The sequence below is a fragment of the Sprattus sprattus genome (genome assembly GCF_963457725.1).
Source record: "Sprattus sprattus genome assembly, chromosome: 4".
Classification (NCBI taxonomy): Eukaryota; Metazoa; Chordata; class Actinopteri; order Clupeiformes; family Clupeidae; genus Sprattus; species Sprattus sprattus.
The window spans coordinates 24229414-24292988 of record NC_137923.1 but is presented as its reverse complement, the minus strand read 5'-3'; the positions used below and the strand labels follow the sequence as shown (position 1 = coordinate 24292988).

General features: G+C 44.5%; 4 protein-coding genes across 4 annotated transcripts in view; all 4 read right to left on the bottom strand.

The window, feature by feature from the left end:
• Nucleotides 1-3580: 3580 nt before the first annotated feature.
• On the bottom strand, nucleotides 3581-9428 carry LOC308364703 (uncharacterized protein). The gene is made up of 4 exons (XM_080837921.1): nucleotides 9331-9428; nucleotides 6655-6755; nucleotides 6474-6546; nucleotides 3581-4442 (listed from the first exon to the last, which is right to left on the bottom strand). Exons 1-4 carry the CDS (start codon nucleotides 9407-9409, stop codon nucleotides 3886-3888), a joined length of 810 nt encoding a protein of 269 aa, XP_080694047.1. The 5' UTR covers nucleotides 9410-9428; the 3' UTR covers nucleotides 3581-3885.
• Nucleotides 9429-14151: 4723 nt separating this feature from the next.
• Nucleotides 14152-15868, bottom strand: LOC308363766 (ras-related protein Rab-33B-like; the record flags this gene model as incomplete). The annotated part of the gene is made up of 2 exons (XM_080836616.1): nucleotides 14152-14628; nucleotides 15653-15868. The coding sequence occupies 2 exons, from the start codon at nucleotides 15866-15868 to the stop codon at nucleotides 14152-14154; spliced, it is 693 nt and encodes a 230-aa protein (XP_080692742.1).
• Nucleotides 15869-16450: 582 nt separating this feature from the next.
• Nucleotides 16451-30776, bottom strand: naa15b (N-alpha-acetyltransferase 15, NatA auxiliary subunit b). The gene is made up of 20 exons (XM_080837714.1): nucleotides 30545-30776; nucleotides 27652-27736; nucleotides 27418-27522; nucleotides 26320-26477; nucleotides 25537-25671; nucleotides 24826-24979; nucleotides 24408-24527; nucleotides 24138-24233; nucleotides 23039-23145; nucleotides 22714-22786; nucleotides 22385-22554; nucleotides 21864-22016; nucleotides 21518-21646; nucleotides 21013-21226; nucleotides 20488-20681; nucleotides 20226-20334; nucleotides 19074-19172; nucleotides 18735-18878; nucleotides 18365-18462; nucleotides 16451-18151 (listed from the first exon to the last, which is right to left on the bottom strand). The coding sequence occupies exons 1-20, from the start codon at nucleotides 30596-30598 to the stop codon at nucleotides 17948-17950; spliced, it is 2601 nt and encodes an 866-aa protein (XP_080693840.1). The 5' UTR covers nucleotides 30599-30776; the 3' UTR covers nucleotides 16451-17947.
• Nucleotides 30777-40819: 10043 nt separating this feature from the next.
• The window catches only part of maml3 (mastermind-like transcriptional coactivator 3), a gene marked incomplete at its 3' end in the record, with an annotated part of 109978 nt that continues 87222 nt past the window's right edge, over nucleotides 40820-63575 (bottom strand). The window contains exons 3-5 of the mRNA XM_080837655.1: nucleotides 45427-45723; nucleotides 43581-43665; nucleotides 40820-41829 (exon numbers count right to left, since the gene is read on the bottom strand). Of these exons, the coding sequence (XP_080693781.1) occupies nucleotides 40820-41829; nucleotides 43581-43665; nucleotides 45427-45723 (1392 nt within the window). The remainder of the gene's footprint in view (nucleotides 41830-43580; nucleotides 43666-45426; nucleotides 45724-63575) is intronic.

The following is a 63575-nucleotide window of genomic DNA, read 5'->3' as shown; positions in this document are numbered from 1 at the left end:
TGCAGGTGGTGCCTCCTCCATCTGCTCTTCAGCTTTGTCCTCTTCTACAGCCTCATCCTCCACATGCTCCCGGAGTCCAGCTTGCTCCTCCAGTATATGAACGGCGTTCACCACCCTCCCCTCCCCGACAGAGGCAGCAGCGATCTCGACTGTAGAGCCAGCCATGAGTTTCACAGCACTCAGTAGGTCAGATATTGCCAGCCCTGCAAGGACATTGGTTTAACCAAGGGTCAATCATGCATTTTCCCATCAATCACTAACTGACAAATTCTACCATAGCATGTTCATTTCACTTTTGATTAAAATGTATCTAATGTTTTGTAAAATTATATTTCTCTCTAGAAATGACTAACTTCCCTTACTCATGTCCTTGTAATTAACAGTGCTCTTTCCCTTTGATGTGACTTAGGCAACAATAAGTAAAGACTAATTGTATCAGTCACCATCCGAGGTCATAGCATGCAAGCGCAATTACTAGGAACTAAGTACCTACTAATTAAATGAAAAACAGTCCACTTGACACTCATAACCTTGCTGCTTTATAAAAGGACATTTTCAGTATGGGGTAACAGAAATGCTGACCCCTTTGCCACCTGGTATCAACAGATAAAAGCATTATGATGTGAGAATGGCAAGGGCCCAAGGCTTAAAAAAGTGTGTTTTTGTAATAACCGAGTCGATCACTAGGTGGCAGTCTAGTATCTATGGTTCAGCACTAGCCGCGCTGGAGAGCTCCGATTTTTACGACAGCCATGACTGACTGAAATCAGCTGCGTCAAGAAGACTGAAGACCAATATCGTGATTACTACTGAAGAGCTACACGCAGTTACCAGTTTATGAGGTACATCGAGCGAAAATGCAGTCTTTTTACAACAGTCCTGAAAATAAAAACAGTTTAAAACAGGTGACGATCATTTTGGAGAATGCAGTTTGTGGTGGAGTTAAACTGTATTGAATTGAAAACAAAGGTATGCCTGTTATTAAGCCTAGCCTCCCTGATTTAAATGGAGTGGTGATCATAATAGAAATACGTGTCGGTACAACGCAGTACAATTCAACAGCCCCACAATCACTATGTGTCAGTTAATTTAAATTTTTTGCATCCTCCAATATGAACACACAGCTGAATCAATAGCTCTCTTAGTATAAACAAAATACTACATATTGTAACCTTCGTGTAGCTACGATTTATTGCAGGACTGGTGTATTCGACTGCTTTAGTTTTTAGCTCAGAGCTCCTAATAAACTGGGTAATGATTGCAGATTCACCAAGGGATACTGTGCATTCCAGAAATAAAGCACAGGGAGATATTTTAGGCATCTGAAATTCCTCTGTCTGGGTAGTTACTATTTAAACTTGCGAAAGGAACACACAAGTATTAAAACTATAGGTTTCCATGACTGACATTCACCTTTGTCTTGTGGCATTCGGTAGAGGTTTGAGGTTCCACAAAATGTACGTTTGGTTAAATGGTTATCGAAAAACCATTATTGATAACAATTCCAATCAATTATTTGCCATTTTTATCGTATGAATATGACCCAACATTCTTAAAAGTGATGAATTGCTGCCCAATGTACATACAACTAGGAATTAAGTTCAAATTCTGAAATAAGTTACTTGAAACAACTGCAAATTAAAAAAGGCACCTTGTCAACCCATACATAGCCCTTCAAATGCTTATACTCCAACCAGAAATTCTCCCCCATAGCGGTCCTGTCAACCTACACTAAAGAGGCCGTCAGCAGCATCTGCTTGCGGAAGCATTTAAGGCTCACTCTTGTTCAAAAGTAAATTGCACCTATATGCATGCAATGTACGTGTGGGTGATTCAAGGTAAAGTACAAACTGACTAAATTAATTATTCCAAGAACAAAATCCCAACCCAAAATATGCAAAGGGTTAGAGGCTTCCTTGAAGAGGAGACCTGGGGGCACTGAGGATTAGGCACCAGCCGTTAAACTAGCAACAACGTGAGCACACCTATATGTGTTAAGTCTATTAATTCACAAGGACACAAACCCATAGTTAAGGACAAGACTCAGATGTACAGTCATTAATGTCATTCAGCTGTCATTAATGAATGTTAAAAAGGTACCCAATGAAAGTCTCATACTTCTGTAGAAACTTTGCTTACATTTCTATTTCTTAGGCTACAAAAGTAATGTGAGGCTTACAGAATATTTGTTACCCAATATTGTCTTAAAAACTGCACTGCTGACATGAGACTACAATACAGACTTCATAATACAGTGCACACAAATGGTCCCATCCCACATTGGGTACCTTTAACTTGCTCACAAACCTTCTGCGCATGCAGAAATGCAGTACAGTAGACTTAGTGTATGTGAAAGAGCTTCAGGTAAATTTACTAGCACATCACAGCATTACATCCTAAGGACCTAAAGGAAGAGGAAAGGAATGGGTAAAGAGGAGGACTTTTTAAATATGACCATTCATATCAAAATGTACAATAATGTAATTTCCTCCTAAAATGAAGTGGTACAAATGTAGAAAGACCAAAACAAAAAGATAGTCAAAAAGTGAATTTACATTAACTTTATTGAACAATCAATGGAATTTCCCTTATCTCTCAAAGACTTAAAAGTGGCCTTTCAAACAGGCTACCATAATCTAGAGTTAATCGATCGAAGCTAGGACCAAGACGGCACAGTACAAAAAATCCCATATGTCGAGCAACATGTGAAATGACGTGTGGTAGGACATTAACTTTCCTCATCAGACTTCACATTTATGAAGAAATAAATGGCTGACACTGTAACAGTTCCACACACGCCAAGAAAAATCAATATGGCTCCAGCCCTCAAGGTTGTAGTGGAGGGCACATGGGACACTGAAGTTCAAAAACTGAAAGGGAAAAAAAAATAAAAGTTGTCCTTCGGAAACAAAGGCCTGATAAGGTTTGTATAGCCCACTTTAGGTAGGCATGGTGTTGGTTGACTGGTAGTGAACACTTGGAGGAAGGGAGAAAGGAGCGGCCATTTTGGCTCCTGAGAGCGACCATTTTGGCTCCTGAGAGAGGTAAGGCAAGTGGATTGTGTTTTTTTTGTTTGTTGTTGGTTTTCTTTTTTCAAAGGTCACTACAATCAGTCTGGTGTAAAGTTACATTGGCTCAAGTGTCCAGATGTGAGGAAAGGACATGAGGTATTGCGGAAATTAGCACTCTACAAAGTAATAGGAGAGAGGACAAGAGGAAGCAGGGAGAAGCCAGAACAGGTGAAAACAGTTTTTGGTCACATTTTACAGTAAGATGCAGCAGAGGATTACCGAGAACACACGATCAATTCTTCACTCAACCATAAATAAAAGGTAGAACATTCACCACCATCTGATGTCTGAAGTGCTTGCCTAGGGTTTTTTAAAACACCCAAACTCTACTTCCCAAATGCATGTTCAGGGCAAAAGGGAATCTTGTGAAAGTGGAAGTGCATAGATAGAGACTAGCATTTCGGCTGTACCACATCCTAATCCTAAAAAGCCAGTTAGGTTCTCCAAAGAAGCTTTCAGTTATTCATTATAAAACTGACACGGTCAGAAATTAATCTTCAGTGGAGAAAACTACCAGGATATTATTTAATTGTACTGTTCTGATACAACCTCTCTTCCTCCACTAGGCTACTCTTAGCCTCTCTCATCCAAAGGTAAATACCAGTGTGTAGAAAGAATATTAGGAGACAGGAGCTAACATCCAAATTTCTCTTGTATGGGAAATATAAAAGGAAATGAGGGGTGCGCTGAGATAACCATTAAAATATCCACGTCTGCAGCTTATTGTAAATTGTTGAGGGAGCTGGGGCTGTGTAGGGGGTGGGGAAATGACAAGCCACAGCTCTAACCACCCTCCCCATCTGAGTAGACAGGCTCAGGCAGCAGCAGCCTCAACTGCTGGAGCTTCTGCTGCAGGGGCCTCACCAGAGCTCTCTGCAGGGGCCTCTGCGGCAGCCTCGACCTCCACAACTGCTTCTGCTGCAGGCTCCTCTGCGGCAGCCTCTGCCACTGGTGCGGCCTCTGCCGCCACCTCTGCTACCACCTCTGCTGCCACCTCTTCTGCGGCGGGAGCCTCGGCTGCCGGGGCCTCCTCAGTGGCTGCGGGTTCTGCCACGGCGACGGGCTCCAATGCCACTTCAGCCACGACCTCAGGCTCGGCGGGGGCTTCTGCGGCAGGTTCTTCTGCGGCAGGTACTTCTGCGGGTGCCTCTTCTGGTGCAACTTCAGCAGCCGGTTCAGGGGCTGGTGCTTCCTCTGCCACAGGCTCAGCAGGGGCTGGAGCCGCCTCCTCCTCCATGGGCGCACTTTCTACCAGAGCAGCAGGGGTCGTTACTTCCTCTACAACCGGGGCTGCTTCTTCTACAGGGGCTGCTTCTTCTACAGGGGCTGCTTCTTCTACAGGGGCTGCTTCTGCAACAGCGGCTACCACTCCTACAGGAAGGGGAAAATAAAAAAGGACAAAGAAAGACATTTAAAAGGGTATCAGTGAAGTTCAATGGAGCCAAAAAAAAAAATTACTTGAATTGAGACTTGACAGCAGAAATAGAAAGTAAAGAGTGGTAGCCCGCTAAAGCTAATTTGCATGCATCACACTCACAGCTTTGGCAGATTAGCTCTGGTTTGGCATGGCTGCAAACCGCACGCCATACAACAATTGATTCTTAGCAGGTAAACAGATCATAAATTTAAAAAACTAAATCTATTTGAACCAAAAAAAAACTAAAATGAATGTAAAGACTGTAAAAACCTGGCTCAAGTGCACCATTTCAATCTCGGTACATAAATATTGACAGTCTATTTCCACTCAGCAACAAATCAGCCAAGGCTGCTTGTTGTAAACCTGGATTATCCCAATCCCAAAATGACGTTAAAGACACACATAGAGTCCAAACATAGCCACATCCAAGTTCAAGTGGGGGAAAAGGACCCGTATAGAATAGACCTGATTGCTTGCGTAACAAGAAGCATGCTAAAAGAAAAGGTTATCAGTTCTGGGGAAACCGACTTACTCAATATGCAAGGGCAAAGATGCCAGTTCATAAGAATAAAGCCATGGGGCAAATATGTGCTTTTACCTGTGTCTATTTTAAGAGTCTGACAAGAGTACCTTGCTATACTGGATGAACGTAGATCAAAATGAAACTTTAAAATGAACGCAGTTTCCCTAATCTATTGCCAATCTGTTAAAAAAAGACCTTTAAGGTAGTTACCAAGAAAAGTAGAGGTGTACTATGGAACCAGTGACAGAAAAGTTAACAAATTGTACTTCAAGATAAGGCCCAAGGAAAGGAACACTTAATCAAAGTTCCAAAGTCGACAGCTTAAAGAAAATAGAGTACATTTGCCCTTCTCTTTTCAGCATTTTTGGAATCTTTCTCATCAAGTCAAAAGCTAAGAACATTTGTGATGGCTTCAAATTGCTTTGGAATACTAAGAAAGTCAGTTTGTGATTATCTAAGCACTCAAATTAAAAAGGGAAACGATGGTAGAGGGAAGATCATGCAATATCCACATCCCGTCTGTGGGATGGGTAGGAAAAGAGCAAAGACAAACTAGGATCAAAAGAACCAAGAAAAAAAGGAAGAGAAACATGCGTCAGGTTAAACCATGTGTAGCTTAACTAGTGCAGGAAAGCAATGGCAGTGACAATGACTGTAGGTTCGATCAGCCGGGAGCACAGATACTGACAAACCCTACACCATCGCCATACTGCAAGTCTCACAGTTAAGAGACAAGTCATGGCAAGATGTATACAGCATTACATTTAAGTGTCATGAGACAGTAATGGGAGGACAGAAAAGGCAGACATGCAGACATAACCTTAAGGTACTCACCCACTTCCTCAGCTGAGAATGAAGATAAAAAAATGCAATCATGTTAAAAAATGTCCAATCATAAGCATACAAACAGAAATGTGCAGGCACCACACAATCTTCAACACAGATGTGTTTATTTTCATTCTAGTGTGACTATGAAACAGTCTCTTGCTTGTTGGCTCTGAGAAGCAGACTGATCGCACCAAACAGACAAATTGGTCGAGCATGGACAAGCCTACCCCCATCACCCAAACCCTGGGCATCCCGCCATGGGTTTAGGGATCCCTTGTCAGATCAGTAAACTGAAGATCAAAATCAGTCCTGACAGGTCAGATTAATCGTATTCACTCTGATTATTCCACCTTAGTAGCTTCCTAAGGGCATAGCCAAAACACCCAATCACCAGCTCTCTTGTCCAGTTAACAGAGCACACTATGAGGGGAGAGCATGCTCTGTATTTTTGTGAGGAATAAACAGATTTCACTGAATATGCAATAACCCTACTCACAGCTAAATATCACTCCCAGTCCCCACTTTCATCTCTGGCCCCTTGTCATCCCCTTCTTAATTATGATCAATTTGTTCAAATAATGATCTTTACAGGAGACAATGGGGCGAGGCCTTTAAGGCACTGCATAGGACTTACCCTTTGGCCTGGCCTCAATGTCGGCAATTCTGTCAGAGTATCTTTCACTGTCTGAGTTTACCGTCTTGTAAGCCTGTGAAGAGAACACAAGAAAATAAGAGACACAAGAAAGTGCATTTAACACAACTTTTTCAGACTAAAAAAGGTCAAATGAAGGACAAATGAACAAAGTGACACTCACATATATAAGAGCCGCTGTAAGAGAGCCTCCACCAACAACGACCAAAGCTGTGTTCATGCTAGGGCCTCCCGGAACCCCAGCCATGGTTCGTGCAGGGACTGCTGTGAGGTAAAAAAAAAAAAAAAAAAAGGGAGTACTTTTCACATCAGTACACTCAAGAAGTAAACACATGAAGGGGAAAACATCCGCTTAGCAGAGTAACATTGAAAAAAAATAAAAAACTTTGGGCTAAATAAGGTGTCACAGATGCATTGTGGTCATATACTGATAGGAACTCAAGGTAATGATGACAACGTAAGGTGTCATCAAGCAGGAAGAAGCGCAGCTTACGTCACTGCAGGTCTGGTTTAAATGTAGATTATGAAATGGCAAAAATAAACAGGACTTCCATTTGTTGATTTGTGCAGAAAAATCAGGAGAAAAGCAGAAATGAGCTGGAACCAGCTTTTCCCATGACATACATGGTCAGAACAAAAAAAAGATAAGTCAGAACAGAAGATTAGTAGAGAGCCCAAAATGGGTTCCAGTGTTGCCGGGCACTGGAAGTCTGGTTGATGAGCTATCCGTTTATAGGATTTAAGAGTCCCTTATAGGCACCCAAAAATAAAACGAAAGCTAGCTCCTTTTCCTGCCATAATCTCCTTGCAAACACTTCCTCTGCTTCTCAAAACATACGGTGTCTACACAGCAGTGCCCTTCACACAGCATCCAGGGTGGGATGCCTTTTGATTTTGCTGTACAACTGCACCAATTTCACAGCTCATAGGGAAACTGAGACTTTGAACAGTGCAGACATGTATGACTTTCACATGACACTGACATGACAGGAGGACTTGCCTGAGCTACTGCTCTGACAGCATGGCAAAAAGAACACAATGTACAACAGTGCTTCTCCACTCAAGCTACCCCTCCCCCATGGCTTGCTTGCTCACTCCCTCCCTCCTTCATAGTTACATAGGTTCACATTTCACCCTGTTTCCATGCAAAGCACACACGTCCCTTAACTTGCAACAGGCCTACACAGAACAAGACAGGCCATTGATCATAAAACCATGGGTCAAACCTAAAGTCATCCTAAATATATTTATATGGATGGGACATTGGAAACACAAAGCAACAACATGTATGCAACAACATTCCTTAAGAATCCTACAGTTTGAATAGCCTAAGAGGGTAATCAAAGTGAAGCCAGAAGTAAATTAACAGAAAAACTTATCAAACATACAAATACACCACAATGAGGGGACAGGCAGACTAGCTTGGTGTCATGTGCATAATCTGAACTAAGCTTCAGCATAGGTCAAAGATGTCAGGGTGAACATGCATGTGCTTTACGTCAGCCACTTAAATTACGACGGTCTTCCCTGCATGAAGATCCATGATGGCCGAGTGAGCACATGGGAGAACATGGGAGTAGGCTACTGCACACAGGTCAGGGAGTGCATGCCCCTGCACGGTTGTTATGCAATACCTGCGGGGCCTCCCATTATGTCAGCAAAAACAGAAAATTCACCTACTCTTTAAATGTAGATTTAGAGGCAAGGATGTGCAAAACACGCTTGTTTTAACACACAAGCATTCAACATGTCAAATGGCGAGAGTGCTGAGTCAGCCATTTTATAGTGGGAGCGCATCTCAAAGTGGTGCCCGTCTAAACGACGGAAAGGTCGTTTGATATTGCTGTTCAGTCATCCATATCTTTTTTTTTAAACACCGGAAACTGCCACAAACAAGAATGAAGCCGTTTATGATCAAATATCCTGTGCTCGAGGGGGACAAATTAAGAGGGTGTGTGGGCCAGCTGTTTGTATTGGAAAATTTGGTTTCTAAAAACAAACTGAAATCCCGATTAAAATCCACAGACATTATGTAAGTCACGTAGGCAAAGACTTTGACCGCTGGAAAGCATCCTCTGGGCCTACAGATTGGAATTTTCTCTAAATAGTTGTCTGATGGCTGTTATTCGAGTTGGAACAGCACACATCATTCGGAGTAAAATAATTAGAATGCTTTGTTCTGCGTGGATGAAGATCCAATACGTGCGGAATTGGCAGTGGAACCTTAAAAACATTTCACTTTACCAAAACATCTTATTTTACATAGGTGATCTTTATGTCCTACATCGATGCGTCAGACATTCAGGGCGTATTTACGGTGCATTTTGCGATTCTGGGAATACCCAACTCGTCTTCACAAAGTGAAGAACTCAATGTTCTGAGAGTTGAGCAGCAAGCGGACACACCCCCAAGTCGACTACACAATGGCCGGCTGCTGCTACACAACTATAATTTAAAGCGTTACGTTACATTGTCGGCGAGTATTTTTATTTATTTTTTAAACCTTTCACGTTTGAATATTGCATAAGACCAGAGATTTTAGCGACGGGATGGGTGTCTTACATAATTCAGCAAAAAGCTGCGAATTACTAAACCTAACCATCTAAGTGTTTTGCACCATGTCAATTCGTTACATTGATTCTTAAAATTAACGACAGCGTGTATTACAAATAAAAACAAAGCCATCATCCAATCAATATCGAAAAAAATCTGATCTAGCCTACTTGTGTGGCCTGTATGTGACACGCGTCAAACACCTTGCTGCGAAACAAAGTCGGTTTTACGATGAATGAAATCAATACGTTTTGGGTTTGAGTGACTAAAAATGAACGCATCTTACCATTTCTGGACAGTGGTCCGATAGTCTTTCGCGCAAGGGGGCCGAGTCTCTGCCAAGCCGTTCTGCAGAACAACATCATTGCTCGGTCCAGTGGCGAGTCTGTATGCTCTGTGAGGGGAGAGGGGAGGCTCAATGAATGACTAGCGCAGAGATAACTAGTGGCTCCCTTGCCTGCGAATTCTCTCTGCTCTCTCGCCTCCCTCTTTTAAGCGTCATAAGCAACACAGGGAAAGGTCACGACAACACGTGGTCAGAAAATTAAAGGAGGAAAACACAAAAAGAGCAACAACGAAGTTGCAATAAAATGCAACTTGCCCAACTGCTTGTGTTTTCTGTTTTTCTCAACGTTTTAAACATGCGTAGTGGGCTGCTGTGTTTTACTGCTCGTCTGTCTGTGTTGGGGAGGAGGTTGCAGCTTTTTGCCAATTTTCGTAGGCCCGGGCTTCTTTACCTCAATCGTTGGTAAGATAAGTGAAGTCGGAACGTTTGACTATTCAGTGAACTTTGTGATCTTTAGGCATATAACACTGCTGTGTTTACTCAAATAGAAAGATACCCCCTGTGACGTTTAAATGGATTAGGCCATCATTTTCAAAGACTAGGAAGGTCGTCTAAAGTGGATGGACTTTAATTACATAAGTCGTTACCATACGCGTGACGAAAGCTTGCCTGGCCCTGTGTCCTCGCTCACGAAGAGGATTTGAAAAGACTTGTACAAATTGACTACACATTGCAGTATTAAGTTAGAAATGCATTTTGGTGTCCACTTCACAGGCCTGTCTATGGGCCCAGTAAACTTTGAATGTTAGTAGGCCTACAATATTAAATAATAGGCCGAGGCTGATTGCTGTGTTTCAGGTAGAATTAGCCTATTGTGCGAATCACATCTGAAAAGAAATATTATATAAATATTAGATATACAGAAGGCTATTTACAAAACATATTCTATATTGTAGGCCTTAACACATACTGTACTATACAATTAATTGGGGTGGATTTATTTTAAAGGTGTGATTTCAAACGTTGTAAGTCTACTAGTGAAGATTCGGTCACAGGCTGAAACTGCAACATCAAAAGGGCAACAGAACTTTTAACTTTAAGAGTTATAGAGAAAATATATGTTATATGGTATATGCTAGCCCATGTATAAGTACAATCGAAACGATGCGAAATAATGAAAAAGGCTAATGTGGACAAATGACTGAAAAATTACATAATGTTTAGTCACAGATGGAGACGGATCTTAATTCTTTGCATTAGCGCCATCTTGTGTCTCTTTCTTTCTTTGGTCTGGTTGAACGAGTTATTGAGGTGAGCTAGTCTGCTTTTCGGACCAAAACTCCATCTATGAACATATTGGGTTGGTTTAGATGGGGAAGAATTAAATTAGTTTTCAGTGGAAATGTGATTATTACATAGCTGCTGCGGAATAAATGCCATATTTTGGTGCGTTTTATCATTTATCAAATAATGTGAATAAAGTTGTGCTAAAATTAGCTGTTAATAAGTTAAAAGGACCCTGGGGATATGATGCATTATCACCTTACTGGTCTAGATATCGTTAATTTACTATCAATATTTAGTTGGCATCACACAGAGTTCTAGCGGACAACTTCAAATAAAACTGGGTTAAAAGCCTGATTACTATATCTAAGCCCAAACTAAATCCAATGGATAATTTCCAGATCACAATAATGAATGCAGGGAACATCTGTTTGGCATATCCAGTCTAGTAGTGTCACAATGGTGTTGAATGTAGCAAGTCCCTAGTACTGTTGATGTTAAGGAGGGCTGTGACCTTATCAGAATCAGAATTCTTTTAATGGCCAAGTATATTCACACATACAGGAAATTGACTTGGTGTGGTTGGTGCATAAGACATAAGACATAACACATAACATAACAACACAAAAGCATAAACAAGAACAAAGGACAAATGTTTTTTAAGAAAATAATAAATAATAATAATAATAAATAATTTGGGCACATGAAGGGCAAGCTACAGTTAATTTGAGTACGTAAACCCAGAGTCAGTGTGATGCAGGGGGCTTGTTTGTGAGCCCAACTGCCGTGGGGAAAAAACTGTTCAGGTGGCGAGAGGTTTTGGTCTTAATAGCCCGGAACCTTCTGCCGGATGGGAGACTCAGAAATAGGTGGTGACCGGGATGTGAAGGATCAGCGATGATCTTCCTTGCTCTCTTGCTGGTCCTTAAGTGAAACAGGTCTAGAAGAGACAGCAGGTCGCAGCCGATGACCTTCTCGGCTGACCGAATGATCCGCTGCAGTCGACTTTTATCCTTTGCAGGAGAGGCAGCGAACCAGATGGTTATTGAAGAGGTGAGGATGGATTCAATGATGGCTGTGTAGAATTCCATCATCACTTTCTTCGGCATGTTCAATCTCTTTAGCTGCCGAAGGAAGAACATCCTCTGCTGGGCCTTCTTGATTTTGGAGGTGATGTTCTCCGCCCACCTTAGGTCTTGTGCCATGACTGTTCCCAGGAATCTGAAAGACTCCACCATGTTAACTGGGGAGTCACACATGATGAGGGGGATGGTTGGGGCTGGGCTCCTCCTGAAATCTGCTACCATCTCTACAGTTTTTAAAGCGTTCAGCTCCAGGTGGTTCTGGCTGCACCAGAAAGCCAGGCTGTCGACTTTATTTCTGTAGGCGGCCTCATCCCCATTTGAGATTAATCCAATGAGGGTGGTGTCATCTGCAAATTTTATGAGTTTGACAGAGGGGTGGCTGGAGGTGCAGTTGTTGGTGTAGAGGGAGAAAAGTAAAGGAGAGAGCACACAGCCTTGTGGGCCTCCAGTGCTGATGGTCCGAGTCTCCGAGACAAGCTTGCCCAGCCTCACTCGCTGCTTCCTGTCTGACAGGAAGTCAGTGATCCACCTGCAGGTGGGCTCAGGCACGTTCAGCTGTGTTAGCTTGTCTTGGAGGAGAGCTGGGGCGATGGTGTTAAATGCCGAGCTGAAATCAACGAACAGGATCCTGGCAGAGGTGCCGGGGGAATCAAGGTGCTGGAGGATGTAGTGGAGTCCCATGTTGATTGCGTCATGAACAGACCTGTTGGCTCTGTAGGCAAACTGCAGTGGGTCAAGGAGATGGTTGGTGATGGCCTTGAGGTGGGTCAGCACGAGGCTCTCGAAGGTCTTCATTACCACAGAGGTCAGGGCGACTGGTCTGTAGTCATTAAGGCCTGTGATCCTCTGCTTTTTCGGAACGGGGATGATGGTGGATGTTTTAAAGCAGGCAGGTACCACACATTCAGCCAGTGAGGTGTTAAAGATGTCCGTGAACATTTGAGACAGCTGGTCCGCACAGTACCTTATTGTGGTGGAGAGACAGCATCTGGTCCAGCTGTTTTGCGGGGGTTCTGTCTTTTTAACAGCTTGTTGACATCTATGCTATACTTATGCTATCGCCTTATTCTATACCATGAGTCCTCTTACTTTTTGTTTTGTTTTTGTGGCTGAAACATTTCTTTCAGTAATCTGGCCTGTTGTTGACTGATGGGATACACTCAAAAAAGCCAAATGTTCCACAATTTGTCATGTTCTATTCTAGGAACACAGCTACGCACCAAATCTTGTCCAATAAAACTAACATTCCTTTTGAATTGCACTAAACTCTTAACATGTATACTCAAGTCAAATTCAAATTTCTTTAACTTAAAATATGGCCTAGACTTGATGACCACAAAAATATTTGCAATTATGCATTAACCAGACTTTATATGGAACATTTCAGTGAGGACAATTTTTTTTTCTCATGAACAGGCCTCATGGATTGCTAGAGTTCAAGGAAAATAGGCCATCCGTGTATGCCTGGGCTAGACAAGAGCATGACACATGACCAAACACCCTGACACTACACAAGGTTGTGCCTGTAAGAGTTTAGCACTAACACAAGCTGCTTAATTTCCCGTAGGCAGGATTAAATTGTTCCCACCAGCAAGTCACTTGATGATGTGAAACATTATCTTCTCTGAGGTGATGACAACTGACATTTTGTGGAAATCATCCCATTAACCACATGAGTTGAAATCTTGGTATGTGTAACTATGCAGCACCCTCAAGATCCACAAAACTTTGAGCTGAAACAGATATTTTTTTGGTCAAACTGCACCCAGTGTATAATGGATGTAAAAATGTTGTTAGAAAATAAAGCCACAAGAGGATCACCTCGTTAAATACATGCTGTAACACAACAAGGAGTTAACTCTGACATTTTCAGCAGAGAAGTACCATTCTGAATCATGACCTTTGATAACCAAGATGTATAAAAGAATCTGGTGCAGCAATAATAAAACAGGTACAGGACTTCCCGTGGACTACCGATCAAAATAAATGTTTAGAGAGATGATTGGTTTCTTTATTGAATAGTACCATCATTTTTTATAAAACAAGGATATGTAAAGAGGGACAAAGCAGGTAAAATACACACAAACACTTGTGAAAGTACTGAAAATAGTTGACATTCTGAAGGCCCAGTATTCCAAGTGATCAGAATATTCACATTGTTCTTTGGTTTGAGAACAGGCAAGGTTGAAATCTAGAAGGATAAGGACATACTATTCTCCCACTTCCCCTCATACACCAGACAAACAAGCGAGTCTTCACATGACACCACATCATGAACCCGTATAGAAGCCAATTCTTAGCCTGTAGTGGAATGTTTTTCTTTTGCAGTCCGTTCTAGCCCCACCCAATCTTTAAAACTATTTCTCAAAGTCTTCCACTCCTCTACCAAGCGTACAGCACAATTTAAACCAGTCCCAGTGGGTTACAGTCAAACAAGGTAGTCATGTCATTCCTAACAGCCACAGGCCCATTTCTCCTTCTCCGTACTCTTTTTCGATGGTAGCTTAAAACTCTGAAGTGCCTCGCTCTGTGGTGAGTAAGAAGCCAACAACGTCCGCTGTCTCTTCAGCCTGTGAGCCAGTGACACAAAGATGGCTTCAACATGGTCCCCTTGGCCTTCGGGACCTTTGGCCGAGGTCAGGTAGAAGGGCATACCATGGGCCTCAGCAAATCTCTGCACCTGTTCACTATTCACTCCTCCCCAGACACTGGAACCCTGCACCAGGTCGCACTTGTTTCCCACAAGGATGCGGGGCACCTCCTGGCCCAGTGCGTTCCGCCGGCACTCATCCAGCCACAGGGGGAGACTACGGAAGCTGGCAGGGTTGGACACATCGAAGACCAGTACGATGGCGTGCACACTGCGGTAGTACTGCTGCACCATGCTCTTGCGGAAGCGCTCCTGACCTGCAGTATCCCACAGTTGAATCTGTGTGAGAGAGAGAGAGAGGTGAAACATAGGGAGCAGAAAACACAGTGGAGCATGTATGCATGAGCTCCTGCTTCACACTGACATTATTGTGTAACTTCCCATTGCTGCACTGACTCATACCTTGGAACATGGGTGAAAATATGGGAAATAGTTGATCACACACAAACATATGTCATAAGGATGGATCAGTAACCACATTGTGTCTTAAATGCAGTAATTCGCTGAAAAATTAAGCTTACGTATGGATGTAATGGTCATAGTGTGGTCCATTATTGTGTTTTCCCTATTGAGGAAATGTATTAGACAACCAGACACTGATAAAACGTACTGTCCGCTCTCGTGATTTTACGCTGATCACAAGTCGAAGTCCTAGTTGGTTATCATCCAATGCACACCGCGGGCTAACTTAGCTTAAAACGGCATGACTTCCACATTGTGCATAAAGAGCCATTGTTACCTTGATCCAGCATCCATGGCAGTTGCTAGAAAACATTCTCGTTTCATACAAGGTAAACGGAATTTCAATTAGGTGTGGGATGTTAAAATCGGTTGTTAATGTTATGATCCGGAACCAAACGACAGTCCGAATCAATGTGCGGATTTTTCTACAGAAGTTGGACAAGGCCACATTTTTAATTGAAACTTGTAAGAGTGTAGATAGACCAGGTCGCGAGAGCACAATTCTCCAGTTTCGCCGTTGCACAATTCCGTCCAAAAAAAATTGAGGAAATGCCATCTTCTGCTTTCTGACAATGATTCAATACAATGAGGGCTAAAATATAAAAAGTTACTAAAACAGTGTTTATGTTGCACCAGTAGACTATCCCGACTGCTTTAATAGAAAACCAGAAAACATCCAAATTTGTAGCCTAATACAGGATTTCAGTTAAAGATGTTTGCCATCAACTGACTTTTAAAATAAAACATGCTAGGCTATAGCCTACATTATTTGCAAAGAAATATCACCTAACTGCACAATGGGATGGCCACGCTGAAACAACCCAAAAGTAATTTAACAGACCTTAATATTTTCCCCTTCAATATCGACAATTCTCTCACGAAAGTCGACACCAATAGTGGCCTCTGTTTTGTTGGGAAACCTCCCAGCACAAAATCGATACGCGAGGCATGTCTTCCCAACTCCCGAATCCCCAATCACTACAATTTTAAAAAATCTGTAACGCGTCGGCATGGAGGTTCCTGTAGGTGATGTGGAGAGTTCCATTGAGGAGTCCATCCTGACGCTTCACGATAATGAGAGAACCAAGCCAGCAGGAGTCTGTTGGCAGAGCGGAATACTTAGCATAGTGGACTACCCTCACCATATGCAAATTGCAGTGGTGACCTGCCTCCACAAAGCTGATGTGTGTGTCATCTGTTCATCATTGCCCCGTGGTTTACACTTGGGGTGTAGGCTACTATGCTTATGTTGCATCCATGACACAGACGCACTTAATTTTAGTCTAAAGGGCATCTCTCTCACAGGGAAATGTGTGTGTTCACATGCAAGGTAAAATCTGAACACTATTTCAGACTAACCACTGAAAACATTAAATTATTTGCACCATCCCTAATCGGGGGTTCATCGCTAATACGTAGGGAGTACGTTAGAAGAATGCATAGAAATAAACAAATACATTTATAACAAATAAGACTGAAATTGAGTGCCCTTTCATATGCTACAAATCAGGATATTGCATGATTTAAAAAGACCCGATGGATTAGTCTTTTTTTTAAAAAATCTACATTGCGCGTGGATCCATAGAAAACACCGAATTATCTTTTTAAAATAATTTTATTGCATTGTATATTTGGTACCTCTCATGTGTTTGACAAGGGTAGAACTTTACAACTGAAAAAGGAAGAGGTTGAAGGTCACACTGGGAAGGAAAAGAGAGGAAAACAGTTATTTGAGTGCCCCCCGACCATCTTTCCTTTCAAACTGTACAAAGTCAGGGGCATGTTCCAACTGTTGAATGTGAAATGTACATTACGAGCTTGTCCGTTTGATCGACGTTTCTCTACAAAGTAAAGAAATTTAAACATTTCTCTTAAAAAGGTAAAGTAAAAATTGCTCAAGAGAAAGTGGTTAACGTCACAAGTTGTCATCGGTCATCTGTTAGTCGGCACTCCCATTGGAACGTTAATGCTACTCTCCCGCCGTTTAACATAACGGACGTAATGGAGCACGACAGCTCCTCAATCTTGTCCACACTGGTACCAGTTATATCTGCTGAATGTGTGTTTGTGTGATAGGTCTAAGTGTCAGAATAAAGCATGATTGACAAATGCCTGATTTATTGATCAAAATACATCCAATTTTAGAAGTTCGTATTTGTCCGTTTCATACATCACCAAGGTATTCACGTCTTGTCAAGTCCAGGTTTGATGACAAACAAAGGCAAGTGAACCACGATGCTTGGCTACCAAGAGTGTCGTTTTCATAGTGTCTTTAAGAACAGTACAAAATCCAGATATCTACAACAAACTCAAATCCTCACACTGTAACCCAATTGAAACAAAGGAGAAAAAAAAATGCAAACCATTTATGGCATTTGCCATTCATACTACAATCCTAGTACCCTTTGACCTCTTGTCTCTGTGAGATAGCGCCATTCAGGGAGCCTGTCACCTGGATGACTTAAGCCTTGGAAGAGGATGCAAGTGCTTGACAATGTGGACTAACTCAGAGCCCTGCCTCTCCTTTCCTCCTACCTCCCTCCCTCTCCTCACCCCTTGTCTCCCTCCTCCCATTCACGGAAACCTTTTTGAAATTCAGCTCAGTGCTTTTTAAAAAGTCACAGACTATGCTATTTCCATAACACATTTTTTCCATATAAATTACTTTTTTCTTTAAAACATTGGAAGTATAGATGTTGTGGCGGGGGTTGGCTTCTAATTGCTCCTGTGTGTAGTCCGTAGGTTATGGCCTCCACTCCGTTCAGTTGCGTACCGTGGTGGAAGTTTGACTTGGTCTTTTCTGTCTGTTTATCAGTTAGAGAAAGTAGTTATCAAGCAAGGTTGCTTTTGACAACAACAAAAAATGGCCATTTCTCATTCTCTTCTTTTTTTCTCTCCCCTGCTTCCCCCTGCATCCTCCTCTCAAAAAAACAAAAAGGAAACACAATGTCAATCAATAATCATCTCAGTCTTGCTGTGAGTGGCTCCAATGACAGGAGAAAAGAGGTGATGGGGAGAGGGGGGGGAGAGAAAGAGAGTTGTTGACGAGAGGTGATTGCTTGTCCACAGCAATCAGTTCCCTCCATTTGTCTTGAACAGAACACTCCCCCTCCTACCTTGGCTCCCTCCCCTCTCTTCACATATCATTGGCCAGCTCCTCGGTTTCCGTGGAGACGTCGCCGTTGACTGCAATCTTGGTGTTCTCCTCGTAGCCGGGAGGCATGAAGGCCAGTGTGTAAGGGTACAGCTTGTGGCATTCTGCCCGGTAACTCTCGGCTGCAGTCTCTTTTGCATCACCAAGGCTACCATCGCCAAGGCTTTCCAAGACATCTGAGCATATCTGAGGACACAGACAAGCTATGAATCAGTAAGTTTCAAATGTGTTAAACAACTTTGGTAGTGTGTGGATGTTGGGTACACAGAAGACCAAAGGACCAGATGTGACAAATGTCATAATTCCTAGTTTCATAATACATTGTGATATAGGACCATACGCTTTATTCGTGCCATTTAAAGTTAAAGTCCGTGGTAAGGAAACAGAGCTGGTCTGAACCTGAATGCTTCTGTTGCTGAGGGGCTCCTCCAGCGCTGTGGCCAGCTCTACAGCCTTCCTCTCAGTGGAGGAGTCCAGGTAGGCCATCATTTTGGCAGCTAAAGCCAAAAGCCAGAGGGGGGGGGGGGGGGGGAGAGAAAGAACGAGGGAGAGAAAAAGGATACAGGAAAGACGTTAAAAACAACAGGAAGAGAGTGATACTGATATGTGGCATACATAGCTCTGTGATGGATGGACCACTAACAATACTTGAAAGTGGCATGTGTAAAACAGCGCACTTTGCATGTGTATTTATATAGAAAAACTATTTTCTATGTGGATTGAACTGTGTGCGGCAAGTATTTCTGTCTATTTATTTGGCTAAGCATACCCGCTAATCTATGAGGGATGGAGTTGGAGTGCTTCGTGAGGAAGGTCTGGTTGTAGCTCTTAGCATTGCTGTCTCCAAAGAGCCGGGATATCTCCTGCTTCAGCACGGTGTGCACGGCGTCCGGCAGGTCCTTGCTTTCAGACACTATAGGACCAAAACACATGGTGAGGGTTTCACACACACACACACACACACACCAATAACTTAATGAACCTTTCAATCGCAACCATATAGGTCCATAAACAAATAGGGGTCAAATCTAGAAAATTTCCATCAGCAGCAGACAGTGGAGGGGTTGGCATTGTGTCTGCAGCCAGAGAGTATCAGTGGCCAACTTACCTCCTTTAAAGAAGCGGACTAAACACTGATGAAGCCATGGGTGGTCCGGGTCTATGGCATAAGCCCTCTTCACTGACTGCAACATTAACAAGAACTTTTCTGGAAAAGACAAAATCATTTTTTCAAGAAATTCAAGTATTGCGGAAAATTCAAGAACATGCAGTACCCTTGCGATCTTGGCTACATACAGTGTGTGTGTGAGAGAGTGAGTGTGTGTGTGTGTGTGTGTGTGTGTGTGTATATATATATATCTAATATACTATATATATATATATATATATATATATATATATATATATATATATATATATAAAAATATACCCACACACAGGGAAATCACTTGAGTTTATATAAGAGTATTAATTACCAACCTTAAACATTAAAAGGTCAGAAATGTTAAATGTCATAGTGGGGGAAACATATCAAGTGTGCGTTATGCTGAGCACTCATTGAGCACTTTTCACTCTTGTGCACATATATTTAATTGCATAGACATATTACTGACATAATTGAACTGTCAAGATACGCCATGCCAGTTGTATAGGAAGGGACACCCGGTTGACTGAGGTATATTGCAGCAATCGCCGCAATGACTACTCATTGAAATACAGGCACGTAAAGAGGATCAGTTTGGAAAGAGAGAGAAGAGAAAAAAAAACTTGATTTAAACCAAATTATTTGTTATACTCCCCATAACTCTTACAGAAGTTGTAGTGCAACGGCCTGGATAATTTATTCATTCTTTGGTAACGCAGTGTATACTGCTCAAATTGATAAATGCATTTTCATTTATTGAAACTGAATTTATCCTTCGCTTCATTGAGCAGATTACTCCTACTTTTACTTTGAATACAGATGTGATCCACACTTAATCCACAGGCGCGCCTTCTGTGCGGAGGTTAACCTGACAGTAGTAGTTAATCTGACCAATTTATGCGTCTTGACCCATAGAAGAACCATTTTGGAGGTGGACGTTCAGTACGTTCATGTGCACGCGATTTTGCACAGATTTGACACGCATTCAGATTTATAAAGAAAATGGGCGTACATTGGGTTTGAAACTTTTTTGTTTTGTGCTTATACACGGTCCTATGGCAAGTTGTGCGCACAGATTAATACATTTGGCCCAGTACTTTATAATGTTGGTCTTACCTTTTCTAAAGTAGATCTCAAACGCCAACAGGTGGGTGTCTATCTTGTTTTTTACCAGGTTTTTTAAGGGTGTCAGGAACTTAACAGCCTCATCTAAGGGGTTTTCCACCTGCACAATGCATATAGACAGAGAAAGAGAATTTAATGAAAGTATGAAAGAAAAACAGCAGACGATTTTCTATTCATTTCTGATCTACTTATTTTGGCTACAGTATGGCTTGCCTCATCTACATGCAGGAACAAAAACCAACCATACGCATACCTTAGCCAGTTTATCTGGTATGAGTTCCTCCTTGGGCCCTCCGATCTCTTCGTCATCGTCTTCTTTCTTTTTCTTCTGGTTCTTCAGCTGTTTCTCCTTCTCTGCGTTCTTCTTCTCCTCCTCCAGCTGGGCCTTTTTCTGTGCTCGCCTTTGCTTGTTTCGCAGCTTCTTCTGCTCTTTGTCCGACAGGTTCGCTACAGGAGCAGAAACAAACAGTTCGTTATTTGACCCTCATTATGAGTATTCTGCGAAAAGAAGGGTGGTGGCTCCCTGCTCATGCCCTACAACAGGGTCTCCACATATCCCAGGGACATTCCCATTACCTCCAACCAGATTCCCATTCTTTGACAAGTACATTTGCCTCAAAACTGCTAGTTTACAAGTTCATCTACTTCCAACAACATTTTTAGGGTTCATTTCCAAAACCAAAATTTCACTGTCCATAAAAAAAAAGTTGGACCCTTTGGTACACCGACTTAAGTGAGACAGCACAGTGTGTTTGATGACGGTGTTTGCTGCCATTACCCGTGTCAGCCTGTAGCTCCTTGTTGTCGTCGGTGAGTGGGTTGTCGTGGAGACTGAGGTAGATGTGGATGGCGGTGCGGGCAGCTTTGAAGTAGAAGGGGTGCAGGCGAAGCACATCCTCCAGCTTGAGCAGCTCCACATAGGAGCGCAGGGTCATCTTGCGCATGCAGTACGTGTGGAAGTCAAACTGGTCGTCCGTGATCTCCACAAAGTGCTACACCAGGAGGAGAGCAGAGGACAGAAGCTCACTGAATCATGATGCTGAACTGAATGTTGGATTGACACGATGAAAGACATGGTTTTGATGGCATTTGATTCTGCAGTTGGCTGATGGTGGTGAATGCACATCCATTACGGTACTGTTACTTGTGGTCACCATCTGTAGGATCGTTATAACCTGCAGAGTTACAGGATTCCAGCTTCTACCTACCCACAGTGAATATCTGTGAGAAAAAGGCAAAGCATGGACTACGGAAAAACATGTTTGAATGAGGCAGGCACTCACCCTTTCGATCTCGTGGCACTTCTTGAGAGCATCACCAAGTTTATTCATAGATTTGTAGGCCAGAGCACACTCTGTTTGGAACCACATACACTGCATCTCGTTCAGGTTCTCGACTGCAGATGCCCCCTCCTGTGATCAGACGAATAGAGCAACACTTCCTCAGACTCGTACGCGTACATTTACTAATCTATATGGTTTTTTTTCTACTGCTGATTTTCCAAAAGAACTGCCACGAACATTTTCGTTATTTGAGACAACCATGATAGGTTCCAACACTTACAATTTTTTTCAATAGTTACAGGGAGATTACTCCAGAGAAAAATGACTGAGCCACACACAAACATACCCGAGTGAATTTGGAGCACATGTCCTCCGCCTCTTTGACCAGGCCAGCCTTGAGCAGGTATTTGGCGCATTTGGAGTTGATGAAGCGGTCAGCTGTGTCCAAAGCCTGAGCCTCGTCCATCCAGCGAGCTGCCTCCCGGATGTTCCCAGCATGCTGCGATAGAAAGCGAGTCACAATATCCAACAGTCAACATAAAGTGAGGAAAGGGTTCCTAATAAGGTTATAAACAATACAGTGGACTATACTTTGGAAAAGTGTAACTCTGTTGTCATTAGGGGAAATACACCGCTCTTAAGTGTGCCTTCAAAACATTAAAACATCAGGTGTTGTCCTTTATATAAGATACGTCCCCCCCCACCCCCGCACAAACAGTTTGCATTTTTTGCACAGATTTCATTAGCAAAGTTGTTACATCAGTTGTTCAATAGCAAATGTATTGTGGTCTCTGACCGTGTGTTCATACAGTGTGCATGTCAAAGACCAGTTAAAAGAAGGTGTGCATCCTCCTCCATGAGCATTACCTTGTATATCTTGGCCTTAACGAGGAACAATTCGATTAGTGTGGGCGTGCTCTCGATTGCAGCATTGATGTAATCCAAGGCCAGACTCTGCTGCCCAATCTGGTCGTAGTGCTGGGCCAGGAAGTACTGCACCCACAGTAACGTAGTTGGGGGCTCCTCTTTACCATCATCTGAGAACCAAAACAGCAGTTAACCCAGAACAGTCCCTCATCCCACCCAGCCAGAGAAGCTCATTCCTCACTGCACTGGGTGGCTTATACAGCACAAAGGCTAATTGTTGTTAAATGGCATTAAAATCAATCTAAAACTCAAACATTAATCTCACTTACCATTCTGATTGAACATTCGGCAGCTATTTAAAGTCGTTTCAAAACCAACAACTAATTCTTCAATTATCGACACCTGCAAGAAAGAAGAAAAAAAAAACATTTTTGTGCAGTTTGACCAGGAGTTACTATGCGTACTAGATGCATATAGCCTAATAAGCAGTTCTGATGACAAAGGCACGAAGACACTTCTGATAAGAGTTCCCATTGGGAGTTGGAAAATGGTCCCATGTACTTAAGTACCACCCACTCTACTAATAGCATTTGACTGGTACTGATGACATGGCAGACACACAGTTAATGTGAAAGTGTAAGTGTAAACCTTTACCTTTTCTTTATCATTATAAAGGGACCTGAGGGTGGTGAATACTGGAGGGCAGCCTTTGCTGAAGTTCATTCTTAAATATTTATCCAGGCACTCGCAGAACTTTTCCCCTGAAGGACAAAGATAAAAAGGTGAAGGTCAGGTATTTAGCAGATGCTTTTTTCAAAAGCAACCAATCAAACCGCTTACATGCGACTTATATGTCTGCAAACAGTCGGTACCCACACACATAGAAAGGGTCCTGTAACAAATATCCAAAGTAATCTTGGATAGACACAAACCCATCTAATTGACCCTTCCGCGACCACTCCCCAAAACGGTAACTGATCAATCATAGCATAGCAACGGTTACTAAGCTCGGGACCTCAGTCAAGTGAGCCATTTTGATGAATGGAAGTCAATGAGAGAGACGTCTGCTCGAGAAGAGAAAATGAAACGTTGCGCTTATGGAGTGTGTAATTCTGACAGCCAATATCCAAAAAGGCTGGAGGGAGGGGTAACATTTTATCCCTTCCCGAAACCCAAGACCCAGAGAGAGAAATGCCTGCTGTGGATTAAACAATGTTGACGACCCCCCCCCCATCAGCTGAATGTCAGCAACGTAAACAGAAGCACCTACGTTTGTTCCAAGAAGCTATGTCGCTCAAATCTGCCCACTGCATCAAAAACGTGAGAAAACCCTTGCTTAAAATACGATTCAGTTTTACCACCTTACATTTTTGCGTTTGCGTAGCGGCGACTGTGTAGATATTAGAACACATAAACATAGCTGGAATGAACCTGTTAGCCTTAGCATTTGTCTGTCTACAAACACGGCATGTAATGTCGTGGTTGTAGCCTATATAAGCATATTGCAGACCCTTTTGCCTGCTTCGATCTGAGATCTTGCCGTTTTTCCAAAAAATGCTTGCGATTTCTTTGGGTAGGGCTGAAATTGACACGGTTGAAAACATGTTGCCACGCCATTCATACCAATGCTGAGAACCTGGGAAACGTGAATGCTTGACTGATATAGCAAGCGTTGCTAAGGGGGGCGGAGTTTGCGGAAGGGTCCATTGTGTGATGACAGAAAAAATGCTCAAGACTCAAGCTCCCCACTCACCAGCTAAGAAACTGAGAGGAAGCCTTCTAGGCACCAGTCCCTTGGGGTACTTCACCCAGGCCTCCTCATAGATCTTCAGCTTCTCGTCAGCACTCACTAGAAAACAAGACAGAAGAGTGTCAGTTGATATACATGGATAAGTTCAATCGATGCATTTTTAGTTTTATTGTTTTTCGTTGTTCTGCCCTATGTAAAGCATCTTTGGGTGCTTAGAAAAGCGTTTTACAAGTGTACAGTGGATTATTATTATTATCTGCCTGGTCACCATACCTGGCTTGAGGGCGTTCTCGAGGCCATGGTAGTAAGACCAGTTCTCAGGGTTGCGCTCCTGAAGACGGTGGTATACCTCAGTAGCGTCCTCATACCGCTCCAGTTTCAGCAGCACCTCACCTACAGGGGGCACACGTGGACGTCAGAGAGGTTGGCTCTCCGTTCCTCCTCTTTTCCACTACTTGTGGAGTGGTGTTGTCACAATGGTCACAAAAGTCTGATATAGCAGACTGGAATGGATACACAGAATGAAGTTTATTGGAGGAAATAAAATAGGCAAAAGTGAATATAAAATTAAGAAGACCAGGTTAAGTGATATCTAGACAAAAGATGAAGAGTGATGAACTGAAAGAACAGACGTGTAAAACACAAAGAAAATACCCAGCCAGACAGAGCACGCTGCAGTAAGTAGGCTAACCTCTAGTCTCCTCCACTGCCAGTTTGTCACAGATCTGTTTCTCGTAGGTGGTTAGGTGCTCCAGTGCTTCTTTAAAGAGGCCTGCCTCTCTCAGGACCTGGTTCTGGTAGAGCAGCAGCTCACTGTACTCATAATCCACTTTGTCTGGAGAAGTCTGGAAAAACACACACAGTTATTTACAAATGGCTTTGTGAACTTTTTTTTCCTTTTCATTTAGTCTTTGTTCTATTTTCTCAAAATGTTCAGTTTTCACTTGTGGGGCTGTCTTGCTACCTTTTTAAGGGGACTACGTGAATAAAGTGGACTTGACTTGAGAAGGTGGAGTAGGATTGCAGATGGAGCAATCTGGGGAGGATTACCAACCACAACAGCACTTGCATGTAAGGAGGTCCTAATTGGTCACATTATCCCCAAATTTAACAAAGGTACAATTTCAAACAAAATATCAGGGACGGCAGAGAGAGGGAGGGTTATTGTGCTGCCCAGTGACACGACGGATTACAAGTCCTGAGAGACGAGTGGTCATGGCAACACCATTCTTTACCTTGTCCAACTCTGAAAAGGTGCTCCAATAAATGTATGACTAACTGTAGTACCTCTCTATACATCCTTTTACACTACACTTGCAAAGTTTATGACTCCATGTAAGCAACTTAAATGGTTTTGAACCAGGTGTGGTAAAGGGAACATGCTGGGGATGATCATAGGTACCTGTTGCGTTTTTCGGAACTCTTCGATGATTTTGGCAGCCATCTCATAGTCCTCGAGGAGGTGATATGCAATGGCGTAACCGATCCACGAGGCCCTCTGAGCTGGTCGCAGCTGCAGGAGCTGGTACCTGGTCTCCTACAGGTCAGAAGATTTGAGAAAAAACAGACGGACATTATGTTTCTCCACAGCAGAACAAAGACCTCACTAGCTGAATAACTGGAATGTAATGAAATTGCAAAAAAGTATCAACAATGCACAATACACTGAAAACGTATGTTTCTCTTCTTAATGGTCGAACTACTCCACACCTCCTTTCCCCATTGGTGCATGACCCTTGCAGAGTAGAATGAACCCCAATTTGAAGGAGTTTAATGGACAAACATTTCTCATTAGAGCAGCACAAAAAGTGTCCCCTCAGGGGTTAATGAGGACCAGTTTGCCCCTTTGCAGATAGTAATGCTGCCTACTTAATGAGGTCAGGGAATACAGCAGGCCAGGCAGTGCCAACAGAGGGCTTCAGGGAAACTGGTACAGAAGTAAGAAAAGGCTAAGGGAGCAGTGAACAGGAGATCTGAGACCCCCTTTACAGCATGCAGCAGATAAAGCAGGACAGAAGAGAAAAAGATGTGTTTGAGAGAGAGAGAGAGAGAGAGAAAAAAAAAGAGACAGAAACTGGGGTGAGGGATAAAGTGTGGTTTTGCTGGCAAAGGAAGCTAGAGGTGATTATTGCTGATTCATGACACTAAAGCCAAGCAGCCAGCTCTCACACACACACACACTTACCCTGTAACCCTCCAGGTCCCTCATTTGGATCTGTAGCAGGGAGAGATCTCGCAAGATCTGCAGGTTGTCCTTGTCCCATTTCAGTGCATTTCTGTAACATTTGATTGCCTCATCATACTTCTTGTCGGAGCGCTGCAGCAAGCCATACACGTGCCAGCCTGAAATCAGACAGTTAAGGACCCAAACTTCTTCCTTTACCTTTTCTGTGCCCCCCCCCCCCCCCCCCCCCCCCAAAAGCGCGACAGTCGCAAAAATTATGGTTAAGACAGACCATCAGTGCAGTGCAATCATCTTAGCACAGTGAGTACAAACAAGCTCCTCACAAAGGACTACGTTCTGCTTCTCACAACAACACAGAGCAGGAACAGGGTGATGTGTTATACTGTAATCAGATCAGGTGTGGCCAGATGGACAGAAACTCCTGTCTGTGGTATTCCTCCCAGGAGGTGCAGTGACACCACCACAACAAATCGTCATAAACCAGCCTCCTGTTTCAGTGTGCATCGGACCATGACAAAGCATGCTTATGGCTATAAATGTGCAGAGCACGGTTCCCTATGGTGGAAAGGGCAGTGGTGTGGCAGCTGGTGTGGGCTGGGTGGGGTAAGGCCAGGGCCGCTGTAGGCTTGTGTTAGTGGGGGCTTATGGGCTGCAGACGTCAGCACCCATTACACTCGGCAGACCTGGCCAATCTCCATCACTGCCACACACTACTGCTGCTGCTGCCACTGCCAGCTGCCTGCCCTGTGTGTGTGTGTCTGTGTGTGTGTGTGTGTGTGTGTGTTAGCAGTGGCGCCTGAGAGCTGATGAGTGTGTGTATGCTTATTTCAACACTGCATGTGTGTATGTGTGTGTTAATAAACACACACACACACACACACCAGAGTAGGGCAATAAGGGAGTGGCAGCAACGAAGGGAGCAATGAACACCCTCACAAGTACATGCACCTATTTTCTCTCTCATACACACACAGTTACAACACAGACACATCAACACAGAAATTGCACCCGGATAGAAATGATAACCACTGCCTTGCTCAGACTGTGCTGGTTCTCATGGCTCAAACTGTGGGGAAGCAGACAAACAAGAAAGGATACAGACGTGGCTCTTCAGATCATTGCGCAGGCCTCTTCTGACCAGCTCGTATGCCTCTTCCTTCTTGCCCAGGCAGTTGAGGGTGAGCCCCTTCATAGCCAATGTCTCTGCAAGATGATAAGTGAAGAGAGAAAGAAACACACAGAAGAAAAAGCAATGTTACGCAGGTTGAGACTCCTTACCCTGCTTGCTTTTAACTACGCCTGTGCCTCCTCAGACATTTCAGGATCTCTTACCTCCATGCTCTGCAAACTTGGGATTGGACAGGATCTGTTTGCAGAATTTCAGCCCATTTCTGTACTGCTTGTGCTCGTAGCATCTCTGTGGAGGTGAGGAGAAGAGGCAGGTGAGGACCACGCACCAAGAGAATCACGCTGCTGGTTATCGCCGTTCTAGCACACACCACGTCGCCCCAATCTTGCTGGGTTTACAGAGCTGAGGAGGCTTAGCTGCAATAGCTGACCTCTTACTGAGTGTGAGCATGTGTGCGTGCCTGTCGCTACAAACAACTCTAAATGACCATAATTTTCTTTCTGTGGTTATATTTGGAGCAGTGTTGCACAAGAGCTCCAGTCACTTCTCTCTGCTTTAACACAACTGGGTGCTGAGGTTCAAGCAGATGGCTGGTCTACGCAGCACCATCACTAAAGCATGTGGACAGAGGTGTCTTTATTGGAAGCATTTTTTTCCTAATCAGCACCCTGTCAATTACCACTGAGCCAGAGAGAGGAATCTCTCCTCATGACCTTAAATTTGTTTGAATGATTGTGGAAGATGTTAACGGGATACATAACTCAAGCACCACAACCTCTTGCAATGCTTCTACGGCATTTAGGATCTGGCTAACGTTGGTCTGAAAACATATGAAACATTACACAAACATCCAAGTAAAGGACAAAAAGTCCATTGTAAAACCGAGAGGATGATGGGAGGCCTGGATGATGCCTTCGCCTCATATTTTACCAACCGGCCCATGGAAAAGTGGCCCTTATTCTTAGGAATAAGGGAAAAGATGGCAACAAACTAGAATCAGTATGTGAAGAGCAACATTTAAGGCATAGGCCTAATGGAGAACATACCCTCTCATTCCCTCCCCTTTTCCATGGCCTAGGGGCTGACAGCTGAAATTGATCATGGCAGCACCTAGTTCTGCTGGATGTTTGCAGACACAGCATACTGTAAGAACCAGTAGCTTCATACTGCTTAAAAGCCAATTGCACAAACAGGGCATAGCCTAACTCAAAAGGTCATAACAGATAAAATGGCTGCCAGCTGGGGGAAATGGAACCAAGCGAAGACCCTTAAAAAACCAAATCACTCAACTATTTATCCAATGAACAATAGCAATTGTCAAATAAACCACACACCATGGCGAGAGAGTAGTGCATAGAACCACTGATGTTCCAGCTATAACACAAATAAACCACACACCATGGTGAGAGAGTAGTGCATAGAACCACTAATGTTCCAGCTATAACACAAATAAAACACACACCATGGCGAGAGAGTAGTGCATAGAACCACTGATGATCCAGCTATAACACAAATAAAGGGTGATTTCTCCAAATGGCATCAAAGGTAGTGTGCTCAAATACGACTTTCCACTGACACCACAACAAAGTTGAGCAGTTTAAAAGTAGTGGTAGTCGAACCATTTGAACGTCTTTAACATGCAATTTTAAAAGGGGATATCTTATTATTAGACGACTTAGATAGATGGTAGGTCTAGCTACCTGTGCACTTCTTGACAACTTCTGTGATCGGCCTTGAAACGTTGTCCCAGTTCACTTAAAACTACCCGTCACTATCAGCCATCACAGTAACGTTAGTATCTAACTTGCATGCCACTACAAACGTTAAGACATACGTTGCTTCACACTTTAAGCACAATAAACCATCATAAACACAATACAGTCGTGCTACTTTCCTGCTTGATGCACTGAACCTGCCATGTTACTTTAGCAAAACGCTGACAGGCCAAAACATGATCGTTAGCTAGCTAACGAGAACTGGCTAGTAAAAGCTACAGCTCAAGTGACTAGCAATGTCATCACCGAACCTTTTTTAATCATACGCTTTTATATATGGCCCACTCAGTTGGTCAAAATGATGCAAATCGTTGCTTCAGTGTCAGGATAGCCATCTCAATAACGTCACGGAATATTAAATGTGGGTAACACGCAGATTATACTAGATTTTCAATAACAGCCAACATTAGCTGTTAAATGTGCCTGATCCTCTGCGTTAGAAGGTTAGCCTGCAAACGTTACCACACTGCTAGCCAAATGCCTAGCTAACAAGGAATCACATATCAGATAGATATCTAGCTATGTATATGAAGTGGCTATCTTCGCAATCCAACCGAGGAGAATCTAAACAAAGCAACGAATTTCAGAAAGCACAATGTGTGTGGTTAGCTAACGTTGGAGGGCTGGGTAGTGACAGTGTCAAGCTAGCTAAGGTTTACACTAAAACCGTTATCGGCTAGCTAGAAACATACCGCTCACTCACGTTAAAAGTTAGCTTCTATGTTTCTCGGGCTAACGTTACTTTAAGTTGTTCTTGCATGTGGACCACTTAGCCAAAAATAACAATAGGCCTTCAGATGGGCACCAATTGCCACAATCGTGGTTTAATAAGCGTGAACTAGCATCCGACAGTGTACTCTAGCCTGCTAGCGATATCACTTACAGCTAGCTAGTAACGGTGTGACCCTAAATACAGACGGCTTCCTTGTACTGATCAGGTTAGCATGCATGCACACGAATTACTGGCACACAACATTAAATCACAATTGTTACAAAAACTTTGTGGACGAGAAAGGTGATTTTTAGACAGGCATCTCTCTTCTCAGGAAAATACATGGGTCCTGTAGGTTGGCAAGGTAGCTGATAGTTCGCTAGCTAGCAGTCATTTGACAGCACTTGGTTCTTAGATCAATGTTATCTGATAGTGAGCAACTGCTAGCTAACTTAGCTATGATGATGTTAGCTAGCTAGTAGCCTAACAAGGCGAGGCCGACGACAACTTCAGCCAATTATGTTGATGCTTATAGGTGTAAGCAGGCAGTGGATAGAGTACCGGTGAATCAATCTTCTCCAAAATGCATGGCAGCAACCACGGACTTACCAAAATCCTTTTGAAGAGAGCGTTTTCTTTCGGTGGTAGAGTAATTGTCGGCATCGTGCAAGGTTGCTAGCTAATAACGTTATTTTCCTAAGGCTCAGCACATGTGAATGAATGTGAGAGAGTAAGTGTGTCTCCCGATTCGCCCCCTTGTTCTCCGACTCTTCACTCTCTCTCGATTGCTCCCTTTTCGGGCTCTCAGCTCTCACGTGGTGCCAGAAAAGACCCCTTTAGCCCAAAATGGCCGATTAGCTTTTCCTCCGGGTCAAGCTGCGCTGTGAGACTGCGTGCCGGCTGCCCTGCGTTGCACCCTGGTTGTTCACACAGTAGGAACGGAGCCGCGCTAATGATTTCCGGACTGAGGAACATTATAGCCCGGTGGAGAATACCTTGTCATTTAAGTTACCAGCCTTTATTGTGTTATGACCATGCACGCAGTTATGTTTCGTTTCTAACTACAACAACAACTCCTGACTGAATATGAAACTTGGAGGGGTGGGGGCAAATATTAAGGAACAAACGTTTTTTAAGGAAGCTGAAATAATGAAGAAACGCAACCTTTAAGCCTAACGTAAATCAAAAGGGACATTTTAGAAATGTCGCCTATGTAATGCCCATGACTGACCAGGAGAGGGCGATCTAGCAACATCTGTTGGTGGCATGTCTCCGGTACTCCGTTCCAAATGAGTTCCGTGAATGTATAGTAGTGCTTTAGAAGGGTAGCGAAAGCTTATTCCGTTTGCTGTTCTTGGGTAGAGGAAAAGTGTATGACTTAAGATGAAGGATCAGTGGAATAAGTTGAATTTTGAAGGTGCATTTTGACAAGGTGTAAAGCAGGACGTGTAAAATGTATTTGGAAAGATTAATTTTAAAAGTATATATAAAAAATAAAAAAAAGATGGAAAATGTGCTCAACAAACATTTGGCTCACGCTTTTTAAACACTACAATCATAGAAAATAAATCACTGCAAAAGGAGGTCTAGAGAGAGAGCAACATATAAGCATACAAGCTACCAGTTCACAGGGGAGATTTAAGGGTGGTAAATGGTTCCAAAGCCTAGGATCAGAAAAAAGCATGGTTACCCTTGTTCTTTATCTGGGACCTTGGAACATGCAAGAACGTTTGGACAGTGCATCTTACAGGCATGAGTAATGTGTCCACGAGGAAGGTTAGGTAAGGTCATTCTAGAATAGAACCAAGCTGTAAAGAAACAGTAAAACATTGCACACAATCCCAGAATAAAGAGAAAGCCAGTCGAATGAGACATGCATGGGGGGAAGTATTGTCTCTCTTCCCTGCTCTTAAGATGTACATGAGGTAGATTAGTCTTTCTTGCCCCCATGAATAGACAGTTGGTGTGGTCCAGGTGAGATGACATGAGGCCTACTGCCTGTTTAAGTGCCTCCATACTGCATTGTGCTTCACAGTGTTTTTTGTGTAAAAGACAATGAGAAAAAAATGTGTGTTTGAGACAGAAGGTGGCGTGTGTGTGTGGAGTGAGTTTAAGTGTGTAGTTATTTAATGTGCATGTGGCAGGGAGGGGCACAGCTCCCTTTCAATGCCACTTTATCTGTCTTCTGCCTGCCCCTGCAGCACTGATGCTCTCCGGCATTAATCAACCTGGCCCCGCATGGATACAAAGCCACACACACACACAAATATGCAGAGAGAAAGAGAGAGAGTGAGAGAGAGAGAGATAACCACAGAGCTCCCAAGCCGATTCCCCTCCCCTCCATCCTCAACTTCACAGAAGCACACAGATACATGTGCTGCATTCTCATTATAAGCTCATTAGGATGATTGTACCCCATAAGGAACAAACACACCTTCATAAGACATCAGCACAAGTACTGCATGGATTTTTAGGCAATGCCTACAATGCCATCCGCAAAGTGGTCAGAGATGAAGCGACAGTTAAGTGCTTCAGGTAAAAGGCTTGCCACCATGGAAGCCCTAATCTGGATGTCTTATTAAAACAGGTCCATGGCGAATATAAAGGGCACCATTGACAATGACATGTCACCCCAACCCTCGGTGGGAAGTAATGCCTTAAAGCTTTCATAATGACAGCTCTCTTCAGTTCCCAGGCAACAGAATCTCCCTTTTATATCTTAGGGTTGAGTTTAACAAAAATTAAACCCAGGTTGAGGGGCATGTAATGACTATATGCTTATTGTATTAAACTGTTCAGGATAAAAAGACCTGAGCTATTTTTACCGAAATGTTTGGCCCACATGATAGAAACTCATGTCATTATTGGCTGGCTCCTCTTAACAGTAAGGTCAGTGACACCTGGAGACATGCTGCTAATCAGTCGATCCTAGTCAATCTATGTTTACAAAATGTTGACGTTGAATATACAGTACAATTTACAGTGTTATCACTTCAGGCCTCTTTGGCCAAACACAGTGTTATTTTAAGCTAGTTGTATTTCTATTATTTACTACTACCACACCTGTAGGATCCCTGAAAAACTACTATTATTGCTACTTTCTATAGCCCCCTCTCAGTAACCATTTCTTTTTTTTAAAAGCACTGTTATCCTGTTTCATGTATGTTAACTACTATACTTTAATTGATGAACTGTAAGACTGTAAGATGATGACAAGCTAATCAACAGCACTACAAACATTGTTTGAATGTGAAGCTTAAAGCAAGATACTTAAAAATGAGTTTGAAACAAAGAACGCACAAATTGATGCAAAAGGAAGAGCCTTGGTTCAGCCTTGACACAGCAGACTAAGGGCCTGATTTACTAACATGCAACCGCTGCTTAATCTGCAATCGCACATTAACGCACGGTGTTTTTGCGCATTTTCCATGGTATTTATCAAACCACATCTGCGCTGGGCACTGTATGCTTACTCCGCCCTTTAAAGTTTAAATCACTGAACCTGATTCCGGGTTATATTGTTGTTTTGCCCGCCATCACCTACAGCGAGATGTTTAAAATAACACGATTATAAATAATATGCTATTGGTGGCATTAATGCATAAACTGTCTTTTATAACAATATAGATGTGTACATGGCGAGATTAATACGTTCTACAAGGGACATGGGTTCACTCCAAAATATCCCCACTGAAACAATATACATTTACCAAGTAGCCAGGCCTCTCCAAAATCACCGTTGCTCAATCATGGATAGATGGCACTATTCCGGAAGATAAAACTGTCAGTAATGGTCATGTTGGCATCACATATGACCTGGACATTTATTGAATATGTGTGCTTTCTGTTTCGTTAAACGTGTTCGTGGATTGAAGATGGGACTGTTTGCATGTGGGTGCGATGAATGGCTCCAATTACGTTCGGAAAGTTCAGCTATCGTAGTGGGGAAATGTATATTGACCAGTGCGCCGTAGCAATACGTCGAGTACCTGGGTGAATATTTGGCTGAGTGAAGGCTGAGATATACCAACTGCTGATGCTATAACTGTTTGAAATGATCGGATGCCAATATTTGCAATGTTGTCCAGAGTTTACCAACTGATTGAATGGAATGTGATCTCTGGTTGGAGGGTTCGATGTCGTCTCTGATCTGGTTCAGTAATTGAAGTATTGCGTGGCTGGTTAACCTGTACCGTCTAATGATTTGTGGTTCGCTTAACTGAAAATGTGTTATATGAGTTGAAAAAAATATTTCTGTGCGCTGTCTCTGTCTTCTTTCTTCGCCTTGCTCTTATCACTGCTGCCATATCAACGTTTTCAGCCTCAATGGAAATGCGCTTCCTGGTTAAGACTTGCTTTTATGAGGCGGGGAATTAGCGCGCAAATCAGAGACGTGCGCTCGCCAGGCAGTTTAGTAAATACCACGCAATACATCATTAGGTGCACTCCTCCCATTAAAGTGCGCTTCACGCCTACGTTACCACCCACGTCTCCGTGCCATCCCACCTGTTGGCAGGTACACACCCTCAAAGCGTTAATATGCGACTCTACTCAAATGCTGAATGGTCACCAGCTTTGTTTGTGAGCAAGAAGAGGAAACTAAATAAACAGCAGAAGGTTTTAAGCAAAGCAAATGCAAGGGCAACTGGCATAATGTTGACAAGATGAAGATCAGCTGGAGAGAATTTTGGGCTATGGATGCTAACCACATTAAATTCATTTCTGGAACTACTTATGATGTCCACCCAACTCCACAGAACCTCAGTGTGTGGGAGAAGACCGAAACTGCAAGTTGTGTATTGGTCTTGGATCATTAAAACATATTGTCTGGATGAAAACTTAATACACAATCAAGTTTTTAAATCGTGACATGGCAGGGACAGTAGAAGTTCTTTTGTGCAAGAAGGGCCGAAAAGTGGACACCAGGCACGTACAAACAGTACTGGCAAATGGGGCAAAGCGCAGGATTGGAGATTGCTGGCTGATGACAGAAGGCAACTTCAAGTTCCACCAGTGGCGGTCCGTGCATTTCACGACTAGGCCTTCAGCGATGTCCTACACGATGTTAAACTGAGTGAATCCACCTCCTAATACCATCATTATGACGCCATGGCTCTCGAACCAGTATATTTTATACAGAAAGGCAGTATAAGTGAGCATTGCATCACCTTAACATAGTCGAGTAGGCTACAACAGACTGTATTAATATTTCCGGAGCATTTCAAATCAATACACCCGTATTAACAATACATTAAGAGTAGTAAACTCTAAGTTATATGATCGCTTGGATATTACTGTCACAACTTAAAAATAAAAGGCGATTTTCAGGGATTAGTCTACAAAGTTTTATTAAGTCCACCAAAAGTAGCCTATGTGACTCAATGTGAGGTTTAACAAGTTTAACAAGTAACATCGCATTGTCCCACCTGCAAAGCAGTTTCATTAAACTTCCCATCCTCACGATATCCAGTTTTTCTTGAAAGTTCCGTCTTGAAAATGGCGTTGTAATTGTATCAAAAACTGGAATTATCAAGTTTGTGTAAACTAATTTATTTGAGTTGGTTAATGTAATTATATTTAGTCTTACCAATTGAAACAACTAGAAGAATAAGCATTGAAACCGATGTACGTCGTTTTAGCCAGCTAAACTGAGCACTGAAGCACTGCACCGGTCTGCCTCAGTATCCAATCGAAGGACGTTTACGTGTCACGTTCAACGCGAGGAAATAAATCTTCCGGGCCTTCTAGAAGGCCCAGTGTCGCCAACTCGAAATCTGATTGGTTGTCACAACTGTCTGTTTCAGTTCATTCAACTTAAATGAACTGAAACAGCAAGTTGTGATAGCCAATCAGATGTACACGGGCCTTCAATATGAATTCTGAAGGCCTCAGGGAAGATTTCTGTTCTCTGGGAAGATTTCAAGGAGCGTGGCAACACATGATAGCGGAAATATGATTGGATGAAAGCTCTAACATAAATGAACAACGCTGGAAGCATGAAATGAAGATAATGGACTATGGGGAATCATTTAATACATATTTATGAAAAGAAAATATTAAATTAAATTTATTTTATTACATTTATTTTCTGATGATGTTTAGGCCAGCAGAGAAGGCCTTGAAGGCCCTGACGGACCGCCACTGAGTTCCACAGTATATTGTTGTGACTGCCATGAGACCAGACATGGTGTTGTATTCTGAGTGTGAGCACATTATTTACTTTATTGATTAAATGATTCCTTTGGATGGTGTGATTGAGGAAGCCTTTGAAAGGTATGCAGAACTGGTGGAGGAAGTGCGGGAACGAGGTTGGCAAGCACACACATGAATCAACCACAATTCTTCGGTTGGATTTTGGTTTTTGAGGACTGTCACTCAAAGGAGCTCTAAAGCAGTTGTCTGAGGCTGCTGAAAAAGCAAGCCAATGGTTATGACCGAGGCACTCATAGACTACTTGGGTACATGTGAATTGACCTATATTTAATGAAGACGCCAGTTGTCACAAAATGTTTGGGTTCCTAAGGTGACCCCTACCCTAACCTGGACTGCAATCACAGGGGGCTCTGCCACCCCCAACCCCTTCCCTTGCCCTAACCCGTGTTTGTACTACCTTACCAACCCTACAACCCCTTACCCTGAATAGCCTGTGTTTGGAGGCAGACCCGCCGTGGTTTGGCCCTGCTCAGGAGAGGCTAAAAAAAGAGCACATCTCGGCACAGTCTGGCATCTTTCAACTTGTAATGGAAATGCAAATAAGCTCTGGAAATGCCTGTAATGCGGCCTAAAGGGCCAATGGAAAAACCTGGTATGTTAGCTAGCAAGCTTTCTAGCTAAGCTGGGTTAATCAGGAACCATAATACAATGCAATATTGCACCTGCCAAACCTTTTTCTTTACGGCTTTGGGCCGCCCCATCTCTGTGTCCCTCAGAGGCATGCCTATCTTAAAGTAATACAAGTTTGGATGATATGGCAATTGAATTTGGTCTAACTCTAGCATTTATGGGCTACTCATATTTATTCAGCCACAAGAACAAAAATAAACCAATTAGGACTTTTTTAAATTATTCTCTCCAGAGGGGCAGATCAGCCAAAGAGGGAAAATGAGCTGTTGCTCGGGCAACTTCAGCCCGGCCTTGTGTCTGACTAGTGTGAAAGTAAGAGGGAATCTGAATGTGTTATTCACTTTAAAGTGCCATTAATTCCTGTGCGTGTGAATTTAATGTTTGAATAAAGCAGAGAGAGAAGGGAAGACAAAATAAAAACAATCCCCCAAAATCCTCTACAATAGTTTTGCATCCCTGTCAACACTGCCTGCCCCCCCCCCCCCCGTCCCCATTCAATTCTTCCCATTTTGCCACCCTTAAAGATGAGATGAAGATCATTCCTGCCACCTCAAGCCCCCATTCTTCCATTCATCACAGTCAGACTCAGGACCAAGCTAGGGATGGAAGAAACAGGGTTGAGGGAGTGATTGATTGCAGTGAGAAATTGCGTGCTGTTCCTTAGCACATGTGCTCTTAATTATGGAAATGAGCAGTCATTCCCCAACTCTCCTTGGCTCTCCTGCTTCATCGCTCTGGCTAAAGTTGCTTTCCCCTCCCCCATGTTTCATTTCGATGCTCTAAAAAAAAAAAAGAAATCGGCTTTTTGATGATGGCCATTCTACTTAACAATTGTGTTAATATTAATTTATGACACAGAAAATACTGAGGATTGAGTAGTCTTACACAGCAGCGAACTTAGTCACTGTGATAACGGTAAACATTTCACTCTGGTCTTTAGCACAGAAGATGTTTCCTGGCACCTATTTCTTTCCTCCCACACAAAGCATTCTGAGTCATTTAATAAGATCGGTGAGAACATTCTCTCTTTATTTTAATTTTTTTTCTGAAATCAAAAAGGATTTTTTTCTTCTCATCTGTCTTGCATTAACATTTTATAATCTGTACAGGATAAAAAGAAAAAAAGCACTGCTTCAGGTACAGAGCAAAACTCTCAAACTAGAAAAATGCTCAAAATAAAAATTAGAGGAGGTCTACAATAGAAATTAGTAGTAAGACATTGTCTGAAGTGCAATGGCATAGCTCAGATGAGTGGAAAAATGAAATTAAAATACTTCTCTATTTTTAAACAAACAGTAAATTCTTTACAGAGAGTAGAGAGAGTATTATCTGTTGTATTTAAACTTGTAAAAACATATTTACAAATATCAATTTTCTTTTATATATCTTTTTTTGATCACATACATGTCAGCACCAGTACAGAAAATGAACAGAAAAAAACAGTGACAATGATGACAAAAATAACAACAAAAAAAATAGCAGGTAGAAAAAAAAGCAGAGAAAGTTCTACATTTGACTTGGTCCCAGGATTCATGATATTTGGAGGAAGCTTGGAGAAAGAAGAGGGCTCCCCATCTGCCGGTCTTAAAGGGCAACACTGTCAGGTGGCCATTTCAAACACTGTATGTAACACACTCAAGTGCCTATCCCTTTCCTTAAAACGATAAACATTTCCAACACTGAACACCAACACAGCCATTTTCTGTTAAGAACATGAACAGTACGCAGTTAGATTTGGATAGGATGTGAGGCAATTGAGAAACCAAGACAGAAAACACCTGTACAGATTAAGATCATTCAGACCAACAGCCAAAGAGGGAGATTTGCATGGGCTGTTGAAGATGAAGAAGCAATTAAAGGCATTCTTTTGTTTTTAGGGAGGGTTAAGGGTGCTAACTATTTTGTATTTACAAAACATATTATAAGGAATATAATTTGTTCTGTTTCCTTGGCAGGTTTCACTGAACTCTTAAAGTATACCATACCTGATGAGCGGAATAATGACAATTTTTACAGTAGCATTTTTGTTGGGATTACAAGGGGCAGGTCTGAAGGATTTGTTCTAGTCTGCCTAACATAAAAAGTGTCTTTAAAACGCGTAATGATCACAAAATGTCTTCCTTTCAACTGAAGCTCAGAAAAGGGGCGGATGAGTTAAGTAACTTGAAGAGGGCAATAGGGTGACAAAGATGTCTTGTTGTGGGGCACTCTGATGACGCTTTGAGAAGAAGGGACTAAATCTTCCTCAATCCCCAGAGATTGGCTGAGGTGACCTGTGCAGTCTTTACTTCAGGCCCGTTTTGAAGAATTCTAAAAAGATAGCTACACCTTGCTAGCCTTCTCCTCCTCGCTGAGAAACTAAGAACAGAAATCACATTGATGGGCTGAAGTGGTTGATGAGACCAATTGCAATGCAATTAAGCTCTGCACAGCCCCATGTCACTTCACAGTCTGTCCAAAAGTTGGACAATAGTTGGAGTCATGTAAACGTGGATTTAAAGACAATTACATTTTAAGTGTGAGAATCGGAACAAGAGGCAAACAGCAATATTTTGAGCAGTGGTGAGATTGTTGGTCTGAAGTATTTCATCACTGGGTGATACACACACTCATACGCACGCATACAAGCATAGACACAAATCATCTCAACTGAAGGCTTAACCTCATACCCAACATCTTCCCCTAAAATGCCAAGAACCAGCCTTTGAGACAAGTCACTGTGTCAGACAAGGTCATATGTGGTGACATACATTCAGCACAGGTACAATTCGTCATTGTGTTTCTTTTACATCGCTGTTGTTACATCCTGTTCCGCATACACCCCACCATTAATACCACAGTTAACATTTGTTGGCTGAGCCTGTCTTTGCCATAGCTGCCCTTTTGACTGTCTGACATCTATCTGTATGTACATGGATGTTTGTTTTTTTGGCCTGCCTTACCTCTCATTTGGTCTTTCTCTCTTTTCTATTTGTTTGTTTCTTGGAGACTGAAGTCTCTAGCTGCCAGGTCTCTCTCCATACAGAACCCACCTCTAACACACAGAGAGACACACACACACACACACTCTGTCTCTGTCTGTCTCTCTCTCTCTCTCTTCCCCCCCCTCTCTCTTTCCATCCTCTTGCTCACAGAGCAGTTGCCTAGCGACAGCAGGGGCACTCATCACGCATGCGTTCAAATCCAAACAAAGGGAAATGCAGTTTGTTTTGGTTGCGATGTTCAAATAAACACACAGACACACACACACTTGCAGATGCACATACACACTCATTGTGGTGAAATACAGAGGACCACATCAGCATTCTAGGGAAGCCAGAAAATGAGAGGTGTTTACATATCTATGTTTTTAAAGAGATGGAGGGAAGGATTTCAAAGGAAGGTTTAACCACATGGTACGAATATGGGTGCTATCCCCCACCCTACAAATCCACACACCACAACACACACACACACACACACACACACACACACACTCTCTCTCATGCACACACACACACACACACACACACACACACACACACACACACAAACACACAGACACACAGACACACACTCTCACGCACACACACACTCTCTCACACACACACACACACACACACACACACACACACACACACACACACACTCTCTCACTCATGTAACAACTAAGATAGAAGAGGGAGCATGGCAGTTAATTGTGATAACAAAAATATTTTCTATTTTCCCTACTGTATACCCTTAGGAAACTATTCTGAAGTGTGGGGTTTGAAAGACCACTGAAACACAAAATTGTAAAATAAATCACATTAAACAACATGGAAAATAGGAAAGACTACTTTCTCAAATAAGAACTTCCACCACTCCCGTGGAGTATTTAGACAGTACACATACACATTTACACACAGTACATGACATGGCATTTTTCTTTCAGTTTCATGAAAGTTGAACAAAAACACTCATGTGTCCTTTAAAATGTATCTTCTGTTTAAAAATCTCTTAATTCCTTTCTGTTCCCCAAAGCCCAACCCTTTTAAAAAACACTCTGCTGTACTGCGTCTGCTATTGGCTGGGGAAAAACTCTTCCATCCAGCCGTCTGTTAAGTCCAAGTCCTTTTCGTCTGATAGACCAAATTGGCCTCCACTGGCTGTTGTTGATTGGCTGGCATAGCCATATGCTAGGTCCTGACTAGATGTCCGCTGGTAGCCTTGTGACTGGGTCCCGCCCCCATATGCCACGCCCCCTCCGGCTCCTCCTGGTCCACCCATCCCCCCTGGCTGCCCCGCTGCCTGTCCGAACGCCGATGCCATGCTGGCAGGCACGCCCTGGTTCATGCCAGGCATCATCATGCCACGTGGCTGGTTGGTCCTACCCTGTGCTGCCATGTGTGGAGGCATCATTTGTGCCCCACCAGGCCCAATGCCAGCAGGGTTCATGGCACGCGGGTCCACCATGCCCCCCTGGCTGTAGTGCTGCTTGGGCATACGTGGCGGGCCCTGCCCCGGCGGCATCCCGTAGCCGGCCGGCATGCCACCAAAGCCCACCATGTCGTTTGTAGTCCTGCCACCCATGGGCTGCATGCTCTGTTGCTGCTGCTGCTGCTGCCAACCTGCGCCTCCAGCTCCCATCATGCTTTGCAGCCTCTGCGCCTGGGCCTTGTTCATTGGCTGGCCACCCACACCACCTCCTTTCAGGGCGGAGCTAAGAAGCATTCCCTGGCTGTATCCTCCTCCCCCAGCCCCTCCAGCTGCTCCAGATCCGGGCATCATGCCACCGGGTCCTGCTCCCGGTTGCCTGTGCCCAGGCGCGCCTGTGTGGCCCATTGGCATGCTGCTTTGGTTGGGGTGCTGCTGCTGTTGCATCTGGCTCATGCCTGCTGTGTACATGCTCGCTTGGCCGCCTCCGGTGCCCGGCTGGCCCCCGTAGGGCATGCCCATGTCGGGCTGCGAGGGCATGCCGCCCTGCATGGCTCCGCTCTGCATCTGCTGCATTTGCTGCTGCTGCTGTTGCTGCTGGAGAAGTCGTGCATTACGCATGCTCTGCATCCTCACTGCCATCTCTTGAGACGACCCTGCATACAAACACACACATAAGTCAGAGAGTGAACATTAGTCACTTCATCATAAAGACAGTCCTCAAGGTGATTACAAGCGATGGAGATTGGTCAAAGGGTGTCAACACAAAGGAGGCTGTGTATGGTGGTACAGTCTCTTATATCTTGGCATTTATTATGCCTTCCCTACCTTCACCTCTGCATGTAAAATGAAATTCACCTCATTGTAATTTGTCAGTCTGAAGAGTGCACCACGCATCAAATCCAGGAGTGTGTGTGTACCACTATGTCTGAAGATATGTTTGACTGAGTGAACATTATCCAATGTAAACTCCTCTCAACACAAGTGCATTAATCCCCTCCACTGGAGGAAATTATCTGAGTGGACGCCTGACGGACAGGAGAGAGAGTCTGCTCTTGAGTTAGTCCAGCCAGGCAGTGAGAGAGTCCGGTACAGCCTTTAGAGATCAACACAGCACAGCAGTGGGGTTTCAGCATCACCACTGATTGGGCCCTTATAACAGACACCAAAGATGCTCTACAAATGTCTCAAGAGTCTGGCTTATATAATCACATATACAAACCTAAATCAATGCACAAACACAGACGTATACATTCTCAATTTTATTTTTACAGGCCATGGATCAGTTTTTAGCTGTACAGCATGCATTTGGGAGGAGAAGCTCTGTTTGTGTGTGATCTGAATCTAGTCAAACACATCACACATGCCAATCTTGAGTGGGTTGCCATGGCAACAGGCTCCTGTCAGAATTATGGGGGGACGGGGGACATTAACCAACCCCCCGCCACCCCTAACATGAAATACACAACTGTGTGACAGGAGAGAGAGCCTGAAAAGGTGCTGCTGAAGTGAAGGCAGATTTTCTTATTAAAGAGGCACAAGATATTGTGGGTCTGTGTGAATGTATGTGTAACGGGTGGATGAGGCAGCAGATAACTTAATGATGGCTGTTGAATGACATGTCCTTGCATCATGTGTGTGTCTCTGTGTGTGTCTCTGTGTGTGTCTCTGTGTGTGTCTCTGTGTGTGTCTCTGTGTGTGTCTCTGTGTGTGTCTCTGTGTGTCTGTGTGTCTGTGTGTCTGTGTGTCTGTGTGTCTGTGTGTGTGTCTGTGTGTGTGTCTGTGTGTGTGTCTGTGTGTGTGTCTGTGTGTGTGTGTGTCTGTGTGTGTGTCTGTGTGTGTGTCTGTGTGTGTGTCTGTGTGTGTGTCTGTGTGTGTGTCTGTGTTTGTGCGTGTGCGCTTCTGCTGGAGATCCAGAGTGATTTAAGCATCAATGGCTCAGTCTAAAAAAGCAAGTTGCCCCTGGGAATTAAATCTAATATAGTCTCCATGGCAACCTGACAAAAGAATCAATAAACAGACAACACTCCCTTTCCTCTGGCTACACTGTGTGTGTGTGTGTGTGTGTGTGTGTGTGTGTGTGTGCAAAACAGTGAGCACAAGCGCAGGGTGGGGGTCATTAGTTAGAGAGCTGGCGGGTGCCCCTGGTGGCTAACCCATAATTTGGGATGTCACCAGGGCGATGATTTGCTATGAAAGGAGAAAGATGGACGATAAGGGACTTAATTTGCTGCAAGTGAAAGCGGAAGTTATGCTCCATTACTGCAGCTTGTTTACCACAGCCATCAACCCCCGGCACCGACACACACCCCGAGACAGGTCAGGCACACACAGCTGGCTGACTGGCTGGCTGGCTGGCTGGCTGGCTGGCTGGCTGGGGACGGGTGGAAATCTAATGGCTGCTTACCTTGGAACTGGTTGACCTGCTGGACTGGGTAGGGGTTCCTCTGGGGCTGCCCCATCTGCCTTGGGAGGTGCTGCTGCTGTTGTAACTGAACAGAATGAAAGAAAACCAGAGAGGTAGAGAGAGAGAGAGAGAGACAGAGGACGAGAGAGAATAATGTAAATATTAGAAAGCACACCTTGAAAATAAGAAGTGCACTTCTGAAACTGTCAGTCTTCCTGTTTCCTTCATTAATTCTAAGATTCAGTGCTGGATTCGGGAGCCTGTAGTAGTGCATTAGTAAGACAGTAAGAAGTGGGTGACTGGTACGGGTCTGAATATTTATGCAAATACACTTGTCTGGAGAATACACAACAATTATCAATGCTGCTGTTTTTCTACTCAGTTATTCACCCACTTATGTTGTCTGTGTGAGTGTTAATATGTGTGTGTGCGTGTGTGTGTGTGTGTGTGCGCGCGCGCGCGTGTGTGTGTGTGCGCGTGTGTGTGTGCGCGTGTGTGAGTGAGAGAAGGGGAAGGGGGGAGGATGTTCCTCTCTTAATTCAAGTTCAAACTCTCTTTAGCACCTTATTCCCAGAAGTGAAAAATGAAAGGGAAACAACCAAATTATCACAGCAGGTGGTATGTACATGCATTCACACACACACACACACACACACACACACACACACACACACACACACACACACACGAGTTCCTGAAGTACAAAAAGTTTGCAGATGGGAATGAGGGGGAAGGCAACTGCAGAAGGTAATTAGGAGTATGAGACCAAGCATATGCCAACATGACAGTAGTTGAAACCTGCTTTGTAGTACAGACGGACTGCTAGGAAGAGAGAGGGGAGGCAGAGCAAGACAAGTAGAAACTGAGATGGGTGTGGAAGTGTGTGAGTGGGTGTTGGTGTGTGTGTGTGTATGTGCGTGTGTTTACAGAGAGACAAAGAGCTATGTTGCAGGTGTGCCACCATTTGTTGAGTGTCTCCTGTTGTCTTGCACCTCCTCTGCGGAGTCTGTTATGCTTACACATCATTGACAAGTGTCACCATTAGCTGCATCTGGTTTTAGCTGAGGTGCTAAGTGGGCTTATGTTAAATCCAAATGAGATTCTGCACGCAGGTGTGAAAGGATCTCAATAGCAGGACTCAGACAATCACTGCAATCCATGCTCTGCATATCAGCTTATATGTGCTGAGAAACATAAAGGTGGTTCAAATACTATTTATGCCTGGAACTATAGGGTCTGATCACCTGGAGTATCTTTGAGCTAACCTGGTATCATAAGTCTTTCATTCCATATTTAATGGCATCCTCTTCATTGCCAAAGGGCCGTGCCCAAATAAGACCCTGTCTGAAAGCTCATACCAGCTCTAGCGAAGTAGGACCTTGTGTGAGCGCGCCTGCCTGCTCAGCCAAGGTTAAACCCTTAATAGAATAGCTAACCTTTGCTGCCAAACTCAGACCCTGTGCTAAAGTGCCTACCTATTCTGCCAAAGTTAGACCCTGCCGTGCTTGAGTGCAAACCTACTCTGTGTGTTTGACTGGCCACCTGCTCTGCCAAAGTTAAACCCTGCGTTTGACCCTGTGCGTGTTTGAGAACCTACCTGGTCTGACCCTGTCCGTGTTCGAGTGCTCACCTGCTCAAAAGAACACAAGTTATACCATGTGTTTGCGTGCCTACCTGCTCTGCCATGATGTGACCCTGTGTGTGTTTGCGTGCCTACCTGCTCTGCCATGATGTGACCCTGTGTGTGTTTGCGTGCTTACCTGCTCTGCCATGATGTGACCCTGTGTGTGTTTGCGTGCCTACCTGCTCTGCCATGATGTGACCCTGTGTGTGTTTGGGTGCCTACCTGCTCTGCCATGATGTGCTGCTGCTGCTGCCTCTCCCTGAGCAGGTGCTGCTTCTGCTGCTCCATCAGGTGCAGCTGCACTCTCTTCTCCTGCTCCATCGCCATCATCTGCTTCATCATGGCTGCCTGCTGCTGCTGCTGTTGTTGCTGCTGCTGCTGCTGCTGCTGAGGGTTGCCCAGGTAACCACCGGGCCCCGCCCCCACTGCATTTGGCCCACCCGAGGGCACTCCTCCGGGTGCGCCGTGAGGAGGCTGAACCCCACCTTGCTGCCGGGACATTGCCACCATTCCTGGATCCTGACACAGAACAGAGGAGAGGAGACGTCAGAAGTGATCCTGAAGACAACCGTAATTACAGAAGGAGCTAGAGAGAGCACGAGATGATGAGGTCATCAGGATCTTACTGATAAAACTGCTTCAATCACCACACGTGAATGGGAATGAGGCTGGGAATGATGAATGGCACCAATATAAGGAGAGTATCCAACTGGCGCAACTGGTGCAAGTGGCTGTTTCATCTAAGAGTGGCCACTCTCCTCTTATCACAATTAAAACACATGATCATACGGATACACACACATGCACATACACACACATTCAAAAGGACCACACTTCTCAAAACACAAACAACCACCTATCTGGTGAAATCTCATGTATCAAGTAAAGATGTGGTCTGCAATTCTTGCGAAAGGTTGCTGATATGTGAGCTGAACAGCCAATCGAACGACACCCCTCCCTTCCATGTTCCTGATGCAACGTGCCGATTGGCTGGAATTGTTTATGGCTCGGTCCGATCCAGTATGTTTGTTTCCGATTTACAGAGCAAGGACAGTGTACAAACACGAGGGTTCTCTTGAGTGCACACACTGAACAGACAGCGAGAGGACTGTGTGCAGCAGTTTGCAAAATTTGACAAAAAGTGTATTGGTTTAGAATCGTGGACTGCACCAAACAGCAAACCCCATTTTGTACACCTCAGTTCAACTTATGCATGTTAATGATTCACATAAGCAAGCTGAACATAATACTTTTAAAATTAAATACAAAGATGTCATGCCATCATGTCAGATAAAACTAGTTCCTCACTGTGAGCATGCTTCTTTTTTCTACAGTTTGATAACTGCATTTGTGGTAAACTATGTTATTATTGGTGAGTTCAGCCATTAACAATCTAGACTGCCCTCACACCAGGGAGGGTGTCTCAAAAGAGCAACGGCAATATCAATAAAATAACTTTGGCTGAACACACGCTTGCTTCTGCATCAGACAGTGAAGGCAGAGCAGACCCGACAGGTCGATAAGTAGCAGATCTCTCTGGGTACCGCTGGCGAGCCACGCCAGGCTGACAAAGCGAGGGCAGAGAGGACAGCAGGAAGGGGGATGGTGACGGCCTTCAGACCATAGGGGGCAGCATTGTTCTGTGTTTTCCCTCTCCCCTCTACCGCCACCAATCTCACCCTTTCCCTCTCCCTTTCCCTCACCTTAGGTCTCTTTTCCCCTCCCTCCTTCTCTAACTCTCCCTCTCTTTTTTCTAACCCTCTGTCCCTGTGTTTGCTCTCTCTCTCTCCCCCTCTCTCTGTAGCTTCACCCTCCTCCCTCACTTGTGCCCTCCCTCTATTGCAATATATCTCTCTCCCTTTCATCCAACTTCCCCCGCCCTCCTTTTTGCTCCCTCTCTATCTCTCTCTCTCTCTTTCTCCCTATAATACAGCTCCCTCTCACTCTTTCTCTACATCTTGAAATCTTTCTCTTTTCCCTTTCTTCCTCAGTACACCTCCCCCCCTCATCTCGTCTCTCTCTCCATCTTTCATTCTCTCACTCCCTCTATTCCCCTCCCTCCCCTCCTCTCCTCTCCTCTCCTCTCTGGCCTGCTCCCAGCAGATGGCTTAATCATGACTGGTAATATACGACTCCCTCCTCCTGCTGGATAATGTGTCTGAGTCCAGAAACTCCGCACTGGAGTGTGACGAGGGAAAGACGGGGAAGAGAGAGAGGGAGAGAGGGAGGAGAAAAATAGATGCACAGGGGAAGAGAGGGACAGAGATGGAGAGGGAGATCGAAAGAGAACAGGAGGCAGGGGCCAGAGAGAGGGAGGAATGGATAGAACGAGGGAGAAGTGGGAGAGATGATGGGAGAGAAATAAAGGCAGAACAGAGAAGGTAGAGATAGAAGGACAAAGAGGCCGCTTGAAAGCAAAGGGAGGGAAGGGAGAAAAGAAAGGAAATAAGCAAAGGGGCTTATACACGATGAAGGAAAATACATTATAGAGAGAATGGAAAAAAAGAAAGGGAAAGACAGAAAAAAGGAGGGGGCGTGAGGAGCAGGTAGCCAAACAACTGGGGCTTTGGTGCAGAGCAGAAGGTGCTCCGAGGAGGTGTGATGGACTGTGCTATGCCACTGCCCAAGATTACCCAGCCTGCCCCTGGGAACGACAGAAGCCCCCTTTGCCTTTTTCCCTCCCTCCTTCTCCTCCCTTCTTCCTCCTCGCTCAACACATTCAACGCCACATTTTTCCTCCCTCGACTGCCATCCTTCTTATACTTGTTTGCTCTGACCCCTCCATGCTTTTGATACACTCTCTCCTTCCCTCTCAACTTGCGTATTCCTCGAGTCATCTTTCTCTTCTCTTCACCGCCCTTGCGCCCTGCATCCCGTTTCCATTTGTCCATTAACAACCATTACAAACACCAACACATGGTGCATACTGTGGGTTTCTATGCACCTAGATGCAATCAGATTTCCATACTCCAGATGCACTGATGTGTACCTGTTTGACGGGCAAGAGTGGTGCTGGTGAGTGTTTGGGTGACTGTATGGATGTGGGTGACTGTACGGATGTAAAGTACGTGACGGAGAGAGTGTTTGGGTGACTGTATGGATGTACGTGACAGAGAGTGTTTGGGTGACTGTATGGATGTAGGTGACAGAGAGTGTTAGGGTGACTATGGATGTACAGTAAGTGACTGAGAGAGTGTTTGGGTGACTGTATGGATGTAGGTGACAGAGAGTGTTAGGGTAACTGTATGGATGTACGTGACAGAGAGTGTTTGGGTGACTGTATGGATGTACGTGACAGAGAGTGTTTGGGTGACTGTATGGATGTAGGTGACTGAGAGAGTGTTTGGGTGACTGTATGGATGTAGGTGACAGAGAGTGTTAGGGTGACTATGGATGTACAGTAAGTGACAGAGAGTGTTTGGGTGACTGTATGGATGTAGGTGACAGAGAGTGTTAGGGTGACTGTATGGATGTACGTGACAGAGAGTGTTTGGGTGACGGTATGGATGTACGTGACAGAGAGTGTTTGGGTGACTGTATGGATGTAGGTGACTGAGAGAGTGTTTGGGTGACTGTATGGATGTAGGTGACAGAGAGTGTTAGGGTGACTATGGATGTACAGTAAGTGACAGAGAGTGTTTGGGTGACTGTATGGATGTAGGTGACAGAGAGTGTTAGGGTGACTGTATGGATGTACGTGACAGAGAGTGTTTGGGTGACTGTATGGATGTAGGTGACTGAGAGAGTGTTTGGGTGACTGTATGGATGTAGGTGACTGAGAGAGTGTTTGGGTGACTGTATGGATGTAGGTGACTGAGAGTGTTTGGGTGACTGTATGGATGTAGGTGACTGAGAGAGTGTTTGGGTGACTGTATGGATGTAGGTGACTGAGAGAGTGTTTGGGTGACTGTATGGATGTAGGTGACAGAGAGTGTTAGGGTGACTGTATGGATGTACGTGACAGAGAGTGTTTGGGTGACTGTATGGATGTACGTGACAGAGAGTGTTTGGGTGACTGTATGGATGTAGGTGACTGAGAGAGTGTTTGGGTGACTGTATGGATGTAGGTGACAGAGAGTGTTAGGGTGACTATGGATGTACAGTAAGTGACAGAGAGTGTTTGGGTGACTGTATGGATGTAGGTGACAGAGAGTGTTAGGGTGACTGTATGGATGTACGTGACAGAGAGTGTTTGGGTGACTGTATGGATGTACGTGACAGAGAGTGTTTGGGTGACTGTATGGATGTAGGTGACTGAGAGAGTGTTTGGGTGACTGTATGGATGTAGGTGACAGAGAGTGTTAGGGTGACTATGGATGTACAGTAAGTGACAGAGAGTGTTTGGGTGACTGTATGGATGTAGGTGACAGAGAGTGTTAGGGTGACTGTATGGATGTACGTGACAGAGAGTGTTTGGGTGACTGTATGGATGTAGGTGACTGAGAGAGTGTTTGGGTGACTGTATGGATGTAGGTGACTGAGAGAGTGTTTGGGTGACTGTATGGATGTAGGTGACAGAGAGTGTTTTGGGACTTGTGGAAGTGATGAGTAGCAGGTCTCTTTCTGTGGCACCAGCAGAGCACCTGACATTCTTTCTTCAATGTGGCACCAGTCAATACTTACAACTGAACAGTTGCCATTGAGCAATGCACACAAAGCACGGAGGAATGTTTTTCTCATATAAGCCTGCTTCGTCTGCCAAACAACACTGGAGCAATGCACACACACACACAGACAAATACATACACAACACACAGATACACAGACACACTCACAGACACACTTATCAACACACACACACACACACACACACACACACACACACACACACACACACACACACACACACACACACACACACACACACACACACACAATGAATAGTGAGAAAGGAAGTATAATACATTTTATATGTTTCAACCAGTGGATACGTGTTGCAATTAGTGGAAATTAAGAATGACTCTCTAATTAATATAAATGCTTGTGATTACTAACCCAGATTATTACTGGCCAAGGGTATTGGGAGGGTTCATAATAGTGCCACTCCATGCCCAAGTGCGATAAAAAGAATGTGTGTTTTTGTGATTACGATCTAAAACCTCCCCCTGCCCATCAGTATAGCCATTGGCAGTCTTTGCAAGGTTTTAGTCAGAACACTTCAATCACAATGCCCCTTAATTAGACAAGTGTACTGTAAGACCACACTCTTAAAAGCCATACACCCTCTTGTCCACACAAGCACGCAACATAATGATGTGAGCCTGCACGCTTTCTCTTACTCCACAAGTGCCAAGACAGGGGATGAAGGAAAACAACATGAGAACAAGAGAGAAAGGAAGGACAGTGAAGTAGAATAGAGATAACTGAAGGCAGAAACAGAAACAGTATGAAGAAAGGAAGTGATGTAAAAGAATTATACTGGGACACAGCATACATGCCTGTAAGCATCTGTGTGTGTGTGTGGTGTAGTACAGGGGAGAGAGACAGAGGCAGTGCTGCACTAACAGTAATTCAGGCCATGGTGTGTTAGCTTGACTGATCGCTTTCATTGATCAACAGTTTCACACCCGCAAACCGCACTCTTGCTCAACTCACACACAGATACTGCAACATTGATTAGCATTCTCTCACACACTACCTTCATCTATCTGTATCTCTCTCTGTTTCTCACACACACTCTCACACACACACACACACACACACACATTGATTAGCAGTATCTCAGCTCTGGCTCTGATCACTATGCTAATCTAGGAGGCTTGCTCTGAACATCTCCCCTAATAAGGCACCACGTGCCGACACACTTCTTCTCCGTGTCTGTGGCGTCCCAACCACGCCTTTAAGCGGTTACCTTTGCCTCATGGCTAGGGCTTCAAGCGCAAAAATAACAAGAGAGATTCTGGTGGTTAATGCATGATAAGCAAGCTAAAGCTCGACAAATCCAATACAGAACAATTCAATAGAAGACAAACAGGAGGGATTCATACTGGTGGAGAGACAAGGACAGGTGATCTCTCCACCAGAAGCACGTGTCACTGACAAGACGAGTGCTGCACAGCTCGATGGCGTGACTAACACATGGACTTACTCTCACACCCACCCCCACACCATTCAACCTGACTGTTCTCACATCAGGACCATAAAATGTGGGACATTTTAATGATGATAATGCAGATAAATACATCGCACAGACAGACAGACAGACAGACAGACAGACAGAGAGAGAGAAAGAGAGAAAGAGAGAGAGAGCGAGAGAGAGAGAGAGCGAGAGCGAGAGAGTTACAGGAGTTTTACAGCAGATGAGTTTAGTGTCTTGTGAAGTGCCACTGGAGAAACACTCACAGGTTTTCAGTAAACTACCTGCTCATTTTATGAGCTGAGACTGAAAATATGTGCTCTGTGCCTGCGAAAGAAAGTCTGCCTTTTTGACAGCTCTACACCAAAGAGTCAGATAACAAGTGAAAAATAAGTGTGTGTGTGTGTGTGTGTGTGTGTGTGTGTAAGTGCGTTTGTGTGTGTGTGTGTGTGTATGCGTGTGTGTGCATCTACCTGTCTAGGCCCTGGGCTGTCTGTTAGAGCTCCCAAGCTCTACCATCCTGATCAGATTACGCAGCAGTGCCTCAATCTCACACACACACTGTCACGACCCAGCCTGGTCTGCCCCGCCCCCTGCTATCAGTGCTCTCTATTGTCCACAGCTGAGGTAGCAGTCTGCGCAGGTGTGAGGAATCAGGCCTTGATCAACTGCACCATAAGAAGGCCTTGGTGCAGAGTGCAGGGGGCTCCCTCTCCTCGACGTGTCGTTATGTTTGTTTGCTTAACATGTGTACACTACTACTGAGACACCCGCTTGCACCACACTTTGATTTTAGACAATTACACTGACTGTTTGTACTATACTTTAAATAATGTCATTATTTTATACAACCTTGCGTGTGGAACTCCCGTTCATGTCACATGAAAGAGCCATCATGTGACATGTGGGGGCTCGCCGAGATTGAATTCGTGGTCGTGGCTAGAATCGGTAAGATTTTTGAATATTTTTCCGTTAGCGCACGATTTTTGCGTCATTTTTGTTTGGAGCTGTATTGAGTAACGGTTGGATATGGTTTCGCAGGTTGGTGAGTTCGGTCGCGTCTTGGTTTGTAAAGTGATTGGGAGTTCCACGTATGGTTGTATTACTATTTGAGTATAGGACGTTGAGAGGGAGTTTCATGGGAGTCCTGCACTGAGATGCAGGGCTACTTTTTCTGGTCTTCGTTGTTCGTGTGTGGCCTGGTGGAGAACCTAAATAGGGCAAGGTAGGAGCTACGTGCAAACCCGGTCATAGTTGAGACGCCTAAAAGTTTGTTGTTTTGTTAAACAAATAGTTAAATTGGCGTGGCGAACGTGGGGGGACTGGTTAGCGGTCCAATCGCAGGCGGTCACGCTGAAGACTGAGGGCTGTGGAAATAGTTAGCGTGTGGGGTTTTGTGCTTTAGATGCCGGGCAGCTCCTTGGGGGGTATTGGTAGGCTTAATTTTTTTTCTCCGCTATATTGGAATACCAGGTCGCGTTAGAAATGGTTTACGTGAATGATATAAGTCATTTGACAGTTGAGGAGCAAAAGGCTTTATTAGAATTGCAAAGTGAGCTATATAAATTTAAAGCGCAGGAGAGGGAAAAAGACTTTCAGTTCGAGTTGACAATGTTAAAAGCTCACGAACGTGAGGCCGACATGAAAAATGCACTGGAGCTTGCTAAAACTGACATGGAGAGAAAGAGGCTTAGGTTTGTGGCTGAGGGAAAACTTTCGGGTGTACTTTGTCGGCCGTCGCCTCCACCAACTGGTCCTGAGGTTGGCCTGTCGCCTATGGTCAGGTGTGTGAAGGATAGTGTTGTCGTGGCCGTGCCTCCTTCATTGCACGTTCCGACGGTGGACGTGGTTATTGGGTTTTTTGGTCCGGTTGTTTGCGCCTATGTGCCACCTGTTGTGGAGGTTGAGCCTATTTGGTCTGAGGAGTCTGACTGTGCAGGAAAAGGTAACGACGTCTCTGCTGCTTGTACGGTGATTCGGGCTGTGGGTCGCGCACGGGAGGCAGATCATACAGAGAGCCGGAGCTGTCCAGTTTTGATTGTTTTGCCGTCTGCTCTCCCCCGTGCTGATTTGTTTGAGGCACGGATAAATGACGAGGAGTTGGTTGAATTGTTTAATGCCCCTATGTCTGATAGTGAGCATGCCGGGGTGGATGCCGTGGATTGTGGGTCAGTCATTCCTCATCTAGTGGCAGTAGATGAGGATATGATTGGTCCAGATGATGCGGTATTGCGACCCCGGTTTAAAAGTTCGGAAACTCTTGCCAACCAAGACGGTTTTGTGAAACTCAGGTTTTGGAATCCTCTTCCTTTGGAAAAAAAGGGAGAGTTAAAAGAAAGTAAGCTATCTTATTATTTGTGTTCCCATACTCTTTCCTGTACAGGAATACAACATAATATTGATGTGGGCGACGTTCAGTCAATAAATCAACGTTTTTATCGGGTTGCGCCGAAAAAACTAAGGTTTTTAGGGTTTAGCAGACCAATCACTTAGAGAGATTTGCCATAACAAGGTTTGGTAAATGGTATGGGGGTGCTTTTTCCTGTGCCTGGTTACTGGCTGACTGTCTCCTGCCTGATGTCTTTGTCTCCTCATGTTTTCTGTGTCTCCTATGTCTCTTGTCCAGTCTGTCCCTAAATATGCTTCTTCCAGGTGCCGGGAGATTGCTGGCTGTACTGGGCTATGGAGGTTTGGGGGTAATGGAGGGCAGTGGGGTTCAAAGACTGGTGGTGGGTTGAGGTGTTATCACAATGGTTATGGTTTGATTGGGTTAAATGGGAATATTTCTTGGTGGTGGTTTTGGTGCCTAATATACTGTATATTGTGCCCTTTGTATTGACGTCAAATGATTTGGTGGTTTGCTTTGTTGGTTCACTCTTGTGGCAGACGTCTCACCAAGGTGGGTCGTCTGTCTTAAGAGGGGGGGTGTCACGACCCAGCCTGGTCTGCCCCGCCCCCTGCTATCAGTGCTCTCTATTGTCCACAGCTGAGGTAGCAGTCTGCGCAGGTGTGAGGAATCAGGCCTTGATCAACTGCACCATAAGAAGGCCTTGGTGCAGAGTGCAGGGGGCTCCCTCTCCTCGACGTGTCGTTATGTTTGTTTGCTTAACATGTGTACACTACTACTGAGACACCCGCTTGCACCACACTTTGATTTTAGACAATTACACTGACTGTTTGTACTATACTTTAAATAATGTCATTATTTTATACAACCTTGCGTGTGGAACTCCCGTTCATGTCACATGAAAGAGCCATCATGTGACAACACACACACACACACACACACACGTACAATTACACACACGTAGTGTGGTTATTTATGCATACGTGCCTGTGTGTTTCTGTGTGTGTGTGTAGCGTAGTACAGGGAATGAGGGAGACAGTTGAGTATTTAATGCAGCTATTAGATTTCCAACATGTCAACTGCTTGATTAGTTTCCTCCCTCTCTGATTATCCCTGCTCTCTCTCCTGTTCCTCATTCTCCACCCTCTCTCTCTCCCGGTCCCTCTCAATCTGCCCCTTTATTCCTCCCTCATAATCTTCACCTCCCTCATCTCTCTCTCTGTCTCTCTTTATTTTTCAATAATTCACTCAGGAGATCATTTCTATTTCTATTCGCTTTTGTGTGATACAGGATGGGAGTGGCATTCAAACTTCTCCTCTCATCTCCACCTTCGTCTTTCTCCTCCCTCTGTCAGCACTCTCTCTCTCTTTCTCTCACTGGTGCATATAGCTGCTGTCCAGTTTTCCGTCTCTCTGCCTCTGTGATCGCCTCCACTTCCTCTCCCCCCCCCCCCCCCCCCCCCCATCTTTGTATCTCTGCGGCTCCTATTCTTTCTCTATTCATCCTCCTTTTTCCTTTTTTCTATTTTCTATCCCCCCCTCTCCCAGGTCATTACAGGCTGCCATAGAGCCATATTTCTGTCCACAGCTCAATTAGACGTACAAGCACGCTCACACACACACACACACACAAGTTCAGCCACGGTTCAAAGAGAGGAGGAATGGTTATCTCCCAAACGATCTCTCTTCAAGCACCGCAAACTCACACACAAACATACACACTGGACAACACAAAAGGCTTCAGGTAGGAACTCTTACACAAAGTGATGAAATACTGAGAAGACTGCTGTAAAAGCCTCCAGAAGAATGGGAAATGTAGGTAGGGGAATGAGAGAGAGAGGAAAAGGGGAGAAAGAGAGAGAGAGAGAGAGAGAGAAAGAAAATAATATCACTAGCGATAGCTAGACTGTAATTACATGCCACTACCCTAGCTGTGTGAAAGCATGCTATGAGCCTGTGCAGTATTTTCCCAGCTAATGGCATTCTTTGCCATAGAAAATGGAGATGATATTTAACTAAATGTGTCTATTCCAGTGTTGGAAGTGTATGCATTAGAGCAAAATCTGTACACAAGCAAAATCACAAACACGCACGCACGCACGCGCGGGCGCATGAAAGCAAACATAGCTCACACATTGGACATCCGGACAGGAAAATGAAAACATACACCATTAGTGTCAAACAAAGAATACAAATAAAAAAACACAATGATTATTGTTATTACTCAAAGCAGACAGGTGGGTAGTGATACACAAACAGAGACAGCTTTAGTATCACCTATATGTAACACACAATAACATTACTTTACATCCAGTGGCCACAAAACCAAACATGACAAACCCAACATAAAATGCATATTCAGAGCCCACAGGCCCATAGTCTACTTTCAGTTCTCATTTTATAGCTGATAAAACAGGCTGGATATCTCCATTTGCCCCTTTTAGAGTCAAGCACAGCACACTCCACACAGACACGGCATAGGAAACAAAACCTAGAAAATAGCTGCTGTATGAAGGGTTTGGGGGTTTAAAGGTGTAAAGCTGTTTTAAGGGTTTACGGGTTGTATATATATAAAAGCGATGGAGGGGTATAGTGTGTGCGTGCATGACCTACAGGGCTGCAGTGATAATGGCCGTGGACCACTCCACTATCTCCTGCCACTTTCATTTCAGCCAAAAAGACTTGAGGGACTCAGTTTAAACCAATTCATCCCACTGATGGTCAGTCTCAGTCTGAGGCAGAGTGTGTGCGTGTGTGCGTGTGTGTGTGTGTGTGTGTGTGTGTGTGTGTGTGTGTGTGTGTGTGTGTGTGTGTTTGCGGGTGTGTTTGTGGCTAAGGGTGGGTGGACACACAGTGCTGTTGAGCCAATCACAAGAGTGTCAGGGGATCAGACACATAACGAATAATCATCTTCATTCTCTCTCACACACACACACACACACACAAACGCACAAACGCACACACATACACACACAGAGAGAGAGAGAGAGAGAGAGAGAGAGAGAGAGAGGTGAGGCTTAACTTCCTGTCAGTTTTATGGCCTGTGTGTGTTATTTTGTCCCTCCTTGTATGTGTCCCTGTGTGTGTGTATAACTGAAACTGTGTGTGTGTGTGTGTGTGCGTGTGTAAATGTGTGTGTGTCTGTCTGAATGTGTACAGTGTGTTGTTGCTTCTTTATGTCCGTGTGTGTACTGTGTGTACTGTGTGTGTGTGTGTGTGTGCGTGTGTGTGTGTGTGTGTGTGGTGCATGGTGCCTCAGCTCCACTCTCGATGGCACCTTTTCTCCTGTGCAGCAATTACAGAGCACTTGATTTATGTGTCCAGTCAAAAGAACCCTCTGCCTCCCTCCCTCCCTCCCTCCCTCCCTTTCTTTTCCCCTCTCTCCTTCCCCTTCCCTTTTTTCAGTGAAAGGTGCAGCCCTCTACATCGGCCAACCAATGCTGCCACCCCTGAGACACACGCACACGCACACACACGCACCAGACACCACACCACACACGCACACGCACATGCACACACGCACACGCACACGCACACACACGCACCAGACACCACACCACACACGCACACGCACATGCACACACGCACACACGCACACACGCACACTAACACACACTACTTAGCAGTGCTTTAACATGTAAAATTGAGCCTTGATGTCCAGAGAAAAACAGAGAGGGAGGGGGAAAAGATGAAAAAAGTGAAAGGGTGGATGAGAGATAGCGAGACGGAGGGGGGAGGTGGGCTGGGTTGTTTATATTCACAAGGGCCTTGCCTTATGGCCTTGCCTTAGGTGAGCACACACAAAACAGCACTAAACTAAGTAGCACCTACCCGCACTTACCCTGCTCCAACACACACACACACACACACACACACACACACACACACACACACACACATGGACGAAACCCACCCTTAATCAATTTTTTTCAAGAAAATGCCTCTTGAGTGGGGTTTCAATCAACTAATCGGGGTGAGTTTAGCACAACAGCACAAGTGTTTGTAAACGTTCATGTCTGTGTCTTTCGGCCCTCCATCGCTCTCCTAGGCTGTGCTAATGTGTAGTGCACTAACTGCGTACACAGTGATTAGCATTGTTGTGGCCATATCCTCCTCTTCTCACCCCTCCCTCTTACTCTTTTTAACGCTGTGGATGTCAACATGGGGGAGGGGGGAGACATAATTCCCCCAGGAGGCTTCCAATCCCACTGAGACCGAGAGAGAGAGGGAAAGAGAGAGGGGGTGGGTTGGGGTTGGGGGAGGGAGGGAGGGAGACAGAGAGGAGCAGAGAAGAAAGGAAAAGAAGAGAGGAGAGTGGAGGGTAAAAAACAGCCCCTGCGACTCCAACACAAAACAGGAGGAGAAGAGCAAACATGTGTTTAAGTGTGCAAGCACCGTCCCTACACCCCCCCCACACACACACACATACACACGCACACACACACTCAAAACACACACAAGCACAAAAGAGCAGTGCGTGGGTGAGACAACACAGACGCACACAAATACAAAACACACAGACAGTCAGCAGAGAAGGAGGGAGAGCTCACACACATAGCCTTATTGCAACATGACAGTGTTAATTGTTGAAGGCTGAGACAAGTCACAGTTGCTATGAAGAGGACATTTTGAAGCAAAGGAAAACGAATTAGTCAGTGGTTCCTTAATTACCTGTGACTGTTGTGCAGAACGCTTTAGTCTGACAATTTGATGGGGGGGGGGGGGGGGGGGGGTACTGTTAGCTAACCAACAGCTAGCAAAGCCAGAAGCAACACTTGTATTGTTTTTTTTGGGCGCTACCAGCTATCAGAACAAGGGAGGCAAGAAGGGAAGAGGGTTGCTTCATCAGACACTGTTTGCCTCAAGACACTATGTTCCCTCACTTTTTAATTAGCCAATTTGCCCCTTGCTATGTGCTGTGTTTGTGTCTGTGCTGTGGCTCTTTACAAAAACAATACTGACTGTACCAGTACTATTATCTCTCTGAAAACTGGAAATGGAACATGAAGTCCTCAGAGCAGCATACAAATCCTACAACAAAGTCAGAGTTGTCACAGAAATAAAAACTGTAGTGGCTCATGAGGGTTAATAAACTTCCTGATAGGGGCATGTTGTCATGGTTACTGTACTGTGTCAGTAGGTGTTGTCATGGAGACGACTGCTCTACCATCTCCAGGCCACTCAGGGTCCTGGTCTGGGCCATGTTATCACGGTTACCACTACACCCGTGGGTTAGACACACTGACCAGATAGGAGCATGTAGCCATTGATTTTCCCTACTGACAACCAGCCAGCAAGCAAGCAGGAGTCGAGTGAGAGAGGAGAAAATAGAGGGAGAGAGAGAGGGAGAAGAGGGGGGTGAGAGAGAGAGAGAGAGAGAGAGAGAGAGAGAGAGAGAGAGGAGACTCATTTGCAGTCTCTTGCGGTTGCTGCCTCAGTTGTGAGACTCTGCACGCGCTCAGAGTGTGCCTCCACATCGAGCACAGATTAGCTGGCGCTAGGCTAACAGCAGATCCCTGACACAGGGGATGATAGAAAGTGAGGTGGGGGCTGGGGGTGGTGGGGTAAAATGAAAGAGCGAGGTTAAGTCTCTAAATATCTGTGGGATTTAGGCCTTACACAGTGCAGGAGACAGAGAGAGTGAGGCAGAATAGGAGAGGGAGAAAGAGAAGAGAGGTTGGTACTAAATCTTCATGCTTATACATGCACTGGCAGCGTAGCATGCCCTTATGCCAAACAGGCTGTGCCAGCCATGCCCTTAAACATGCGTATTACCCAAGAACTACCACACACAGTCACGCAACAAGAGGCATGTGTGTGGTGATTCTTGGTGTGTGTGCTGCATTCACACAGTGTGCTGAATTGTTCTGCACAAACAGACTCAGCAACCCTTGTATTTGCAGTGACAGCATCCACGTCTCAGGAGCAAAATCGATACCCTCTGCCTATTAGTAGCCCTCCAACAGACAGCCAGGAAGCTGACAAGAGCACATCCTGCTACCACACCAGCCTCCCTTCAAGGGCCCAAAACCAGACCACACTGCTCCCTAGGAACTCACAATCATTTCTCATCCCAGCTCATCTTATCTCATCCCATCTTGTCTCATCTTGTCTCATCTTGTCTCACAGCCTCTCGCATAACCTGACCAAGGAACAGTAATCCATTCCCCAGCATAGAGCCTTAAGCGAATGCTCGCAGACCCCAGAGCTGATTCTTGGGTGTTTTAAAACCGAATAACGTCTCCTCCACTGCAATCACGCCTCTCTCCACCCTCACACAAAAGAAGGAGCATGAACGGCAGGGCGAACGGCACAGCGAGGCTGATTGATCAGCAGCCTGGCGGCATATGGTGCCATGATTAGACGTCTTAGTGTAGCATATGGAGATCAATACTCAGCGCATGGCCAGGCTTCAGCTCCTTCATATTAATAATGCAAATGATTGGGAGCCATTAGAGAAGCTTATAATCAAGCTTGTGTGTATCTGTGTGTGTGTGAGTTTATGTCCGTGTGTATGAGAGAAAGGGAGAGAAAAAGAGAGTCCCTGTGTGTGTGTGTGTGTGTGTGTGTGTGTGTGTGTGTGTGTGTGTGTGTGTGTGTGTGTGTGTGTGTGTGTGTGTGTGTGTGTGTGTGTGTGTGTGTGTGCGTTTGTGTGCGTGTGGTGTGTGGCGTGTGTGTGAGTGTGAGTGAGTGAGTGTATGCATGTGAGACTCTAAGAGTGTAAGTGTAAGTGTGAGAGTGGAGGTGTGTATATTTAGCTTTTGCTTATTGATGACACTGTCTGTTAACCTATGGAAGGAGGACATGGGAGAACATGAGGATGCACTGAAGCACTGTTGGGATAAGTAAGGGTGATATGCTGTGAGTTTACCACTGAGGTGGAGGAGGGTCTTCCAAGATTTGCACCATTGATTGCGGTGTGCCCTTGGCTATACTCTCAAGCCACTTATCATCCTCTGTCAGGTCCTGTGGCGATACTATATGGTGCCTTCAAAGGTATTACCATTATACCAGCAGCCTTACCTGGACCTGACCTGGTTTAAACCAACAAGCAATGCTTTCACCAACTACTCAAATCGTGCAGTTTGTGAGGCCATTCGATTTGACCACTGCTACTGTGAACATGACTTCTTTAGTTCTCTCTCTCTCTCTCTCTCTCTCTCTCTCTCTCTCTCTCTCTCTCTCTCTCTCTCTCTCTCTCTCTCTCTCTCTCTCTCTCTCTCTCTCTCTCTCTCTCTCTCTCTCTCTCTCTCTCTCTCTCTCTCTCTCTCTCTCTCTCTCTCTCTCTCTCTCTCTCTCTCTCTCTCTCTCTCTCTCTCTCTCTCTCATTTAGGACAAACAGCCTGAAAAATTAAAATATATATATTTTTTCAAGCAACATGACTAGGACCAGGACCTGACACCAATTTATGGAGTCCTGGTAGTCGTGGACTGGTGACTGCGAGCTGCATTGTGAGCCATGAAATATGTCAGGCAGGGGCTGCTGAGAGCATGGAGTGACGCAGGACTCTGACTAATGCTCACCCGCTGCAGAGATAAGACAGAAACACTTAAGGCCTCAACTCCCAGGTGAGTCTGCAGACATGACCAAAACTATTTTAATCTCATCTGCTCTTCTGATGGGAAAAAAAGGAAAGAAAGGAAAAGAAGGAAATAAAAGAGAAAGGAGAGAGGGGAAACAAGAGTCTATATTTAGCACAATGAATTTAACATTCCAGAAAAGAATGTAACTCTTTTACTGCTGGGACTAGCGTCAGACACAGTGTTTAACTGCCATCAAGACGGTGCGTTTCATCTGGGACTGTGGCTCCATACTGTCATGTGTAATCTCTGTTCAGGAGTTGAAAGACAGAAGTACATGCACCAATTGTACAGAACAGTGCAGCCTAGGTCCAGGCCATTATCAACAATAAGTATGACAACAGCCATCTCTGCCTTAACCATTCCACTAGTCTCTCAGTCATATGAATACCTTTAACAACAAAAACACTCAACAGTGACTGCTCCTGAGAGAGTATGCTTCTCACAGGGAGGGAATTTGTTTTGAACATTTCTGAGAATTTGGCTATACAATCATGTGACTCTTCCGTGTGGCCTTGGAAAAGACACTGAACTGACCTTCTCACTCACACACACACACACACACACACACACACACACACACACACACACACACACACACACACACACACACACACACACACACACACACACACACACACACACACACAGAGGACTGGTGAGAGAGATGGGGCCGTTCAGATATACGCTGGATCTACTCATCCACGATCGGCCCAAGCCTCATTAGTAAGTTGGTTTTTGGAGAGAACATCTGACAGAGATTTGAGCACAGAACAGAGACAACCCATTCATTTTGAACTTGTGTAAGCGACTGCGTAATGTAACTATGAAGCTCCTGTGCAATGGCATCGCAAAGTTTATACTCAGTCAGTCCCACAGAGTAAAATACTTGTAGGACACAAGCCAAACTCTCTGGCTGTTTTCTTACAGCTGAAAGTGTGTGCAGGCTCATGTTCCTAGCCATGTATAACACTATTAGAGACAAGTTATGGTGTGCCTCCACAAGTAATCACTGTGTTCTTACATCCGGCAATGTGTTGAGAGTGTGACCTTTTCTCTCTGAAATAGGGAGGAAGGGAGAGAGAGGGGGAGAGAATTAGAGAGAGAGAGAGAGAGAGAGAGAATGAAAGAGAGAGTGGGGGAGAGAGGTTTCTGCCTCTTCAGCAGGAACTGTTTGTGCTGTTCCAATCCAGGGGTGACATAGCATAGCACAAGGAGGGGGTGGAAGGAGGGAGCAGGCATAATCAAACGATCACGAGCACCAGAACGCGTGGGGGGAGTAGGGCGTGCGATAAAACCATTTGGCCCATGTCCCATGGTAAACTCAGACACGACATTATCAACTAAGATCCATTCACAGAGCTGCATAACCACCAACAGAGAGACTAATGTCGAAGTAAACTCTTTGCCAAAGTCCACAGAGAAACACAGAGAGATAGATGAAGAGGGAGAGTTGGAGGGAGACAGACACTGGCACCCAGGTCAGCAGGAACTCAAAGGAGGGATGCAACGAGTCAGCACTTTCACCCCCACGCTCTTCATTAGCGACAACGCTAACAATGCAAGAAAAAAAGCTCAAATCTCAGCTCTTTTTCACACATTCTCTCTTTCTCTCCATCCCTCCCTCTCTCTTTCCTTTTTTCTCTCTGTCTTCTCCTGTGTCTCTCTCTCAAACCCACACAAAGAGATCCCCCATAACACATCCAAATAAACCACTATTTGGTCCCATTATCAACAACATGTGATACTCTGAAAATGTCACATCTCGTCACTGAGATATTTCCGGTGTGCAAATATTTGAATGTGCTAGTGATTTATTTCAGCCGGGGGGACAAATACGATGATCCTTCACCACTTGTTCTTGGTCATAGTTAATCAGTCACACAGTACTCTAAAAGGATAGGCCTTAGGGCTATATGTTAGCTTTTTGTGTGAGGAAAACAAGATGGTCCCATCTGTTGGTCAATTTCTAAAGCTGAAGCCAGATCTAGTTGCAACTGACATGCGATTCTGTTTACAAAAGTGAATGACCTTGCTGAATTCTGTATTTGGGATTGCGAGACAAACCTAGTGGAAATACTGGCGATTTCTAAACAATGATTGGAAAAAAAACAACATTAAAAGCAAATTCCTGAACTTAAAAGCTTTCTAGGTCTTCATGGGAGAACATTACACAGAGCCCTGACGAAAAATGAAACAAAGAGAAACGGACAAAAACGAAACAAAGACAACGAAAGAGTGTAAACAAGAGAGCAGCAAAAAAGACAGGGTAGGGCAGTCAGGCAGCAAGAAAGAAAGAAGATAGAGAATGTGGAGAGAAAAAGAGTGAGCAAAGGAAAAGGGAGAAGGAGGGGGACTGTAGAGGGA

Excerpts from the sequence above, each read along its gene's own strand:
- naa15b (XM_080837714.1), bottom strand. The coding sequence starts at position 30,598 with ATGCCGACAATTACTCTACCACCGAAAGAAAACGCTCTCTTCAAAAGG. Across the intron at positions 22,555-22,713 it reads CCGAATGTTCAATCAGAATG|ATGATGGTAAAGAGGAGCCC; the intron begins GTAAGTGAGATT and ends TTTGGTTCTCAG. Across the intron at positions 18,152-18,364 it reads TCAGCAACAGAAGCATTCAG|ATATGCTCAGATGTCTTGGA; the intron begins GTTCAGACCAGC and ends CTGTGTCCTCAG.
- LOC308364703 (XM_080837921.1), bottom strand. The coding sequence starts at position 9,409 with ATGATGTTGTTCTGCAGAACGGCTTGGCAGAGACTCGGCCCCCTTGCG. Across the intron at positions 6,756-9,330 it reads CGGACCACTGTCCAGAAATG|CAGTCCCTGCACGAACCATG; the intron begins GTAAGATGCGTT and ends TTTACCTCACAG. Across the intron at positions 4,443-6,473 it reads CATTGAGGCCAGGCCAAAGG|GAGTGGTAGCCGCTGTTGCA; the intron begins GTAAGTCCTATG and ends CCCTTCCTGTAG.